The 72,089-nt window shown below is 42.1% G+C and overlaps 1 protein-coding gene across 2 annotated transcripts; it reads left to right on the top strand.

Moving 5' to 3' along the window:
- Nucleotides 1-16,412: 16,412 nt before the first annotated feature.
- On the top strand, nucleotides 16,413-43,485 carry LBR (lamin B receptor). Of its 2 annotated transcripts, XM_082865215.1 has the most exons (14): nucleotides 16,413-16,490; nucleotides 21,366-21,543; nucleotides 23,143-23,358; nucleotides 25,335-25,418; nucleotides 25,676-25,868; nucleotides 27,180-27,376; nucleotides 29,272-29,326; nucleotides 32,201-32,392; nucleotides 33,137-33,240; nucleotides 34,149-34,274; nucleotides 37,281-37,449; nucleotides 40,213-40,293; nucleotides 40,391-40,513; nucleotides 41,251-43,485. In XM_082865215.1, the coding sequence occupies exons 2-14, from the start codon at nucleotides 21,379-21,381 to the stop codon at nucleotides 41,409-41,411; spliced, it is 1,866 nt and encodes a 621-aa protein (XP_082721341.1). In that variant the 5' UTR covers nucleotides 16,413-16,490; nucleotides 21,366-21,378; the 3' UTR covers nucleotides 41,412-43,485. The 2 variants fall into 2 exon arrangements, with proteins under 2 accessions (XP_082721341.1, XP_082721340.1); XM_082865214.1 differs by lacking the exon at nucleotides 16,413-16,490 and having other exon boundaries at nucleotides 21,258-21,543.
- The last annotated feature ends 28,604 nt before the right edge of the window (nucleotides 43,486-72,089 follow it).

The raw sequence follows: 72,089 nt of genomic DNA, 5'->3' as shown, positions 1-72,089 counted from the left end.
CCGCTCACCTTCTGACCCTGAAATGCAAGTGTGGCTCCCCTTTGGCGTGATCGGTGCCCAGCCTCTGGCTCGGTTAGCAGCTGGCTGCTCTAGCAGGCAGGCCTGGTGTCCCAGCCTGGCCTCAGGCCCTGGTGAGAGGGCTACACATTTTCAAGGTCACTATCTCTCCTCCAGGTTCCCCAAACCAGGCGAGAACCAACTTTGGTAGAATGGGTTTGGTAATGTATTGCGTGTAGGGTGAGCCTCTGTTTTTCTCCATCTTTCCTCTGCACGCTTCTCCTGGAAGGAGTACCCTAATTACCCTCTGGAGTAGCACCCCTCCCCCACTCCTAGATCATGAACTTTGGGCCGGGGGTGGGCCAGCTTAGCAACATGGCGGCCATGGGACTTGCGAGCATCTCACTGGGGAGGGGTAAATGTCCCAGGCAGAGCAATGACATGAAATGAGCCTTCCCAGAGGATCTTTGGGTCAGACGTTCCCTACTGGACCTAACAACAGGAAGGATGGCCTGAATCTTGAGCTGCTGGGGCCTGACAATGAAACCAACCTTCAGCAGAGGCGGAGCGAAGAGCTGCCTCTCTCCTGATGGCATCACGTAAGCCACTGGATCAAGCTCTACTGGAAGTACCAGATCTATCCCTGCCCTTCCCCAAAAGGCACCAATAAAGTAATTTCCTTTTTTTTTTTTTTTTTGCATAAGCCACTATTTTTTCTCCTTGCAAATTACTGCAAAGATCCTTACTGCATAGACCACAGTTCAGAGAGGGCTGCTGCCCATAGCGGTGTAGCAGAGTGAGGTTATATGGGCCACTGTGACCTTCCTCTGACATAAAGCCGAAGGCTTTGGCTGGGACAGTTGGTAAAGCTGGAGTTACACTGGCTAATGGTGAGCTATGCCTCAGGAGCTCGTCCTGCCTCAGAGGGGACTGGCGGGTCAGACACAGGGGCTGCCTCTTCAGATGACCTGGGCCCCTCCTGGACCATCAGCCTCCCCTGAGGCCTGGCCTGCACTTCCTGTCTCTCTGACTCACTCTCTCTGTGCCCCACCTTTTCTACATCTGCTGAAATCCTGCCCACCCCTCGAGGCCCATCTGGAACGCCGCCTGCTCCTGTCACCCCTGCTGCTCCTGTCACCCCTGCTGGCGCGTCCCCAGCACAGGAGCCCTCTCACTGTGGTGGGGACAGCACTGCGTAACAGGAGGGCCAGGCTGCCTTGAGGCCGGAGGGCTGAGGCCTGGCTCTGCAGCCTTCCAACTGTGTGAACCTGGGCACGCGGCTTGACCTCTTTGAATCTGATTGCCCTCATCTGTAAAATGGGAATGACACTCTACCTTGAGAGTACAGACCTCGAAGGACGTGGATGCAAGGTCCCAGAGAGGCAATGAGACTCCTGAGAGAGGTAGGGTGCAGGCAGAGGGGCCCAAATCACCGCTCACAGAGCCCCGTGCTGTAGCGTGGGATGCAGCTGCAGAATGATTCCCGCAGGCGCACGCTCCCCCAAAGTCCTCCACGGGGGCCTGGGGACAGCATGGAGGTGGGCCTAGGCGAGAAGGGTATCTGTGACCTGAGCTACACACCCCCTGTGGCCGGGCACTTGCACCCCACATTTCCTCCTTTCTCTGGACCTCAGTCGAGAGGGCAGATTCTGCAGGGACAAGGGTGGATTCTTCCCCATCCTGTGAGCTCGACAGGTGAGCCCAGCCCAGTGGCATACAGATGCCTCTTTAACTGGATTGAGAAAGTGGAGTGTTTCCCCTCCCCATTAAAAAAAAAAAAAAAAAAAAAGGTTGAATTAAGCAGAGCTCCAAGCAAATGCAGAGGCTGAGAACAAGAAAGGTCACGTTTGTTGTTCCTCAGATACAGCCCTGCAATCTCAGCTCTCCACCCTGTTGCGGGTTCCTTCACTCATTCAGCTTTACAGAAAGCGTGTTTCTAGAATTCCTAGTCTGAGGGAGGCTCCTGGGGCACAGAGTGAGGAGGGGCAGGTCTGTTCTCAGGCTGCACAAACAGCGGGCACCCCAGGCAGAAGGCCTCAGACACCATGAGGAACATCCAGACAGACGGAGGGGCTGGACCCCAGAGGCCGGCCGGATGCCAGACCCTGCGAGGGCTGACCCTGGCCTCCCCCGCTAAGCTGACTCTTCCTTTCCTCCCTAGAGTGGACAGACAAGCTGAAAACCAAGTGGGTTGAGCTTCCTTCTCCTTAAATCTCTGGCAGGGACAGGATGGAAGCTGGGGGCTGGGAAGGAAGGGAAGCCAAGGTCTGGCCGCAAACCTCTGATCACGGCGGCAGAGGGGCCAGACCCTAGGGGGCAGGAGGGCAGTGCCCTTCACGTGCTTATCCCGCTGTCAAATAGCCAAATGCTTGGGTCCAAGTGCCAGAGGATGAGAGGCTTTTGAGAACGGAGAGCTGTGAGAAATCTCCGAGTCAGATTTACAGCAGGACAATAAACTTCTGGGAGAATTGCAAGACCCTTAACCAGCACAGCTTTGCAAAAATCCCCCAAGCCTCGCATCCTCTGCTGTGTGCTTGGCTCAAGGTATAAATATTCACTGTGATTCAGTCAGATGAAGCAAAGAATAAATATTATTCTGGGCTAAAGGAATAAAAAGTCCAGAGGCAAATGACAGGGATGTGTCTAAGACGACTGAATGTTTTCCTTGAACATTGTGGGTTTCCAAAGATCTCTTGATCCCAAAGAGATGCTTTTAGTCAATAAAATACTGAATAAAATGCATCATGTTTCCAGAACCAAGTCCAGTTCCATTGGGAGGAAAAACGAAATCAGACCACACGGTGATGCTTGGAATACTGGGAAGAAGGCCCTTTATAGTGGGTACTGTTCTGAATCTTTGGATGAGAAGGGACAGAAAGACAGACTGACCAGCTGTGACTGCTCACCATTTCACCGTGGTGTGTGCTCAATTCCAGACCAGCCCCTAATCTGGGGAGGGAGGTCAAGGCCAGATCAGAGGGCAGCAGACGAGGGAGGGGCGGTGGAGATGCCTCACAGCCCCAGGGAGACCCTGGGTCCTGGGAGGGCAGGGATTAGTGTCTCCCTGGAGGCAGACTCAGTGGGATAGTGTGGAAATGGGGTGACAAGGAAGGAAGGAAAAGGAGAGAAGGCAGAGAGAGGAAAGCGGCCTCTCCCTGTTCTAAATACCAAGTGCAGTAGGAATCCTTCCAAGTTCGGTCCCGACCCCCTCCATTCAGGGGGCTGCTTGCAAGGATGCCCTCCCTCCCACCCACCGCTTGCTGGGTCTGACTTGGACGCCCCCCTCTGGGCCCCATTGTCTCTCCCACTGGGCTGTGGCCTGGCCCTAGCACAATGCTTGCAAACCGCAGGTGCTCCAGAGGTGATGTCTTGAATGAGTGAACATCTGTCCGCTATCCATCTGCAAGATGCCTGAAGCCCCTTCTCCAGCATCCTGAGGGGGGTGTGCCCTTTACTGCGGGCTCATGGTCCCAGGCACTGTGCAGAAGGCCCTCCGTGCAGTGCCTCAGGGGTGCCAACTATATCATTTTCTTTCTGGCAACAATATTTTGGATCATTAGAAGTGTCTTTGAGATGCAGCTTTTTAATTACAGAATGAATACTGTCCCTGGGAAGGGGCCTTTTCCCAAATGCTCCAGGAACAACTTGGCAGGATGCCCTTCCAAGGGAAGCACAGCCCAACCAGTGCCTGTGGCTGTGACAGACCCAATGTCCTGTCCAAACAGGAACCCAAAGAGGGGCTCCTAGGGGAAGAGCAGAGGCCCCCTGCTCACCAGCTCCCTAGCATCCCCCCACCCCAGGAGGTCCCTTCGGCCATACGCCAAAGGCTGGGAACTAGGGCCTCTGCAGACATAGTCCCCTCCACCTGTATCAAAATATTCCCTCCGCTCCATGCAAAATGGCGCCGTCTTCCTGGACGTCTGTCAGCCGAGCCAGCAATGGCTTTCCCATGTGTGTCAGGCCCGGTCACACACATAGCTCTTCTCTTTGTTCTCAGGAACCAAACAGAGCCAGGAGGGCCAAAGCTGGGAGGGGGCTTCCGGAAACATCCGGCGTGGCTGGACAGAGGTGAGCTGTGACCCTGGCTCGCTGCAGAGCGCCAGCCTGCCCCCGTCCCCCGAGAACTCCACATCCTGGGGTTTTCCTGGGCTGACTCTCTGTCTTGGGAGCTGGGTATTTATATTCATATCCCAAATGCTAATTAAGATCAAAGTGACTCTGCTGTTCACTCTGGGGGACCGCAGTCTGGACAGGTGCGAGGACTGGACAGGTGCCAGTCCTCCAGGGCCACCAGCCTGCAAGGGCTTCTCTCGGGGAAACGCCAACATCATAGTCTGCCTTGGGGGTGTGCTTGGAAACTAGTTAAAGGTGTCAACTATGTTGACAGCTGACACTCAGACATTTCCTCAAATAAGCATGGTAGAACCACTCCCAGTCTTGCTTTTCCAATCTTGTTTACCTGCTGAGCCAGGGGTAGCAGGTGGCAGAGAGCTGCAGGGAGGCTGTTTTCTCTCCCCCTTGATGGGTCCCCGAAACCTTGGGAGCCAGTGAGGTTCACACTGCCTGTGCCGTCAGGATGCCTTTGATGTGACTGTCAGAGAGTATGTCTTCTTGTGGCTCCATCAGGATGTCCCATTTCATGAAGCTTCAGTATTTCTATCCTTAAATGGCATATCCTCACTGAAACTCTGTGGTCTCTTCTCAAGCAATTTTCCGGTAAAACGTTTTCCTGGCTAGCCTGTAAGCAGTATTTTCTAGCATTTGCGTTAGCACCGATCCAGGTGGCAATTGTCGACCATCTGTGAGACTACCTGGCAGGTTTTCAAGATCAAGCAAATCCACAGGCTTAAACAGGCAGGTTGGCTCAAGCCACTGAAACGCCCTGAGACACGGGGTGGGGAGGGACGGGGCACCCATGTCTCCTCCATCTCCTGTCACCACTGACCCATGTGCTTCTCACTCAAGACAAATCATAAGGAGGGCTGTTAATTTTTAGAGAAAATCAAACTATTTTTTAAAAAGTCAAATTGTGGGCTTCCCTGGTGGCGCAGTGGTTGAGAGTCCGCCTGCCGATGCAGGGGACACGGGTTTGTGCCCCGGTCTGGGAAGATCCCACATGCCGCGGAGCGGCTGGGCCCGTGAGCCATGGCCGCTGAGCCTGCGCGTCCGGAGCCTGTGCTCCGCAACGGGAGAGGCCACAACAGTGAGAGGCCCGCATACCGCAAAAAAAAACCCCCCCCCAAAAAAAAAAATCAAATTGCATTCTTGTAAACACTCTTCTGACTCTCCCTCCCATTCTGATGGGACAGGGTTACACTCTGGGGACTCTTTATCAGGTGCCAGGACCTGGGTGCTTCTCCGGAGGGCAAAGACTCGCTCCCCTCCTAAGCTTCCAACAGTAAAGGCTCCAGTTCGTTGCCAACTGTGACCCATCAGCCTCCTCTAAGATAAGCTTCCGGGTTTTCACGTTGCAACACACACCAAACCGCAGAGGTTATGACTTCTCTGTGTTTCTCCTCTCGTGAACCACCAGGCAGAGCAGCAAGCCCTGCCCACTTCCTGCTCACGTGTTTGGTCTGCAACGACCTTTTATTCCATGAAATGAAGTCAAAAGCAAACCCTGAACAATAGCCAGGCGACTCTGTGAGGTGGACACGCCAGCCTGGTCACCGACTCAGAACTGCCTTATCTTCAGAACAAACTGTAACAAATCCCAGCCAATCTCATCAACTGCAGGCTTTAGGAATGGAATATGGATTAACTCTACTCTTATGCATAAAGATGTTGATCTTCTATCTCTCGTATTTCTTTTTTGTCCCTTGGTGGTGTAGCTGAGGCTCCCAGGGGAAGTGTAAAAGAAAGAGCTTCTGATAGAAGCAGATATGGAGAGTTTGGAGGCTGGGTTTTTGTGACATCAAATAGCCCTGCAGGAGGCTGTTTTTTTGTTGTTGTAAAGAGCACAGCCTAAAAAGACAGCTGCGCAAACAGCAAGCAACTGATTGGGTGTGTTCACCACCCTGCGCACAGCCCTGGTTGCCAGCAAAGGGGATGGATAATGAGGTCACAGGACAAGTCCTAGCTTTCCTGGTGCCTACGGTTCACGAGACAACACCCACATCGAGCCACCACTCTCACTGGGTATATAATTACTGGTTCTGAGGGGGTGGGGCAGACTTACCACCAGGGACATCTTGTGCCCCGTCCCAGCTCTCTGGGAACCAGCTGGGATTTCAGCTGCTCTTGGCTGGCCTCTCTTAGCCCCTTGTAGGTAACCATGGGCTCTGAGTCACTCTTGGTTTCTCTTCCAGCTCTTCCCACTTACTCCTTGTGTCAACCTGGCAAGTCAGTCAGCCCTTTTTTTCAGTTTCTTCACCTGCAAAATGGGTATAATGTTCCCACCTCATCGGACTGTTGGAAGGATTAATTTTCTTACCCTTTTTTCGTTCCCCCAAGTGTTTTTGTTTGTTTGTTTGTTTGTTTTGTTTTCTTATCCATCCAACAAATCTTTATACCATGAGCCTATACCAAGGCTAGGACACAAAGACCACTAAAATGATGCAACGGTGCACATCTTCAGTTTGGAGTTAGAGGCCAGCACACACATCACGTTCACTGACGTGTGGTAATACCAGTTACGAGGAGGGACACGCAGCATTAAGTTTTTTTTTTTTTTTTTTTTTTTTTTTTTTTTTTTGCGGTACGCGGGCCTCTCACTGTTGTGGCCCCTCCCGTTGCGGAGCACAGGCTCCGGACGCGCAGGCTCAGCAGCCATGGCTCACGGGCTCAGCCGCTCCGCGGCACGTGGGATCTTCCCGGACCTGGGCACAAACCCGCGTCCCCTGCATCGACAGGCGGACTCTCAACCACTGCGCCACCAGCGAAGCCCCGCATTAAGTCTTTATTAGCCAAGACATGCCCTTCTGCTGGCAGTGCTGGGCCTCATCCACATGTGACAGCCCTCCATCGACACCTGACAGCCCTCCCATCTATACTTGACAGACCTCTGAGGGCTCTGGCCGGATGGCCCTTTCCTCCTCCTTGGGACAAAGATGGTACCTCCAGGCCCTGTCATGCTGGAGTGATTGTCATGTGAATCAAGCCTTTTTTGTTCTTCCTATTTAGAAACTTGAAACAAAACAAAGGGGGTCAGATATTGTTTTATTCTCTCTGAACTCCTTAGGCGCCTGACAAACAGAGAAGTTTCCAGCGCCTTTGCTTTCGGTTTCATCTGTTCACTGCAATAAGGTTCTAGAAGAGTTCCTGAGCTGTGCATCACTCACCCGTGCCAAGAACCACACAGACAGTCCAGACTTCTGCCTTGAAAGTGAACCTGGCAGTCCATCAACGTCTAGCTACTTTTTAAACATCCTCTGCTCCATCCTCTTGGTTTGTGGATTATAAATTGTTCTCTTCGTGGAAGAAGTAGAAGCAGAATTCTTCCCTGCCACAGCTGGCTGAGACAGATCCAGGAGAGGGAGTTCAGGGATGTCATTAATTATTAATTAAGTGCATTCAGAATATCTAACACTTGCCACACGGGCAACGGGAGAAAACATTGAAAGATGATCCAAATCTTACCGACAGGGAGAGAAACTCGTCATGAAACACTGCTGAGCTTGTGGCCAGATGAAGCAAGTTCACGTCAACGTGGGCTTCGATGGCCATGCGATCTTCAGGAGCCCCAAGTCGGATTGCTGAACCTGGTATGTACCACGTCCTATGTCCTCCTCTCTCTACCTGAGGCGAGTGCTTTCTGTCTGGACCCAGATCATCAATCCTCAGTGAACACCCACCTGCTGGTAAGCTCTTAAAAGCCCTGGTGTGAACTCAGTGAGTGTTCCTTGCCAAATCAACGTAAAGACAGAGGACGAGGTAGAGGCCTCGGTTTGTATGTGGTGGGCAAAGAGCGTGCTCAAGTAATTTGAAAGACTTTCTTCATGGTCCCTGGCATTTTAGAATCACCTGGTGATTGCAAAATCACCAGCAATACAAGTGTTTTGGGCAGGGGGAGGGTATTTTTGGATTTGAGGTATTTCCAAACTCTAGGAAAGACATTTTTCCAATTTAGTTACTCTAAGCTGTTTTAGGGACGCCAAAGAACTTATCTGGTTATAAAGTAGTCAGTCCAGTGTCACTGGTATCAGGGATTGGGTGATGATTTTCCAGCCCAAAGTGTTAATTCAGGGAACTGGAACCTCAGTCTCCTTCTTGTGGGAGGCTGTGTTCTGAGCCATAGCTACCTGGCTCCACTAACTTTTCCAGGCAGTCTAATTCCAGGCTGCCATGTGGATCCTCGCTGGAAAGGCTTGTTCCTCAAAAGCAGTGTACTTCATCCCCCTTCCTGCTATGAACTTATATCTCATTTAGATAAACATAAAAATTCCAGGCACTACTGGAATTTGTTGTAAGATTTGTTTTAAGTTTTGTCTTCAAATTTCTTCCATCGTAACAGTTTCATACATATTTGCTGAATGAATGACTTAATAAATTAATGAATCAGAACTATTTAGTGATTGCTTATTGTTAAATTTAAACCTCACAACTGCGCTGTGAACGATGGGTATTATTTTCCCCGTTTTATAGATAAACAGTCTGAAGATAAAATTTAAGGGCCTGAGGTCTGAAGTGTAGGAGGAGAGGTGAGGATTCAGGTGCAGGTCTCCCAGTCTCTGAAATCCACATTCTCTGTGGGACTCCGTCCCGCCAAATCAGTAATCCTCTGACTCAGAGCACAGGCTCCGGACGCGCAGGCTCAGTGGCCATGGCTCACGGGCCCAGCCGCTCCGCGGCATGTGGGATCCTCCCGGACCGGGGCACAAACCCGTGTCCCCTGCATCGGCAGGCGGACTCTCAACCACTGCGCCACCAGGGAAGCCCTCCTCTGACTCTTTTAATCATGGGTTCTTGGAACTGAAAGGGAACCATCCTGCCTCTTAGTTATCATTTCCCCGTGTATATTCCAAAGGTTGATGTAGCACTGGACTTTAAATGCTTGTGTGTCCAAAAAGTTTACCCTGCAAAACAGGTACAGCCAACCTGCTTTTACACTTCTCTTCCCTCCTTGGAAACCGGGCTGGTTAACTGTCGCTTCACTGGCCTCCACTCACACATTCACCAATGAAAAAATGTTTCCTTGCTTTGCAAAGGACAGTCCCATGAAAGAGCAAACATGTTGAAGCTCAATTCTCCTCCTCCTTGAATTAATTATCCTGAGATGAAAGTAACTTGAGGCAATAGGTTGCTTTTGTGTTAATTTACTATTGTTAATATTTTATATTTTCGCTCTTCTCAAGTCATATTTTCCTGAGGAAATGGTAAGAGTTTGTCACTTACTTGCAAACATTCACTTACTTGCAAACATTTCTTGCCTTGACCTAAAGAAGTTAGAAAAATTTTGATCTATACTATATACAACACTAGCTGGTATTGTACTTAAAAAAATGCATGACACAAATACCTCTTAGTCTCTTAGCGCAATAATTTTTAATCTAATGGGCATATCCTGAATCAAAATTTCCAGGATGCCTTGTGTGGTTTGACAAACCATATATGATATTATAAAAATATTTAAAAATCATAAATATTTTAAAAATTATTTATTTATCCCACGAGGTATGTGGGATCTTTGTTCCCAACCAGGGATCCTACCTGTGCACCCTGCATTGGAAGCATGGAGTCTTAACCATTGGACTGCCAGAGATGCCCCCATAAATGTTTATTTTATTAAAACATTGGTAGTACTACCTTCCACCCCTTAGGATGGCTACCATCAAAAACAAACCAAAAAACCCCAGAGAATAACAAGCATTGGTGAGGATGTGGAGAAATTGGAACGCTTGTGCCCTGTGGGTAGTACACTGCGATGGAAAACAGTATGGAGGCGCTTCCCTGGTGGCGCAGTGGTTGGGAGTCCGCCTGCCGATGCAGGGGACGCGGGTTCGTGCCCCGGTCCGGGAGGATCCCACGTGCCGCGGCGCGGCTGGGCCCGTGAGACATGGCCGCTGAGCCTGAGTGTCTGGAGCCTGTGCTCCGCAACGGGAGAGGCCACAGCAGTGAGAGGCCTGCGTACCACAAAAAAAAAAAAAAGAAAGAAAGAAAACAGTATGGAGGTTTCTGAAAAAATTTAACATAGAATTACCATATGATCCAGCAATTTGACTTCTGGATATATACCCCCCCAAAATTGCAAACAGGAAGTCATATACCTCTACACCCGTATTCAGAGCAGCAATATTCACAATAGCCAAAAGATGGAAGCAACTCAGGTGTCCATCGATGGGTGGATGGATAAACAAAGTGTGGTATATACATACAATGGAATATCACTCAGTCTTAACAAAGTAGCAGATTCTGACATATGCTACAATGTGGATGAACCTTGAGGACATTATTCAGAGTGAACTAAGCCAGTCACAAAAGGACAAGTACTTTGTGAATCCACTTATATGAGGTATATAGAATAGTAAAATTAATAGAGACAGAAAGTAGAATGATGATTGCCAGGGACTGGAGAAAGGGGAAATAATTATTTAATGGGTACAGAGTTTCAGTTTGGGAAGATGAAAAATTCTGGAGATAAATGGTGATGACAGTTGTATAACAATGTGAATGTACTTAATGCCACTGAACTGCACACTTAAAAAGGGTTAAGATGGGGCTTCCCTGGTGGTGCAGTGGTTGAGAGTCTGCCTGCCAATGCAGGAGACGTGGGTTCGAGCCCTGGTCTGGGAAGATCCCACATGCCGCGGAGCAACTAGGCTTGTGAGCCACAACTACTGAGCCTGCGCGTCTGGAGCCTGTGCTCCGCAACAAGAGAGGCCACGATAGTGAGAGGCCCGTGCACCGCGATGAAGAGTGGCCCCCGCTTGCCACAACTAGAGAAAGCCCTCGCACAGAAACGAAGACCCAACACAGCCATAAATAAATAAATAAATAAATAAATAAATAAATTTAAAATGTACAGTATTCCAAATCATTGTATAAAAATAAAATTATAAAAACAAAATAAAAGGAGGGCTGTATATTCGTAGAAATGACATTTTTGATGGGTCCTGCTGTTATGCTATCTTGAAGGTTAATGCTATGGGAAGGCTTATAATCTTGTACTTTTGGTACTTTACAAATGGAATCATTCTGAATGGTCCAAGATAAACTTTCCTTTGTTACATTACATAGACAAAAGATTATTTTACTGAGATTTCAGAAATCTAAGTATGTAAAAACTGTACTCATACAGGCAAAAACGGCGTTTTGTTCCACAGTGTGACTTACCCTGGAGTAGACTCCAGTTCAGAGTACCATGACTTGCTTTGCTATAGCAGTGGTTATCTCTGGGATCCTAGCCTTCTGTATAAAACATAAACAAGCAAAGAAATATCTTAAGTAACTTAGTATGAAGATGCAATTTTTTTCTGCCAAACTATTCATGTCAAATAATATTTAGAGTTGTTTAATGGCTATTCAAGCTGGTTCTGTACAGCTTTCAAATACATCTATATTGCAATTACATTTCATCTGTTTTAACAGATATAATATTCACATATATTGTTCGTCATTTATGTAGGTGTGTGTTCTGAATAAAATAATACACTACTGTGCTCCAAATAGGTTTTAGGTTGTACAATCAGTTAGGATGCACTTGCTCAAGTAAAATGAAGAAATTTAAAAGAATTCTGCAAATCTGATTTTAAACGTTCATCTCAAATATTTTGTATCATCGCCCTCAAACATGTTTTAAGCAGATTTAATTGCACTGGATGCTGCAGTAAATCTACTACAAAGATTACCGTGATCCTGCTCTTGCTATCTCAAAGTGAATTTTCTAAGACAGCCCCTTAGAAGAAGGAAGGAAGAGGAAGACATACAGGCAATTTTACAGAGTCCAGAATTAGGGCATCAGAATGGCGGAAAGGATCAAAAGTGGAGACAAGGGTAAGTTTGCACACCAGGTGTGCTCAGAGAAGCATAGTCACAGGGGTCCTGTGACCCCAAAATGTAGACAAAAAGCCCACGAGGCGTATTCTGATCAGCCTGTGAAGCATCCAGCTGATATGACAGTGGGGTCATGTAATAACTGGGAGTTAATGGCCGGCAGAACCAAGAGGCTGCCCCGGGGACCAGGGGGGCTCAGGCGGTGGGAAGACCAGATGCTCCGGACCTTAGACCTGGGTTAGAATTTCCGCTCCAGCGCTTATTTGCTGGGTGTGACTTGGTGCAAGTTTGTTGACCTGAGTCTCAGTTTTGTCATCCTAAAAATGGTGATGATGATAACTATTTCACTGAGTTGATTAGAGCCATAAATAAGATAAGGAATGGAAGTGCTCTCCGCACAGCAAGGTCTCATTACACATTAGTCCCCTCCCCACATTGTCCCTTTCTCCACCACCTGGATGCCAACTGCAGGTGCTCCCCAACTTTTCCTAGAGGGCACAGAGCAGTTTTAGTGAGAGGGTTGGAGCAATCACTGAAGAGAAGTGTAAGTGTCAAACAGTATCACTGATGGCTAAGGCTTAGCTTTGGCTAGAAGTGAATCAACATGGCAATTACATATTACATAAACGAGTACGCTCTGTTCTACACTCGAGCCCCCAGTCTGCCCCAGACAGACTCTGGGTAGGAGGCAGGGGTGGAAGGCTACCCTCAGGGACTCACAGGTTAGCAACTGTGCCAACACAAACCATGCACCTGTGTTGTGCCTGGTTTGTGTTGGCACAGTTGTGCAACCCCACATGAAACATATTCTGGATTAAAAGAGATGAGGGCGCAGAGATCAAGACCAAGGCAGAGGGGAATTCCCTGGTGGTCCAGTGGCTAAGACGCTGCGCTTCCAATGCAGGGAGCACGGGTTCGATCCCTGGTCAGGGAACTAAGGTCCCACATGCCATACAGTGCGGCCAAGAAAACCCCAAACAAACAAACAAAAAGACCAAGGCAGAGGAGAGAGCAGCCAGCATAGTAGATGGCGATGGCGAGGAAGCAGGACCAGTGGCAGGGGGCAAGGGAGGCACAGAGGGGAGGGCAGTCAAGCTGTGCTCCCAAGGCAGAAAGCTTCTTCATCTACCCTAGTTAGTGGGAACAGTTAGTGCCAGTGAAGTTCCATTGCTTCTTGCCTTAATGCAGCCTCGTAGAAGCTTAGTAACTAGACCAAGAGGGAGAGAATTTACTTAGTCCGGCTTTTAGAGGAGCATAGATGACACAGTTTCATAATTAACTAATCATTCATTTCTTTAATGGGGAGAGATGCAAAGAGGAATAAAATACGGTTCCTGCCTTCCAGGATGCCCATAATGTCAGGTGTATGTGGGACGTGCCATGCAGACAGAGAGACAGGGGAAGCTTTGCCGAGATTCTCAGAAGAAGGGAGAAGGCATTCAAGCAACATGTCTGTGGCCCCATTAGAAATTTTGTAGAAATGGAGGGTGAAGTGAGTGGGAAAGGTAAGATAGACATAAAAAGGAGCAGAAGGGGCTCAGCCCGGCAAAGATCTATGAGGGCAAGAGTTTCTGAAGCGCTTTCCTGTATGTCATGCTATGAAGTATGAATTTTTTGCTGCAGAAAAATAATTCGGGACTCCCAACACATCGAAACAAATTTTACACTAATTAAAAAATAGTTATTAAAAAAGTTATTCATCAGCAAATGTTAAAAACAAAATGTTTGAATAATAATTACTTTCTGAACAAAGGATCTTTAAGTTTTAAGATTAAATCCGGTGAGCAGGTTAGATTTTTCACTTAGAATAGTATAGACCAAAAGACTGAAGGTACAGCAGTCTTATATTTAAAAAAGCACTACAGGAGGATTAAAAGGATTTAGATACTTAGATAAAAAACAACAAATGCATTAAAATTTTATTGACACATATGATAGTCCAGATCCTCTGGGAAACAGAGCCAAATAATGGGCACAACAGAAGACAACACACTGCAGTTCTTGTATTTCATATGTAAGGTTGGTTTCCTGGCCCCATGTGTGTTTTTCGGCTGTTTTTTTTTTTTTTTTCTTTTGCGATACGCGGGCCTCTCACTGTTGTGGCCTCTCCCGTTGCGGAGCACAGGCTCCGGCCGCGCAGGCTCAGCAGCCATGGCTCACGGGCCCAGCCGCTCCGCGGCACGTGGGATCTTCCCGGACCGGGGCAAGAACCCGCGTCCCCTGCATCGGCCGGCGGACCCTCAACCACTGCGCCACCAGGGAAGCCCTTTTGGCTGTTTTAGTGGCAGCGCTGATGGGCTTTGCTTCTCCATTACTCCCTTTCCTTGTAAGTGCAGAAGGGGACCGTGCCACTGATGGCCACTTTAACACCAATGCCAAGACACAGCTCTTCAAGTGACTTTTTATATATTTTGAAAATTCACAGTTGGCTAATTGTGGTTGACAAGCATCTCTCTGAGAACTAAACTGGGAAATTCTCCACTCCCAAATCTACATAATTTTTGGTAGTCTCTAAAAAAAGAAAAAGAAGAGGAAAATACCAACAGTTCCTTTACTGAGAAAGTAGCCTAGATATTCATCTGATTTTTTGAAATATGCTCCAATCCACTAACTAGAAATAAACAATAATTATTCTTTAGTTTCTCTGATGTCAAAAGCAGTTCTGTTTTAAGAATGTCTTTAAAAATTTATAAGGTAGAATGTTAACTAAGCTAACTCTAGTGATTTACGATCTTTTAATTTCATTTTGTTATGATGAGACTTTATAAACCTGACCTTTAAAATGAAGTGTGTGTTTTTTAATGAATCTTCTTTTATTTCATAAGTGGAAAAATCCAGGAAATGTGTACCTCAAGGGAAATCCAGTGAAATCTAGGTTCTGTGTAGAAGATAGGAAAAAGGAATAATGAAGCACTTCATGGCTATTAGGAATAGTTACTGTCTTAGGTCCCCCCATAACCGCTACAGTGTTTTCATTTCTGTGTCATTTGCTGCAAAAAATGAGGTAGCGCTAATACTATCTCACCTTAAGGGCTAAGACAACTGAGGCTGAGGGCTTTGCCAAAAATCACAAAGGTTTTCTGACTCTGAAGTGCAGTGTGCGTTCCTATAGCTCAGATTTCCACCCAGGGCAAATTTGATGACAATGACAATTTGATGTCAGAATTTGTTCTAGGGAAAGGCTCGGATGAACTCATTCACACTGGATGTGAATGACAGAGAAAGCTCAATATATATATATATATTTTTTCTTATTTTTGTAGTAGTAAACCTGGGTGTTTTGTAGTTATTAAGTGTGAGAAAATGAGAGCTCTTGCACCTGAAGCTGGGCTATAAATGGTAAAGCCTACTTATTATAATTTAATGGATAGTGCTTCCAAAATAGAAATTCACTTAAATTTACCTAGTAAGTTAGGTTAACCTAGTAGTTGGGTTAAGAAATACTTTGATTAAAACCACACTGCAAAATGGGGAACCTCAATGGATTGCTTTAAACTCTTGACCTCAAAGGAAGGAAACAAACTAACCAATAATGATAACTTGGAGAGAAAAAAAAGGTTTAGGATCCATAACAGATTCGGAGTTAACAATGTAATGATTCAGCATTTTGGAGGCCAAGTAAAACCAGACTTGTGGGATGCACGTCAAGTGGCATCTCACTGTGTACGGCACAGGATTTTCTCTTCCACGCCGCACGTTGTTGAATATCTTCTACCATATCTCTGCAGGACCTCCACTTAATGTTAATCCCCCTCCTCACAGCGGTCGGCCTAGGAACGCTGCGAGCTGTAGGGAATCCTTGGACATTCTTTACCAACCCCCTCCCACCCACTGGCCCCACTGCCCCCAAGCTGCGGTCCAGGTCAGTTTCTACCGACGTGCAGCCATCGCCAAGACAAAGGAGCCCCAGATTGCCTTTGTAGCCACTGCTTGGCCTGGAGTCTTCTGGTTTTTGGGGGTTTTTTTAAACACGGTAAGGAGAGCGGTAATAGTGTTTTAGCAAGAAGTACTTTCGGTCTCGGTCAATTGATCTTTAGTTATCACTACGCAAATTTACTTTATAGCCCTTTTATATCTCTCGCCAAGCCACTTCACACACCAATTTCCCTACTGTGCATCGCAAGACAACTGTGGCGAGTGCCGGGAGGGAAAGGGCGGGGAACGCACGCGGTCAGCGGGCTAGAAATGTGCCTGGGCGGCTGAGATAAGGCCCGCTCAAATATGCCTTCTGGGCCGCACCACGGCTAGACCCGCGAGGATCCTGTTCCCCCATCGCGGGCCTTGACGCGGAGTGGGGCGGGGCGGGCGGACGCGCCATGTCTCAAAACCAATCGACAGCGCCGGGCACTATTCAAAAGGCCGAGGGGCCAATGGGAGCCCTGGGAAGCCAACTGGGGGGCGGGACGAGGAGAGGGCGGGGCCGGGGGGCGCGCGCCCGGGCTGCGGGACCGCGGGGCGCGAGAGCGCGAGAGCCGGCAGTGTCGCGCGCGCGGAACCGCCGCCGGGTAGCTGCTCAGCAACTCTCCCGGAGCTGTTCGTGTTCCCGCCGGAGTCCGGAGCAGGTGAGCGCCCGTACCCACGCCCCGCTCCCCACGGCGCAGTCTCCGAGAGGCCGGGGGGAGGCCCGCAGGGCGGGCGGGGCGGGCGCGGCGGGTGGACCGGGGTTCCTGGGCGCCGGGCCTGGTGCCGCGGCCTCGCCCTCCCCTTCTCCGAGTCGGTCCGGGCCGCTGCTGGCGAGGCTGAAGGTGCGTCCGGCCCGGCCAGCTGCGGAAATGGAGCTGCGGTTTTAAATTGCAGACGTTTCCCTCCATTTTGGACGCGCCGCGTCGGTGTAAAATGATGTTGGCTGGGGAGGATGAGTGGGTGGGTGACCCACCCCGGTCCCTTTGTCCCCGCCCTGCAGCACCAGCCCTCCCAAGCCGGCTCCGAGCGCCTTTTTGACAGATTAGCGGGTGGCTTGGTGGGCCCTGCTCCCGGGGAGGCAGAAAAGGCGCGGCAGCCTGGCGGACGGGGAAGTGGGGTTGCAAAGTTGCCTTTAATTCTCGCTGGTTGTCACTGGCCTTGAGGGTCGTGGCGGTCTCTGTTCGGCTATTCTCCAGTGCTGGCTGCGCGCGTTGCATTCCCTCGCCCGGTGTTTCCGCACACTCAAGAAACGGGTACTTAGGCAGGTTTGCGTACTCCAGCTAAAGCTCGATCCTACTTTTTCATCTTTTTAAAGGCTTTAAAAACATTCTTCGTAATGACACCTTCCGACACTCGCAAGGGACACTTAGCGCTTGATGGCAGAGGGCCTGGTTCCAGGCGGTTCCATCAAAATGATTGCACGGTCTGGTCGGGAGTCAGGCTGTGGATATTCAGAACGACCCAGTAGATATATTGGACAGCGCGTGGACAGTGCAAGGGTTCAGCCTGGAGCGAGCGAGCTTGCTCACGGGCTGTGGCGGGCATGCACCCGGCCGGAGCCCAGGTAGATACACGCTCCTGGTCCCAGCCCTCAGGGACCTTGCAAATAAATACGTGCAAATCTGTAATTACACTTTGTAGCAACTGCCGTGGAGGAAAGGGGGTGTGTGTGTGTGTGTGTGTGCGTGCGTGCGTGCGTGCGCGCGCGCGCTAATTTAGACTGGGCACCAAGTCCAGTTTAAGTTTAGTTTCTGAGAGCTGTCTAGGGAGGAGGGAAGAGAGTGAGTAGGAGGGGAATTATTGTTACCTTCAGTTCTTTATATTGCTTAGGGGAGAAGTCAGGCCGTGCCGCCCCTACAGCCAAGAAGGTGGCGTTTCTTCTGCTTTCTGCGACAGGGGCAGGAGGTAGGCCAGGGGTTCCCGTTTGGGTTTTGCCTGCCAGGCCAGCCTTGGGCCCAGGTGTTGAAGAGGGAAGCTGTCAAACTTCATTTGAGCTTCCCTTTCTCTGCCACGTTTAGACTAACTTGGGAAAGTGAGGAAAGATGACCAAAGGCCTCTGTAACACTGCGATCATCAGAGAATAGCACATTCAGTTGTGCTGATAAACAGTAACATATTGGAGCTGATACGTGTGGGGATTCCAGTGCCAATTGCCACTGAAGTTAGCAAGCATGTTGTGGCTTAATAGAGAAAAGCCTGAGGGTCCCCATGTTTCCACTGCTAATGGGGAATGGAGACATTGTGCTCAGTAAACAAAATCTTTCTTTGCCAACCTACTTGGCTAAAACCTCGCTTCTGAGGGAGGCTGATCCCTGTGTGTTTTGACTCCATCAGGTGAGCATAGCGATGTGCGCAAATGTCCTGGGGCTTTTCTGTCCTACCTGGCTAATTCACTCCTGCAGAATTAGGATGTGATGCACTGTGTGACACTTGTGTGTGGATCTTGTGCAAAGTGGAGGTGCACATAATGTTGGTAGTTTCGCCTTTTGGAACATTTGTGTGTGAGATAGTGGTCTCCGAAGGAGCGTGCTGGTTTGTTCCTATTTTTTCTTTTTTTCAGCCATTATATGAAAGATCGTTATCGAGTCCTAATTCCTAACTCTTTTTTTAAAAATGTTTAGAGACCTAACAGATATCCACCAGCTATCTTAATTTGTTTAACCCCAAATATTTAATTGATAGCAGAAAAACCTCTTTGGCATTGACCTGTGTCCAGTATTGCACAGATACTGTGTGTGTGGCGTAAAATAGGTACAACGGAAAGATGCCAATAAATGAATTTTCCAAAAAGGACAGAATCTGCTCAAGGGCCTTTTAAAAAATCCAGGTGGCTCCCGAGTCCTGAGGGCCTGTGTTTCAAAAGTTTACAAAGAGTTGTTTGAAACTCGGATGGCATCTTCACGTAGAAAGATGTAATTGCCTTCTGCTCACCCTGGTTGACCAATGTCAGAGAACTAGTACTAATAGCAGTGGTTTGATTTTAGGGGGTCCGAGGAGAAGGAGGGGGCACGAGAGGAGGGCACATTTCCTTCCTCTTTCTTAGTGTTTGGAGGCTCAGAGCTAAATGTTGAAATAGGCAAAACTTGCTGTTGTCACCTTCCTTTTTTGTGCCCCTACTCCGGGTCCCAAGGTGTCTACCGCCCTCTGCTTCCCAAGTGCCCCTCACGTGACTCCTCAGCCAAGTGTGACTTCATTCCCAGAGTGTCTGGGGTCCGACCCCCCCCCCCCGCCCCCCGCCCAGCCCAAACCTTCTCATTACCACAGTGATGCTCTCTCAGGTAGGTTTGGGAAGAAAGCCATCTCTTGTACCTAATGTGTAAATGGACTGACATCCTCTGATCACCACCTAAGTCTCTGTGTTTTCTTTCATCTACTGACCTAGCTCCTATCTATCTAAGCAAGTGAAGCTTGTGAAGTTTTTTCCTCAGGCGATTAACAGTGAAGAAATGTGGTGCTTGGGAAAGACTTTTTCTCAAGAGGGGTGTGGTAATCTTTCTCCTTTCTTAACTCTGGAGAGTCTTCAGAAGTTCTCAAGTGTTGTTTTTGTTGACAGGAGCCGGGTGAGGATCGTATCTTTATATGCCCAGAGGATGTTTCGGGAATTGCTTAGTTGGTGGGATGAGGGTGACTGTAAGGAGAGATTTTTGGGTCCTCCTGTCTCCTTCTTAGACGAGGCCCAGCTAGTTCAGTTGGTGTTGGAGCTGTCGGCAGGCGCTGGTTTTGTCCTGTGGAAAGATGAATCTGCTGGTCCGAGGAGGGAGAAACATTACTACCTAAGAGCTTGAAGCACCCAGCAGTCAGTTGATGTTTGAAAAACAGGCCTCATGTAAGTGACAATTGCTGCAGATTGCCTGTGGCTTCTTAGAGTGTTGTTTTCATACCAGGCTTCATGGGCCACGTTTTGGTTCAGTGGAGAAGAGGGTTATAACTGGGGGTTGATGTCTGCTGTAGGCTTTTGAAAAAAGAGCTAGGATGCTGGCCCACGTATGTGGTTGGCAGTTACTTGGTAGGCATTTGAGACTTCAGCTGTAAGACTTGAAAGCTTGGTGAAAACCCCAAATTTGCTATTCATTTTAGATTTGGAGTTATATTGTTCTCCCTGTTGGTAGGTTATAGTAATGCTAATTACACAGCCTTGATTTTCCCCATCTGTTGCCTAGTTTACTGTTTTTAGTAAAGGTAATTTGTTAAAAATTAGATAATACATCTTTAAAGCTTTTGTAAGACTACAGTCATCCCCCCTTATCTGCAGTTTCACTTTCTGAGGTGGTCACCTGCGGTCCAATAATATTAAATGGAGAATTCCAGAAATAAATAGTTCATAAGTTTTAAATTGTGTGCCACTCTGAGTAGCGGGACGAAATCTTGGGCTGTCCCTCTCCATCCAGCCTGGGATGTGAATCGTCCCTTTGTCCAGCGCATCTTGCCCATTAGTCACTTAGTAGCCATCTCGGTAATCTGTCGAGGTATCACACTGCTTGTGTTCAAGTGACCCTTATTTTACTTAATAATGGCCTCAAAGCACAAGAGTAGTGACGCTGGCAATTCAGATATGCCAAAGAGAAGCTGTAAAGTGCTTCCTTTAAGGGAAAAGGTGACAATTCTTGGCTTGATAGGGAAAGAAAAAAAATCCTATGCTGAGGTTGCTGAGACCTATGGTAAGAACGAATCTTCTGTCTGTGAAATTGTGAAGAAGGAAACAGAAATTCCTGCTAGTTTCGCTGTTGTACCTCAAACTGCAAGTTACGGCCACAGTGTGTGGTTAAGTGCTTAGTTAAGATGGAAAAGGCATTAAATTTGTGCCTTTAAGGTATTTTGAGAGAGGGACCGACCACCTTCATATAACTTTTATTAAAGTATATTGTTATAATTGTTTTATTATTAGTTATTGTTGTTAACCTCTTACGGTGCCTAATTTATAAATTAAACTTTATCATAGGTATGTATGTATAGGAAAAAACACAGTATGTACGGGACTCTGTACTATCTGTGGTTTCAGGCATCCACTAGGGATGCCTGGGGGTCTTAGAATATATCCCTCTTGGATAAGGAGGGGACTACTGTATCTGCAGAGTTATCAATCAGAAAAGGTGTGTCCTTTGTGAGATTGTGCCTTATTAATTAAAGAAGTATAGTTACTGTAGGTGGGTAGCGTTTTGCATGGTGCACATCATTTGGAGCCTTTATGTTTTGTCATATTTAATCCTTAGTGCCACTTCCGTGTACAGTGGCTGTATAAAGTGATTCCCAATGAGATATGGTGTAGCAGAAGGAACAACCTCTATGTCCTGACTCTGCCTCTTCATGCCATCTGTTTCTATGCCCTTGAACAAAACAGTTAACATCTTTAAGCTTCAGTTTTCTCACCTTTAAAATAGGAGTTGTTCACCCTCACCTCTAGAGGCTCTTGTAGCCTGAAAGTCTTGACCAGTTAAACATTTTGGAAAGTTGTACTTTAGCGTTTAATCTATGAAAAAAGACAAATGTAAGTGTGTATGCGCTGACTCTAATTTTTTTTTTTTTAAACTATTCAGACTGATTTTCAAAATGCCAAGTAGGAAATTTGCCGATGGTGAGGTGGTAAGAGGTCGGTGGCCCGGGAGTTCACTTTATTATGAAGTAGAAATTCTGAGCCATGACAGCAACTCCCAGCTTTACAACGTAAGATACAAAGATGGAACTGAACTTGAATTGAAAGAGAGTGATATCAAGGTAAGCACTCTGGTTTACAGAGCATGTTTATAATAGTTGGGAAATCACTGTAGGTGTGGTTTTTAAGCTTTAGAGCAGTCAGGTCTGGCTCTCTGCAGGCGTAGGGTCACTCTCCTGCTTTAGGTCAGATCCTGTTTTTTGGCTTTGGGAATGTATGAATGAGGCACAGTGCCCTGTTGCTAAGAAGCTGTCAGTCTGCTGAAGTCAGACACTTACATCGTCCTCTCCCTGGTTTAATGCACTCTGTCATTCTGTGACAGTTTGTCATGCGTGGCGTTGGAGCACATCAAGGGTAGGGAAGGGCACTGGGTTTTGGGGAAGGCTTTCAGAGCTGAGTGCTGAGGACAGATAGGGAAAACTCAGGTGATGGGGTGGGGGGACTTCCACAGCGGACAGCATGCCAAAGGCTTGGGTCGGGAGTCACAGACGACCAATGCTGAAAGGGTGTGGTGGGCGAGGGCCGGAGGAGGGGTAAGAAGGAGCCAGAACTGGAGGGGTTTGGGCTTCATCCCAGACACCGAGGATTCAATCAGGAGAGTGACATTAATTAGATTTGAGTCCAAGGCTTCTCAACCTATCTGGTGAGGACCTGAGCTTGCAAATATCTGGTCCATGGTATAGAAGTATTTACGTAACATACCGTAATTACTAGGCAAATGGGGGGGAAAAAAAGGTACAAAATAAAACCCTAACTTTTCACTGTCAGATTCAATAGACATAAAATTGCTTTGTCAAAATGCTATAAAAATTGCTGCCCATCTCTTCTCAGTTTCATTCCTTGCTGCAGATCAGTAACGAACAGTTCTTGAGCCCGCAGCCTGTGGATCACAGTCTGAGTGCTCTAGACCAGGGGTTGGCAACATTTTTGAGTAAAAGGACTTGTACATATAGTGCGTGCACTGCAGGAGCAACTGTGGACATGGCTGTGTCCCCATGCAATTTTATTCATGGACACTGAAATTTGAAGTTCAGATGATTCTCACATGCCACCAAGTTTCATTCTTCTTTTGATTTTGTTTGCAGTCATCTGAGAACTGTAAAGCCATTCTTCGCTCCTGTGCCACCCATACTGGGTGGGAGGGATTTGGGCTGGGGGTTAGTTTGCCTTCCTCAGGTCTAGGTTCCTGGAAATATTCGGAGTAGGTGAGGGCAGGGTAGAACATTGCTGTGTAACCCGGTCTTGGACTCGTTTTCAAGATCTGATCGTGTTTTATTCAGAGTGAAACTGAGATGAATTTTCTTGTTATTGTTTGTGTGCTAATTTTTTTTTTGTCCTATCATCTCAGTTTTAATCAATGTTATTTGTATCTCTTATATATGTTATTAGGAAAATGCACAGCTGCTTGGTTTAGAACATTCATTTCCTGGCAATACCTTCAAAGAAGAGTTAGGGGTGGAAAGGCTGCTTTGGTCTCAGGAGAGACGGGTCATTATAGCTGAAGCTGTTATTGGCCTCGTCTGATGGATGCTCAGATCCCATGAGTTCCCAGGGTGCTTTTAGAGTCACTGGTGCAGTCATTGCCGTTGCTGCCCTCTGGCAGTGTGGGTCTGCGTGTGTTATGACTTATGGTGAAGCTCTGCCTTTTCTCCTCCCTCTAGCCTTTAACCTCCTTCAGGCAAAGGAAAAGTGGCTCAACTTCCAGTTCTCCCTCCAGACGCAGAGGGAGCCGCTCCAGGTCGCGCTCCCGATCCCCTGGCCGGCCCCCAAAAGGTTCCCGCCCATCCGTCTCAGCTTCGCACCAGGCTGACATTAAGGAAGCAAAGAAGGAAGCAAGGAAGGAAATATTGGAAGTTAAACTGACTCCACTGGTATTGGTACGTGTGTTTGGGAGATCTCCAACCTTACCACAGTGTTTAATCTGCCCAAATCATGTCTTCCCCTTTATGTGTACTCAAGTGATTTGTAGTTAATAATATAAAAGATTACATTAACAAATGAATGTTTGGAAGAATAGAAGGTATAATGCTTTTAAATACCATGAAAAAGAACATTTTTAAGTTATGAGTGCAATTTAATATTGTGGGTTTTTTCCTAAAAAAAGCAGTGTTTAAATTTGAAATAGATGTAGATTGTAGACTGAACTGAATAGTTTTTATAGTGAATAAAAGTTCATGTAGAAAATAATGAGACATAACTGTATCTTATAAAAACATATTCTTGCTGTCTTAGTATCATTGTACTTGATTGCTTTCCCTATTCAGAGATGATACTTTTAATGGAATTTACTTTCAGAGTTCAAGGTTGGAAATATTAGGTAGGGTGTGCAGAGCCTGGAGGACCTTGCACAATGAACATTTTAGATAGTAGACCAAATTGAAATAATAAATAAACAGAATTGAAGAAAGGTCATTGTTTATTCTGTTCACTTACTGTTACCTCTTTTCTGGATAAAATGTACAGATTTTTGATAACCTTAAAACACTGGATTATTACATAGTGTTTTGTAGACAGATTTTTAAATTTTAAGATGTTGGGCATAACCTTCTGTGTTGTATTTTCCTGCATCACTTTTTTTTTTTTTTTTTTTTTTTTTTGCGGTACGCGGGCCTCTCACTGTTGTGGCCTCTCCCGTTGCGGAGCACAGGCTCCGGACGCGCAGGCTCAGCGGCCATGGCTCACGGGCCCAGCCGCTCCGTGGCATGTGGGATCTTCCCGGACCGGGGCACAAACCCGCATCCCCTGCATCAGCAGGCGGACTCCCAACCACTGCGCCACCAGCGAAGCCCTGCACGTAGCTTGACATCACATCATCCTTATTCTTTTGGACTCCTAATTGTGATCTTTGCAGTACCTTGCCTCACTGTGTGAATACCCCGTCAATTTTCAGTCAGTACGGTTCAGGGTCAGCTGACTAGCTATGTTACAGGATTACATTTGTGGTTGCTGTGGATTACACGTTGGACCTTTGAAAAACCGAGAGTGTAGTTTTTAGGTGGGTCCGTTTGCTGCTAAGTGGCTCGTTGGCACTTTGGTAAACTTAGTATATGTTGAATGCTGTCTGTCACTGCTCAGTTAGACCTTGATTTGAGCTAGAACTTGATACTATATTAATGCCATCTTTCGACAGCTGGCCTCCCAAAAGATATATTTTTCTTTTTAATTAATCTGTCAGTGACTTTAAAGGAGCAAAGTGACCTATTTCAGCCATACATTGCCTGGAAAATGTTTTGTAAGCGAAAGTCCTTCCTACGGTCAGCAAGAAATTCCCTCCACTGCTTGAAGAGAATGACATTCAAGGAAAGAGACTGAATTGAGAAAGGAGACATTAGGAAGAGAAAATGTAAGGTTAAATAGAAATAAGGCAGATGAAATTCAGAAAGTAGGCAGTTTGTAGGTTACTAGTAATACTCCATAAGTAGCCACTATTTCTTAATTTCCTGTTATTAAGCTGTTTGGGGGCCGTGAATGTCTTTTCTTCTTTTTTTTTTAACCAGTTAATGAGCTGATTTACCAATTTTTACTGTATCTACCTCTCATAGTGAATGTTATTAGAGCATCTGTTATCGAACAGTGAAATTATAAGATTTAGTCTAATTTTGTTTAAAAGATGGAAGATCTTATGTGGAAACCTCTACTGTAAGAGCCAATCTTTTGAAGATTAGGAAATTCGAATCAATTTTATTCCATTTCATTTTTTTAAAAAGTGGGCTGAAATTCTTCAGCATCACGGCTGTGAAAATCTTTGGTTGGTTTTATTACTTGGTTTCACAGTACTGAACTTTTACCATCATGTACCTTTTTACTAAGTTATCATTCTTACGGTTAAAATGTTTTATATTCTTCAATTTAGAAGCCATTTGGAAATAGCATCAACAGATATAACGGGGAGCCTGAGCACATAGAGAGGAATGACATACCTCACAAAAACACGCAGGTACAGAGGGGTTCATTTTCCTCTCAGGTAATTTTTTTCCTTGTTAAAGTGACTTTCTCTAAAGAAGCACATTGAAAACCATAATTTTTCTTAGAATCTTTTCTAAGATTCTGTTCTTAAATTAAGACTGAGTATAATTTAACAAATTTATTCTTATTAGTGTATATGGCTATACTAAGATGCTGAATTACTTAATGTGGTAGCATTAATGATACTTACTGACTACAGATATTTAATACTTTTTATTTTTTAAATAGGAAAAATTCCCTTTGTCACAAGAGAGTAGTTATATACTTACACAGTATAGCCTTCATCCACGAAGAGAAGAGGTCAAATTAAAAGAAATAGATTCAAAGGAAGAAAAAATTGTTACAAAAGGACCTACGTCGTTGAGAACCTTTGAAGTGACAGCCACACAGCAGAAGGACTTAGAATTTGGAGGAGTACCTGGTAGGCATCAGAACCGGCCTAGGGAGGGCAGGCAGGGTGGGCGAACGCTGGTTGCGATAAAGTGAGCAGGAAAGGGCTTTCTCTGAAGAAATCTGAAGGCGGCCAGGTAGTGAGCCAGGTGGGAGCCTGGGGAAGAGTTTCCAGTCAGAAGGGACAGCAGGTGCAAAGGCCTGAGTAGGAGCATTTTTGAGGGTTATCATGGAGTAGAAAGGGTGCCACTGTGGCTATATTTACAACTTCTAGCAATCTTTTTTTTTTTTTTTTTTCGGTACGCGGGCCTCTCACTGCTGCGGCCTCTCCCGTTGCGGAGCACAGGCTCCGGACGCGCAGGCTCAGCGGCCATGGCTCACGGGCCCAGCCGCTCCGCGGCATGTGGGATCTTCCCGGACTGGGGCACGAACCCGTGTCCCCCGCATCGGCAGGCGGACTCTCAACCACTGCGCCACCAGGGAAGCCCTTTAGCAATCTTTTAATAGGTTTTGAGCAAAGAAGTGCAAAGAAGTGATGAAAGGAAGGTTGGTATGACTGTTGTATATAGGAAGGACGGTCAGCTATTCGTGACGGGGAAATCTGCTAATAATCAGATCTCAGTGACAGGGCCTGGCTTGGCAGTAGCACTGGGAATAAGCTGCATGCATCCAGTGGCTTCGTGGTGTCTACACTACCTGTTAGACAGGTTGCTCTTGAGGGTCAAAGATCTGAAGCATTCAGAGGCTTGGAGTTATTAAGTGGGTGGAGCTGGTGAGGTCTTGTGACTTAGGAAAAGGAAGTACTTCTTGGTTAAATGGTTCAAAACCCTGCATGGCTTAACTGCTTTGTATTTTGTAATTGATAACTCTTGGCTAACTGAATCTGTTAAAGATGGTGCCCAGCATCGCTTAAAAGTCTGCGCACATGTAACGTGAATGTGATACTATTTTAATTGTGAGAAACTTAGGGGTATAAAGTTTTTTGTTCTTTAAAGATGAGACCGATAGTTTTTAGATGTTCCACTCCTCAGTTTGCTGGAGTTTCAACATGTTTGCTCCCGTAGTGGTTGGATTTTCAGTGTTTTAGAGCTTGGTTTCCGAGGTGGAATTTAGCTCTCCAGTGCTGGGCATTTGCTGTTTTACTACCTTCATGCCTGTGGTTGCTTTCCCACAGGATGTGACAGGTAGAGTTAAGACTTTCTAATGATGCATTAGAAATTGGTTTCAAACAGCTAGCCAGACTTGAGTTTCGACCTTAGAAATTCAAGTGAGTTTTGAAAAAAATAAAATAAAATAACCTGGATTGAAATTAGAGCCTTGAATGTTCACTGATTATTTGCAGGTGTTTTTCTCATCACGCTTGGCCTGCCTGCTTTCCTCTTCCTGTTGCTGTTGATGTGTAAACAGGAAGAGCCCAGTCTTCTGAATTTTCCGCCGCCTCTGCCAGCTTTGTACGATCTATGGGAAACCAGGGTATTTGGGGCCTACCTCCTCTGGTTTTTCCTTCAGGCTCTGTTCTACTTACTGCCGATTGGGAAGGTAAGCGTTTGTTGGTGGGGCGTATGGTATTATGAGATTTTCTTCCCCTCGCTCCCATGTTTATATAAAGACATTTATAGTAGTTTTAAGGTTAAAAGCTGTCCTTGGTCATAACTACCCAGACTTACTTAGTTTTAGTTTGTTAAGCGTTTACTCTTGTATTCTGTAACACATACTTATTAAGCGAAACTTAAAGAATCTGATTGAGGGTTCTTGTGTATCTTCCCAAACCAAATAGAGAAGAATAAGCCATTTTTCAAAATAGCCTGACTAATGGTAGAGGTGGCTGGGAAAAAAAAATTCCCTCTCACTATATGTCATTTCAGATGCAGAATTTTAAATTACCAGTTGATAAGATACTGAGCTCAATGGACTTTAGTCTGTATCTTTTACTTTTTTTTTTTTTTTTTTAATATGATGAGTTTCTGATTTTCATCTCTTTCAGAAATTTGTTGTCTGGACCATTGAATGTTCTTTTCAGACTCATGCAGTGTCTTTAAAACTGGTCCTCATTGCTAAGTGTAGTTTTTTCTTCTTTCATTAGAATACTCTACTTGGATATATTTAAAAGAACATGAGATTCCCTAATCAATAAATAATTCATTTAAAGATCTTGTTCTTAGAGCTTTGCAAGTTTGCCAACTGTCTGTAAACCAAAGGATCAGTTTTATTAGGAGTGGCAAATGCCAGTGATAGGAGGATAGAGCTGCAGACTTGAAATACTTTGGAACCTCACCATAACATTGGCTCTAGCGAGGATTCTTGTGATGTGAACCTTCAGGTATTTTTGTGATAAGGCTCTAAAGTAAAAAATCACAAATTCAGATAAACTCAGGTAAAGCTAGTTCAAACTAGGTAATATTTATTGAGAAAAGCAGTTTTGATGGTTAAAATATATATATATGTCTGCATCTATATCTATATATATAGATAGCTATATATCTATTTTTTCCCCACAGACTAAAACCCAACGCAGTAGTTGTTAGATACCTTTAATAGATAAGGATCATTTGAAATTAGCCTGTGGGGTTTTGCTAATCCTATAATCTCAGACAGATACTACATTTCTCCTGGGTTCCCTTTCATAGCTAATGAAAGGGTAAAGTAGTTTGGCCCAAGACAAGTGATACCATATTAGTATTTTACAATTTATAATGAATTGCACTATTTCTGAATAGTTATTTTGGGGAGTAAAATGTAGCTGCCATTGGGCAGGTGGACTTCTTCTCTTAACTCATCCTGTTCAAGTAGTGTGTTTCTTGAGTACCTTTTTTATGGGGATGCTGTGGGTCATCCAAATGAAGAGATGAAATGGTCCAGTGGACATGCTCTCGGTCTCTTATCGGAGATAAAAGAATCACATGAAATGATTGAATAACTAAGTGAGCGTATATGTATAAATAGCAGAGCAAGTAAGTATATGAGTCTGTATCATCAAATAGCACATGGGCCTTGGGATTGGGTAAGTGGGGTTGAACCCGATTGAAAGGATGACACCAACGTGAGATAGTGGAGTTGTATTCTGCTTTGTAAGCAGTGGGGAGTCATTGAAGAGTTTTGAGCTAGAGATCGACTAGATGTACAGGTTTTTGAAAACACGTCTAGTCTTGTGGTGGGACATGGGATCATTGGGGGAGAGTGGCTATGGCAATAGTCTCAGTACACGGAGAAGTCATTACTAGATTTGTATTTGAGATAAATTCCTGAAGGTGGAATTACTTTACTTAAGGGAGTGCCATGAAGATTTTTGAGACTTGTTACTAAAGTTTCCTACTAAAAGATGATCCTCCTTCTCGGGCATGTTGAAATTTAGGAGATTTTACAAGACATGTATATCATGGTAAAGTGTTGTGCTTTTAAAATTTTAAATTAAAAAGAAAACCTTTTCTTTTAAGGTTGTAGAAGGAACGCCTCTTACTGATGGAAGAAGACTCAAGTACAGATTAAATGGTGATTTTTTTTTTTTTCTCCAAGACTCAAATTGATGACTCGATAGCTCAGACTTTTGGGTGCTGTACTCTTTAAACTGTCAAAGCTGATTATGCCAGAGGAGGAAATGGTAAATTTCTCTCAGTAGTCAGAAGAGCATGCAAGTAAACTGCTCGCACCTGCAGCCGATACGTCAGAATTATGCCATGTTAAGTAACAAGCCACTCAGTCACTGTTTTCCACTCTCCAGTTTTATTTTCTTAATAGCATTTATCGCTCATTGAAGCAATTTTGACTGTGTATCTTATCATCCTGAGTCATCCCCATGGCCTAAGTTCTGCACTGATGTGGGCTTCCTGGCCACTCCTGCCCTCCGGAGCTCTTGCCCTTTTGCTCCAGCCACCAGCCTCCGGGCCGTCTCTAGGCTACATTCTCAGTGCTTTTGCCTGGAAAACTTTCCCCCAAAGTGTCGGCTGCCTCATCCCTGACGTGTCTCTGCTCAGAGGAGCCCTCCGATCCCTTTCTTTCCTTTACCCTGCTTTATTTTCCTCTATGACAGGTCTTCCTGACATCAGTGTACTTGTCTCTTCACTGGGGTCTCCCCACTAGAAGGTGGCTCGTGGGCAGGGACTTGGCTGTGTTCATTGTGGTACCCTTTGTGGTACCAGCATAGGGACTGGCCTGTAGGAGGCGCTTGTTGGTAGGAGCCCTGAGTGGATGGAGTGGAAGTCTCGATGAGCGTCTCAAGAAGTGGGTGGGCATTGTCCCTCCTGACGTGGGCACCTCCTGGGGTAGGAGTGTGTGCTGAGTAAGAGGAACAGTCCACCTTTGGCACGTGAAGACTTTGATAAAGTACAGTTAACCTGCTTTTAAGAAATACGTGTATAGTGTAGTTATCCTTAAATGATTTTCCATTTTAACTAGATTGGGTGGACTGTTTTCCTTTTCTTGGGAATTATACTGTAAATTTTTTTTTTTGCTGTACGTGGGCCTCTCACTGTTGTGGCTCCGGACGTGCAGGCTCGGCGGCCATGGCTCACAGGCCCAGCTGCTCCACGGCATGTGGGATCTTCCCGGACCGGGGCACGAACCCGCGTCCCCTGCATCGGCAGGCGGACTCTCAACCACTGTGCCACCAGGGAAGCCCTATACTGTAAATTTTAATTCTTGGCCTGTTTTAATCCTATCACTTCTCACCTTTCGAACTGTAGATACTTTTTTCAGTGACTCATCTAGCATCCACTGTATCTGAAATCACTCGACTGGGCTCTAAAAGGGAAGCCAGAGGTGTTTTAGATGACTGCCTCTTGTGCCAAGTGGGTAAGGCGTTGAACCTAGCTCCGCGCCTGACCCCTGGTAGATGCTTAGCACTGACTTGCCGCTACTGTCAGATACTTTGTTTACTTTTACCAGATTCCTTGCTGCTGGAACCAGGTTTAGAATCTCCAACACACCCTCTCTCCTGCGCCTTGCGGCCTCAGTGAGGCCAAGTCTGGGGAGGGGTGGGGTGTTCCCTTTGGGCCTCAGGTCTGTCGCTGTTCGTGTTTTGCGGGCTTCTCTCTAGGTACCCACTTACTTCTCGTCCAAGTGCTCTTCTTTTCTGTTTTTGCTTCCCTTTGAGGGCGTGGCTCACTCAGAGGCTGAGAACAGTAGTACTGGGCTCGGAGCTGTCGAACAAGCAGGCAGTGGCTGAACTAGTTGCTTGATCCTTCCTTTGAAACTTTCCTCGTCACTCTGGTTCTAGTGTTACGAGATTTTACCATCATCAACTAAGGAGAGTCCTGAGACATTTTGAATAATTTAATCCACGTAGGCTAGAGAGCAAGAAACTGCTTCATCTACCATTCTTTTTCTTTAATATTCGTAAATTTTATGAGCATTAAATGAATGCTTTACAAAGTTAAAGAAAAAGTTTAAAAAGTTAAAAGTTACTCTTTGGAGTAAACCTGACACTGTGGAAAATGTGGACTTAAATAATAAATTAGAGATGACCATTTGACTTTACAAAAGCTTTGGTTTTAGAATTCTTACAGAAATAACACCTACGTCTTTTCTGTGTTAGACTGTTTTTATCCAAATGTGATTTGACTGCTTACTCAGAGAACAGTTTTTGCAGGCACTCAGCTCCTGAAAGGAAAACTGTTTCTTGGGTCCAAAGAAGAAGCAGCCAGTACACTCAGCTTCTGTCTGTTGAGCCACAGGGCTAGCTCGGAACAGGAGCTCCTCCTGCGGGGCCTCGTGGGTGCTTCTGACTTTGGAATGAACATCTGTGGGCCTGGCAGTCCCTCCCTGACGTCCCCACTCGGCTGGTCCCCTCAGTCTCCTGCCTGGCCCTGGGGAACATTTGGGTTGTGGCCTCTTCTTTGAGGGCAGGGTCTTGAGGTCTCTGTTTGGGAGGTAGAGTACAACCAGGATCCTTTGAAACCCTTATTGATAAGTTATTTCGGGTAAAAATGTTTATAATTTATAACCACCAACATTGCCCTAAAGGCTTTAAACTGTGTGTTTGGCCCAGCTCTGTCAATAATTAGCCATTTGACTTTGGCCTCAGGGGTTTGGATTATGTGAATTTTGAGGTTCTTTTCAGCTTTTTAATAGTGAATTTCTGTGCACTTCTTTTCAGCTCTCTCTTCATTAAAAGCAGATGACTGTTCGCAATGAAAAATAATAACTTAAGTATGAGAATATTTCACAAATTGTGTGCGAGATACAGCATCTGTATTGAAGACTGCTAACCTCAGGGGCACTGCTTGTTCATATATTTGTGTGTGTGTAGCCTGAATAATGAAACTAAGATTTTACAAAATAATGTTGTATTATTTTATAATGGTGTAAATCCAATGTGAACTCTGGGTTAACATTAATTTTTTGCCCTCCCCCCCCCCTTTTTTTAAGGATTCTACGCTTTTATCCTGACATCTGTACTCGTCGGAGCATCTCTCTTCTGGGATGTAGAGCTTTATTATGTGTACAGTCATTTCCTTCAGTGTGCACTTGCGGCCACCGTTTTTTCTGTGGTCTTGAGTGTTTATCTCTACGCCAGGGCTTTGAAAGCGCCCCGGGATGAACTGTCGCCGGCCAGCTCTGGTGAGCAGTGTTAGAACGTGGGTCCCACAAACGCCTCCCACAAATGCCTCTCCACACCCTCACCCCACTGGCCCCTCAGCATCTGTTTCTAGGCTTTCATAGAATTCTCTTCTCGCTTCAGTTTATGAGAGATGAAGAGAAACAGGAAAAAAAAAAAAGAAAAGGTGAAAAAATTTAGAGAAAAATAAAAGGAAGAAAATCTGACTTTTTCCCCTTGTGTTTTCCTATTTGTTTCTTCTTCCTTTTTTAGTCACTTGATGACAGTAAGACATGTGAACAACTTACAGCATTTTAGTAACATTAGTATTATAACAATTTAGGACAAATATTTTTTGTCCAAAATAGTAAACATCCTTTTAAAAAAAAACAACCAACAAATAATAGAGATTACAAATTGGTTGATTCTAACCTAAAGTACTTAAACATTAAAAAAAATTAAGTGGCTTATTTTTAAAATGGTGAGTCTACATTTAAAAAAGCTCTGGTTCCCCCAAAATCTAGGAATCTGGCCCCATAGGCCCCATGCCTATAGCAATGGATGTTTCCAGATGGGGCCAGCATCCCCTGCCCCCTGTGTCCTCACGGCCCCTCTTGGCTCTCACCACCATGCCTTTCCTCTCTGGCTGTTTGCCAGGCTCCTGGAGGTGATTGAATTGTGACCCTGGAGAGTGGACAGCAGTGCAATTTTAAAGCCTCATAATTGGGTTTGGAATACTGTTTGGATAAGGACTTTTCCCTTCATAGGAAATGCTGTCTATGATTTCTTCATTGGCCGTGAGTTAAATCCTCGGATCGGTACTTTTGATCTCAAATACTTCTGTGAATTGCGCCCCGGATTGATTGGATGGGTATGTCTTTTTTTTTAAACTTCAGTTCAGTAGTACAAATTAGTCTTGCATTTGGAAAGGATTGTAGACAATGTTAAAGTAAGCTGTGGGTGGTATGTTTTTAGGAATAATCACAGCATTGCATAAATCTGTCTACTTAAAATATTTTCTTGCTGTAAATATAGTCCAGAGGGATAAGATGCCCTGTTACAGGTTATTAAACATTAAAAGAGTTTGTTTTATTTTGATTATATCAGTTTATGTTTATGTAGGAAAATAATAGTGTATGAATTAAGAAAAAATGTATTTTCCTCCCCTTTAAAAAAATGTATTTTGACTTAATTTTAGACTTGTTCGACTTGCAAAAATAAAGAGTTCCTTCATACCACTCTCCCCAATGTTAATTAACATCTGGCAGAACCATAGTATAGTTATAAAAAACAGCAATTAAAAAACCCCCCCACAAATTAACATTGTTACAGTAGTATTAATTAAATCCCTGGACCTTATTTGAGTTTCACCAATGTTTCATGCTGTTGGCCTTTTCCTGTTCCAGAATCCTCTTCAGGGTCCGACAGTGCATTTATTTGTTATTTGGCCTTAGTCTCCTCTAGTCTGTAACAGTTGCTAGTCTTTCCTTGTCTCTCATGACCTGGACACTTTTGAAGATACTGGTCAGTTATTTTGTAAGAGTGTCCTTCAGTTTGGGTTAGTCCAGTGTTTTCTCATGATTGGAGTGAGTTATACGTCTTTGGCAAGAACACCACAGAATAAGTGTCCATCTCAGTAAATCTTATCAAGGGACTCCTGAGGTTGATATGTCTTATCACTGATGGTGGCTTCTCGGTAAGGTGGTGTCTGCAGCTTTCTCAGCTGGGAAGTTACCACCTTTCTCTCTGTAGAAACTATACCTGCCCCTTTTATTTCAGGTGGTCATTAACCTGGTGATGCTTTTGGCTGAGATGAAGCTACAGCATCGCACTGTTCCATCCTTAGCAATGATTTTGGTCAACAGTTTCCAGCTCTTGTATGTGGTGGATGCTCTCTGGAATGAGGTAATTAATTTTAAGAGCTTTGGAGTCAGATGGCGTTGAGTGTGGGTGATTGACCTGACCCGTCTGAGCCTCAGCTTCTTCCACACAAAGTGAGGAGAATATAACCTGCCTGCAAGGCTTGTGAGGATTAAATGAGTTGTGGATCCATGTGATGCATTGAGCTGACACACAGTGAGTGCTGACAGTGGGTAGGTGTCGAGAACTTTGGTGATACTTCCGTGTATGTCAGCTGCTCTGTCAGGTGCTAAATATTTAAGATCTGTGGATCTTGGCTTTGTGGGTGTGACCGATTCATATAAATAAAACTTTATTTATATGAATTAATGAACATTAATTTCTTAATGATTCTATCAGATGAAAATGGATGGACAGATTATCATCGAGTTAAGATAGTGTTCTTTGGACTAATCAGATTGCCCTTTATAGTTCTTAAATAAAGGGGGAGATGTTTTATTGTTGGTGTTTCAGAATAAAAGAGTAGCTCTGATTAGATGGATATAAAACCAGAAATCATGATACATTGAGGAAAACAGTTTAAATAAAGCTAATTTCCTAACACTTGGCTTTTCTCATACGTTGATACATCATCAGTTTTTTCCGCTACTTGAAGACTGGTAAATGTTTGCTAATCTCGGTCTCACCTAACTATATTCCTCTTGAAATTAATTTCTTCCTTGGGTCTATTTTACAACTGTTTTATCATTTACTGTTATCTTTGTCATCATCTCCTCCAAATTCCAAGTTGAGTTTTCTTTCAGTTTGAAAAACGAAATTGGTAGCCCTATGTCATAATGTTACAAAATAAATTCTCTTGGCAGTCTGTTGACATTTTGAGAGAAGGTCCATCTCCTTTAAGGTGTTTTTGTAAAGCTGTCTTATTTGGTCATATTCAGTCAAAATGACTTTAAAAGCTTGATATTGATTTATTGATAACCTTCCTTTTCTTTGGGAGGAGATTAGGACCTCTTTGAGGTGAACAGACCTCGAGTGCAGGTAGCCACATTTGGATTCTTGTTGAGCTCCTGCCACTGAACACAGACCTGGGCCCAGCCTTAGAAGCTGCAGAGATTGTGGGAGCATCTGATACAGAGTCCTTTGAAAATTCCAAGTCTACTCAAAATTAAACATGCTTTTGAAATTTAAAAAAAAAAACAACAATTCTTGTAAATGCATTTAGTCTTGCCAGTTGTAGGTCTTTCTTTGATTATGTAATAAAGGGTTCCTAAGAAGATGGTAGGTTACATTTTACAAGTCAGATGATATTTCCTCTGTCGCTTTATCACCTCAGAGATTTTTTTTTTTAACTTCCTGTCTGGAAGCTTTTCAGTGGTGAGTAATTCTTCCTTCTCGTTTTCTGTCGTATCATGGTAGTAGTCACTTTTGAAGTGACTTAGAAATTCACATTTTCTAGAGATTTAAACAAACATTGATTTCTGTTAATTAACAGAAAATGTTTGTATTTTAAGGCCAAACTGTTAAGGCAGTTTTTCACCAGGGGTGGTGGATTAAAGTTGGGAAGTTATTTTTTTAAATATGTTAGCAGTATCTCAGCCAGAGTATAGTAGGCTTCTTGAAGAAGGGACTTGATTTTACGATTTTCTTCAGTATCTGGCACACTTTCGGGCAATTAGTAGATGCTTAATACTTTTCTTATTAGATTGGGTGCTAGGAATTCTTCTGCGTGTTGATGTGCCGCACCTTAGAAAGTGGAGAATGTGAACTTAAATGACCCTTCCTGTGAGCCTCCGCTGGCTGTCCGGCAAATCCCCTGAGGCCCCAGGAACTGGGTAGGGCTGAGGGTTCTGCCCCTGCTGGCGCCAGCAGCTTCCACCTTGTCCCTCGCTCACTGCCCACTCCCGTGTGCCCTGTCGTCGTCACTGGTCTGCTCTTGTACCTGTTCCCGTGTGCGTAAGAATAGGCGCTCTTCACTAGAGGGTGACCCAAAGGGCCTGGAGTTGTTGCATCCATTTTTCTGTTCCATGGTCCTTTTGCTTGCTTTCTGGGAAAAAAATGCGTTTTGGAGATTATCACGCTTTTTCTTTAACCTAGAATATTGATTATTTTTTAAATTTTAATTTTATTGGAGTAGAGTTGATTTACAATGTTGGGTTAGTTTCAGGTGTGCCGCAAAGTGATTCAGCTATACGTATATTCATTCTTTTTTAGGATCTTTTCGCATATAGGGATGTTCCCTGTGCTATACAGTAGGTCCGTGTTGGTTTGATTCTTCAGCAGAGCTTACTTATACTTGCTAATTTTTCTAGTCAGCGGGGAGTGCTGGTGTCAGAGGCAGATTGGAGATGCCCTTGGGCAGGGCCGACTCCACTTCCAGAGCCGGGCCTGCAGGTTCTGGTCCAGGGGATCTGGCTGCTGGCTTGCGCTGACCAAATCCACACGAGAGTGCGTTCAGGTCCTGATTTTCCCTGAGCAGCGAGGCAGGCATTTTCCCATGTTGCCAGGTAGCGTGGAAAAGCTACATGAAAAGCCAGATTGCTATCAGAAGTTAGGTTGGTGCGTGTGTGCTGGGTGCAGGGGTGGCAGGTGGAAACCCATGCTCCCAGCCTTCCATCTTCTAGTCTAGTGGCGAGAGTCGCTTATTTACAGGACAGTCACACGGTCGCTCCAGGCTTCAGCAGGTGGTGGGTGGTGGCATCTGAGAAGTGCCTTGTCTAGGGGGAGGGTTGAGGAAAGCAGCATGGGCGAGGCTTCAGCTGAAGCTGGAGCGGGGTGTTCCAGGCAGAGGCATGGAGGCACAGGGGCGTTGGCAGCTCTGTTGTTTCAGGATCGCGGAGGGAGAGGGTAGAGCGACAGGAGAAGAACAGAATGATACACGTGCCAAGGGAACCAGATGCCCACTCCCACTTTAAAACGGTTTTGGTTGGTGTACTTTCCCTTAGCCCTTTATAAATTTGACTGTAAACTAGAACTTTACTTGAATACTTTAAACATTGAAGCTTTTGTCCCCCAAAGTTTAAAAAAAAATTTCCCCCCTCCATACCCTTACAGGAAGCCCTGCTGACAACCATGGACATTATCCATGATGGATTTGGATTCATGCTGGCTTTTGGAGATCTAGTGTGGGTTCCGTTTATCTACAGCTTCCAAGCCTTTTATTTAGTCAGCCATCCAAATGAACTGTCTTGGCCAATGGCTTCTCTAATCATTGCTCTGAAACGTGAGTATTAACTTCGGTCTCTGTGTAGTAAATATTGTGTGTGCTGAGTCTGCTGTGCTGTGGATCTGCATATTTATAGTGTGCCCTTTTGTTTATTTTTTGTTTATTTTTTTCAAGTCTGAATGGCTCTTTTTATTATAATAAATGGATAAATAACCACTTAGTCCCAACAACCCAATTAAGTACTAAGTAACCAAGTTCATGTTTATAAAAGGGACACATATGGCAGAGTTATGTACAAGAAAATGCTGTTATACACTGGGAACAGCTATCTAGCAATAGGACACAACTACAGATCTTATCAGAATGAGGTGACTGAGAAAAACAAGGATGATGGGAGGGAAGAACAGAAGACACAGACATAATAAGATATCACCTTAGGTAGCAGAAGGCATCTGGAGAATGGGGCTCGATGCTAGCTTTGACACTAGCTGTGTATTCTTGTACAGGTTGGTTGTTTTCTCTGATCCTTGAGCTCTTTTGGAAAATCAGGATTGCATTTTAGTCTTTCCTGGACCTTTTTTTTTTTTAACATCTTTATTGGAGTATAATTGCTTTACAATGTTGTGTTAGTTTCTGCTGTATAACAAAGTGAATCAGCTATACGTATACATATATCCCCATACCCCTCCCTCTTGCATCTCTCTCCCACCCTCCCTATCCCACCCCTCTAGGTGGTCACAAAGCACCGAGCTGATCTCCCTGTGCTATGCGGCTGCTTCCCACTAGCTGTCTGTTTTACATTTGGTAGTGTATATATGTCCATGCCACTCTCTCACTTTGTCCCAGCTTACCCTTCCCCCTCCCCATGTCCTCAAGTCCATTCTCTATGTCTGCGTCTTTATTCCTGCCCTGCCCCTAGGTTCATCCGAACCATCTTTTTTTGTAGATTATACATGTGTTAGCATACGGTATTTGTTTTTCTCTTTCTGACTTACTTCACTCTGTATGACAGACTCTAGGTCCATCCACCTCACTACAAATAGTTCATTTTCGTTTCTTTTTATGGCTGAGTAATATTCCATTTTGTATATGTGCCCTATCTTCTTTACCCATTCATCTGTCGATGGACACTTAGGTTGCTTCCATGTCCTGGCTATTGTAAATAGAACTGCAGTGAACATTGTGGTACATGACTCTTTTTGAATTATGGTTTTCTCAGGGTATATGCCCAGTGGTGGGATTGCTGGGTCATACGGTAGTTCTATTTTTAGTTTTTTAAGTTACCTCCATACTGTTCTCCAGAGTGGCTGTATCAACTTACATTCCCACCAACAGTGCAAGAGTGTTCCCTTTTCTCCGCACCCTCTCCAGCATTTATTGTTTGTAGATTTTTTGATGATGGCCATTCTGACTGGTGTGAGGTGACACCTCCTTGTAGTTTTGATTTGCATTTCTCTAGTGATTAGTGATTAGCATGCCCTTTTAAATGGCCATGATTGGCTCAGGTTTGAAGTAATCTGTGATGGATGAGTTGAGTAATAAAAAGATTCTTGCATCTTACAAAGAGAATGGATGTTTCCTTCTTGGGTTCTCAGTGGTTCTTTAAACATAATTTTAAACAAACCATTTGGTTTTAAAATTTATTAAATTTAGTTTAAAATAATAAGTTCATTTAAAATTTTATTGTCTTAGTAATGATTCATTTTTTCTGTTGAGTGCCTGCCTTTTCTGGTAGCACCTTAAAAAGTAGGGAGGTTGGTCTTGCCTTCCTAGAGCTTGCATTCTAGCAGGAGAAATAAGACGCTCAGACACTGCATTGAGTAGTAGGAAGAGTCTAGAGGAGGGACTTACAGACCGAATATGATGGGAGTTTAAGGTAGAGAGTGCGTCTCTCTGGGGGAACATCAGTGTAAACCTATTGGAGGATATGGTGCAGTGGGGAAAAGTGGAATGGGGAGGTAGATATATTGGAGAGGGAACCACTTGGCCAGGGTGGATGCTGGAGACGAGCGAGGAGAACACTTTGGCCGGGTGCTCGTTGGTTAGCTTCAGGATGGCTTTTCTTTCGTTTCACTGTTGGTTAAACACCTCCGCCAGAGGGAGGGCAGGGAAAATTAGCACTGGACTCCAAATATTGCTAGTTTTGCTACACTAATCAGTATTTATGGTAGAAGAAGAAATTCAAGCTATTGGTTGAAATTAAGATTTAGTTTCTTCATTGGTTTGGTTAAACGTGCCTGTGTGTTATTCAAGACAGGATATGTATATTTTACAGTTAAGCTAAAAATAGGGAGTAGAGTTATTTCTTACTACTTCATTGAGGACTGATAATAAATAGTGATATGTCAGGGCCTCTTAATTTTGACATTTCGGAATTTGAAATAAAGCCACCAACTTGGAGGCTTACAGTGGGATTCGGCATATATTTATGTGCAAGTTGTTCTGGTGCAGATTCTGAGCTATAGTTTTATTAATAAAGCATTCATGTTGTGGCCAGTAGGCATCATAACTAACAGATGAACTCCAGTATTGATTTTATTGTAATGTGGGCTGCATTAGATTTTATTCATGGATGTAACTATATATGTTAGTTTTGCCTTCAAGGTAGATGATGAAAGCTGTACGATAGTGAGATATCGGGACCATATCTTCTTTTGACCTTCTAAGATTGAGAGGTTTTGAATTGTTAAGAAATCAAGCTATTCTGTACTTTGCAAATTTCCTTGGAGCACAGGAATAATTTCTAAATGAGATTACAGATGCTTTTAAATAAAGATTAAAGCTAAATTGTTAACAAATGAAATTTTTAAAAAATTACAGTGTGTGGATTTGTAATCTTCCGATGTGCAAATTCTCAGAAAAATGCATTCCGGAAAAATCCCTCTGATCCAAAGCTTGCACGTAAGTATTGGTGTATATTTATAGTATTTATACCACATAAAGATTTTATGTCTGTTTGTCTAGAGATCATTAAAAATGTATTTTTATTTTTGTATAGATTTAAAGACCATTCATACTTCAACAGGAAAAAGTCTTCTCGTTTCTGGATGGTGGGGTTTTGTTCGCCATCCCAATTACTTGGGTGATCTCATCATGGCCCTGGCATGGTCCCTCCCATGTGGTAAGCGTTTAAGAAGAGAACTGATTTGACTCTTTCTCCGGCCACCATAGGATGTGTGTGTGCTCGTTGGGTCTGGGTGTCGCCTGTTGGAGGTTTGGGTTGCCCGTTCCCCATCTGGGTGTATGCGCTTTTCGGTATCCAGCACCTCATTCATCCAGCGTCTGAGGGTAATTAGGAATTCACCGAGCCTGAAGTTTGAGTCTAAACTTCTGCAAGCAAAATTTTAAGTTTTAAGCTGTGCCTGGTAGCTTTTTTTCTAAGAAGAATATGTAGAAATTAACTTTCTATTTGTGACTCAGTGTACGTAGATTCTGAAAAACTCCGGTTCTTAAGAAGAAGAAAAGGCACACTCTGTTTTGTTTGTGTTAGTGTCAGCCCATACCCTGCAGTGCTGTCTGCCCTGCCCACCCTGCCCCTCACGGGTGGCCTGCCGTCCTCTTCCTGAGCACTGGCGGGGAGGAAACGGGGAGATTTGCTTTAAATACAGAGGTTCTGATTTTGAAGGATTGTTAGGGTGGATTAATCACTGTTCTCTGAATAGCTTTTAATTCAAATACTACCTCCTGCCACACACTAGTGGGAATTTATGAACCGGTGTAGTTGTTTCCCCCATTGGAGAAAATGAAGTAACGGGATGGTCCATTTTTAGACGATTTGCGGACCAGCAGGAAACAATACTGTGTAGTTGTGTAGTGATAATAAAAATACCTAGTACTATTTACTGTTGCTGTCCCCAGGTTTCAATCACATTCTTCCTTATTTCTACGTGATTTATTTCACCATTTTGCTGGTGCACCGGGAGGCTCGCGATGAACGCCACTGTAGGAAGAAGTACGGCCTGGCGTGGGAGAAGTACTGCCAGCGCGTCCCGTACCGCATATTCCCATACATCTACTGATTCTGGTCTAGGCGCTGTCTAAATGCTCCTGCAGTTTTGGTTCCATTGGCAAAAAAAGGAAAAAAACCCAAAATGAACCTTTCGTTGCACTGACAGGATCTTTATGTTTCTCTTTCTTTTTGAGGCAGGACTATAGAGCCAAGTAGTAAGTCTTTTAATGTAGCTGTGTTCATTTTTATTAAATCATAACAATTAACATAAGGAAAATATAAATAAAGATGTTAGAATTTGCATTCTAATAGGAAATTTTCAATCCTTAAAAATCTGAAAACAGAAAATAGTCTTACAAATGCACTGAATACTGTTGATGTTTAGGGTTTTTGATTACCTTTCAAAGTTTGATTCCTTTGTCCAGTTGGTTTTTCTTAAATGAAAACAGTTACATTTTAAAGTACGTTTATGTTTTATTGCATTAAGAGAATAGAATTTGTTTCCCTTTAAATTAAATCATTTACTAGCTATGTGATTTGAAAGTAAAAACTGGTCCTCTCTGTTCAGTGCTGTACGGGAAGGAGGATGATTGATAGTGGACACTGTTTAATGAAGACCATTAGTAGAGGTTTGGTTAACCTCAACTTGTAAAACTGCATTTGAAACTGTAAATACATAGCTTTTATGTAATATATGGGGACTTCAGATTTTTCTGTATAGTATTTTGAATGTGAAATAATTTTCGGGACTAAGTATCTTTTTAACAAACATTTGCAGTATTTTAAATTAAGTTTTGTAAAGTACGACATGCGAATTAAACATTTTGAAAGAAGTGGAACTCATTTAATATTGTATGAAAGATGCTGTTAAGAGTAGGAAGGGTATTTTTCCTAATCCAAAGTTCGTGAATTTGGCTTTGCTACCTCAACCGCAGGTGTTTGTTTGCCTTTATAAACTGTTGCGAATAGAAAAATAGAATAAATATATATTTTTGGAATAACATCACTATTTAAACATTTTTACACAGAGTGGTGTTTGAAAATTTGCCATTTCTGAAAGGCTAATATTTTTATATGTTTTTGACTTTTTAAATTAAACTGTGTTTTTGCTACTGTTAGTTCAGGCAGTTTATACTGTATTTTGCGTAGCCTTTACATTTACAACTCTACTCCCTGTAAAGGAGTGTTGTATTCATCTTTAGAAATCTATTTATCTAAATACAATTTAAGGGAATAGTTTAAAATCATTTCTTTTAGTTTAATAGCTGTGCATAAGGTAGCTTTAGCCATTAGATTCTACTTCAGTTGATACAGTCTCATTATTAATTGTCCTATAATGGAACAGTAGCAAATTCACTAAGGTTTCGTATTCAGAGTTAAATTGTTCTCCAGAATCTTAAACATAGGGGAATCTAATAAATATAGTGTATATGTTTGGGTTTTTAATTATACATTTTACATATGAGCCATTTAGATATGCAGTGTTTTGTTCTACGCTGCAGTTCGAAGTGTATATAACAGAACTTACGTTAATGTGATCATGAAGAACATTCCGCATCCTTTAGTCTTTAAACATCGTTTTGGTGAAATTTTCAGTATTTTATTAGTACTGATGTATGCAAGCAGTTTTTTAATGCTTCTCTCCTGGCATCAAAAAATGGCGTCCCAGCCTATTCTATACTAGAGTCACCAATGAAGCTTTAGGGGAGGAAGAAGGACCTTTAATTCTTTCCTTGGTAATGAGAAAAGAGCTGTTTCCAACACAGTGCTGCAGTTTCTGGATATCAGCTACAATTTGTTTTTAATTTTGTTTTTGACATGTTTATTCGACAAGTTTTATAATGAAGTTTTAAGTTGGAAATAAAGTTGAAAATAAGATGTTGCTTTGATCACTTTGGAGTCTTTTTTTTTTTTTTTTTTTTTGGCCTGTAACTCTGGGATCATTGGGACCAAAACAGGAGCCCTTAGATTACCACTCCCCACCCAACCCCTGTTTTTTTCTAGGATCCTTTGGGACCCTCCTGGACCACAAGGCAAACTGGGACCCCTGGCAAACTGCTGTTTGCATTGAGGCTGTCAGAAGTTGGAGCTTGAAAGGGGTTAGTGGAGGGTTCCCAACTCCCAGACAGTGGTCATGGATTTAGTATTTGCTCTTTGAGCAAACAGAGGAATGATCAAAAGTATCATAGACTCACTCAGTAATACTTTCAAATGAATTTGTATTACTCACCAAAGCACCTAAGTGCATGTGAAAGATAGATAGTACATGTGTGTGAGAGAGGCATTTGTGTGTCAGTGAAATGAGATGAGACACTTTCATGTCTTCGTCTCTCTTCCCAGTGTGACATGGCTTTGCAGAACGTGGGTGTTTCGAATATGCACCAACACCAAGTAGGCTAAAAATATCATCATATCATGTGATTCTTGGTCTTATTTTTGTACTCTTTGAGGAAAAGGCTTTGCTTATTGGTGGTTTCCATAACTCATGGAATGTTTTGTTTTAGCAGATTGTGGATAATTCCTAAAACTATTTTAACAAATGAATTGGACCAAATAAGATCCCACCTTGTATCCTTTGTTAAAATCCTATGTTTTATCATTTTCTTATTGATTCCTAAATGACAGGGGCTAGGTATTTATAATTCTTTTCAATAGTGCTGTGTGTAATTAGATTCTCAGTGTATGTGTTTTTGATAATGGGACCTTCAGATAGTACAATTTCCTAGACACCAAAGTAAGTAGACGTTAATATTTTGTTCATGGCTGTTACAGAGTCTAGTTCTGGGTGTGAGCCCCACCCTCCCTACCCCCCTTATTGCAGACAGAACGGATTGTTTGATCTTCATTTGTGGAGATGTGGGATTTGTTTTCTGCCAGTGGACCCATTGCTGAGGTAATGTGACAATGAACATGGCTTTGAATCCTAGCCCTGCTTCCTCCTGGCCATGTGAGCTTGGGCCAGTCACTTCATCTCCCTGAGCAGCAGTTTCTTCATGTATTAAATTTTGTTGATAGACCACATAGTACCTAGGTGGCCTTAAGATGATATAGGAATTTTTATGATTACTCAACATAATTGGTGCTCAATAATAAAAATCTACCTACAGAAACACATTTTGACATTTATCCAATTTTCTGAATTCTCAGCATTGAATTCTCAGGGTTGGTTTTTCAGTGGAAAGAGAAGGTCTGGTGAAGTCAGAACAAGACCATTTCTGTAAGGGAAGAAGAGCCTCTTTTGTCTCAGAAGTGTGCCTCTTTGAACCTTAGTTTCCTGATCTATAAAATGAGGATACTTCTTGAGGATTAAATAATACAGATAAAGAGCTTAGCACAGTATCTGGCACACAGGAGATACTCAGTAAACGTTGGCTAATAAGCAACAGTGCCATCATTATCAGATAGATTGTGATCTGGAGGGCAGGAGCCTTATTTTGTTCATCTCTATATTTGCACCACCTAGCACAGCACTGGACACGCACACGCACACACAGGTATATGACATGATACATGTATATATTGCAAAATGATCACCACAATAAGTCTAGGTGACATTCATCACCATATATATTTATAATTTTTTTCTTGTGATGAGAACTTTTAATATTTACTCTCCTAGCAATTTTCAAATATGCAATACAGTATCATTAACTATCGTCTCCATGCTGTACATTACATTGCAGGTCTTAATTTATTTTATGACTGGAAGTTTGTACTCTTTTGACCACTTTTACCCATTTCACTCACCTCCCTACCCCAGCCTCTGGCAACCACCAATCTGTTCTCTGTATCTGTGAATTTGTTTTTTGTTTTTTTTTTCTGGATTCCACATATAAGTGAGATCATATGGTATTTGTCTTTCTCTGTATGACTTATTTCACTTAGCATAATGCTCTCAAGGTCCATCGATGTTGTTGCAAATGGCAAGATTTCCTTATTTTTTATGGGTGAATAATATTTATTCCATTGTATATTAGAGAGTAGATCCCAAGAGTTCTCATCACAAGGAAAAAAACATTTTTCTTTTTCTTTTTGTATCTATGGGTGTTAACTAAACTTTTTGTGGTAATCATTTCACAATATATCTAAGTCAAAAAGTCTGAGAAAACCATAATTCAAAAAGAGTCATGTACCAAAATGTTCATTGCAGCTCTATTTACAATAGCCAAGACATGGAAGCAACCTAAGGGTCCACTGACAGATGAATGGATAAAGAAGATGTGGCACATATATACAATGGAATATTACTCAGCCATAGAAAGAAACGAAACTGAGTTATTTGCAGTGAGGTGGATGGACCTAGAGTCTGTCATACAGAGTGAAGTCAGTCAGAAAGAGAAAAACAAATACTGTATGCTAACACATATATATGGAATCTAAAAAAAAAAAAAAATGGTCATGAAGAACCTAGGGGCTGGACAGGAATAAAGATGCAGATGTAGAGAATGGATTTGAGGTCATGGGGAGGGGGAAGGGTAAGCTGGGATGAAGTGAGAGAGTGGCACTGACATATATACACTACCAAACGTAAAATAGATAGCTAGTGGGAAGCAGCCACATAGCACAGGGAGATCAGCTCGGTGGTTTGTGACCACCTAGAGGGGTGGGATTGGGAGGGAGGGAGATGCAAGAGGGAAGAGATATGGGGACATATGTGTAACTGATTCACTTTGTTATAAAGCAGAAACTAACACACCATTGTAAAGCAATTACACTCCAATAAAGATGTTAAAAAAAAAGTCAAATCATTGTGCTCTATACTTTAAACTTATACAGTGCCGTATGTCAATTATATCTCAGTAAAACTAGAAAAAATATTCCATTCTATGCATATATACCACATTTTCTTTATCCATTTATCCATCAGTGGACACTCAGGTGGTTTCTATGTCTTAGCTATTGTAAATAATGCTGCTATAAACATGGGAATGCAGATATCTCGTAAACATAGGGTTTTTGTTTCCTTTAGGTATATTCCCAGAAGTGGAATTGCTGGATCACATGGTAGTTTTATTTTTAATTTTTTGAGGAACCTCCACATTGTTTTCCATAGCGGCTGCACCAAACTATATGCATTTAAATAAATGTTTAAGATCAACATAAGCTACAGAAGTTTTAAAAGATCTAAATAAATATTCATGATTGAAAGTCTCAGTATTGCTAAGATATCAGTTCTCCAAGAAGCAAGACAACTTTAAGGAAAAAGAAAAGTTGGAAGACTTTATACTACCAGATATTAAGAATTACTATAAGCTACAGTAATTAAAGGAGTGTGGTGCTGGCACAAAGACAGGCAAATAAATCAATGGAACAAAATTGAGACTCAAGAAATGGGCCCAGGCATATAAAATTACTTGATCTGTGACAAAGATGAAGTAGGGTAAGGATGACCATTTCAATAAAAAGGAAAGGGTGCCAAGTCAATACTTGGATACTCATATGGAAAAAATGACTTTTGACCCCACCTCATTACACACAAACGCAATTCTGTGTGGCTCATGAGCCTAAATGTGAAAGGTAAAGCAATATAGCTTCTAGAAGATAACATAGGAGAATACTTTCATGACCCTGAGATAGGCAAATATTGCTTAAAAAGGACACTCAAAAATACTAACCCCCAAAGAAAAGATGGATATACTGGATTTTATTAAAACAGAGAAAAAGAAGACATCATAAAGTAAAAAGGAAAGCCACATACTGGCAGAAGAAACTTCTGATACATATATCCATATATATATCTGACAAAAGACTTATGTCCAGAATATATAAAGAACTTCTGTAAATCAATAACAAAAAGCCCAATTAAAACGTGGGCAAAAGACTCAAACAGAAGTTTCACAAGAGAGGATATTCACATGTCAATAAGCATATTAAATGGTGTTCAACTTCATTAGTCACCAAGGAAATGCAAATTAATACCATGAAGATATATCAATACATACCCACCAGAATGACAAAAATTAAAAGATAAACAATACCAAATGTTGGCAAGGATGTGGACTAATCTTACACGTTACTGATAGGTCTGTAGATTGGTACAATCACTTTCAAAAATGATTTGGTAGTATCTACACTTAAGCTAAATATATGACCCTCAATTTAATTCCCAGGTATGTATTCAAGAGAAATGAGTATTTATGTCCATCAAAAGACATATACAATAATGTTAAAGCACATTTAATCATAATAGTTCTAAACAGAAAACAACCCTAATGTCCATCAGTCAGAGTACAGATAAGTTGTGGAACATTAACACAGTAGAATACTACAAAGTGATGAAAAAGAGTAATTACTATATGCAAAATAAGGATGAACCTCACAGATGTAATGTTGAGCAAAAGAAACTAGAAACAAAAGAGTACATGCTGCATGATCCCTTTTATAAAAGTTCAAGATAGGAAAAGTAATTGATGATAAAAGACGGAATAGTGATTACCTTTGAGGAGGGCATTAACTAGGACGGGATGTGAGGGAGCCTTCTGAGGTCGTGACTGACAGTAGTCTTATAGCTTGATCTGAGTAGCTGAGTGGAATACTTAAGATCTGTGACCGTTACTCTGTATGTGTTATACCTCAGTGAAAACAAGCAGAAAGAAACTAGTAAAAGAGCAATAAACCCAAAGAAAGCAGAATGAACTAAAAAGATGAACAGAGGTTAAAGAAGGGAAAGCAAAGGAACGAAACACCATTAGAGTTAATTAATAAAGGCAAAATTTGGTTTACTGGAAAAAGTAAATGAAATAGACAAACTTGGCCAGTTTAAATTAGGAAAAAAAAAAAGAAATGAGGAAAAGGATGTATAATAAAGAATTTGGCTAGTCTATGTCCCTGGTTCCTGGAAGGTGACCTCTAAACCCTTGGAATTTGTTATTCATGGTGGGCTCCTGGGACTACCCCCGAAGGTTTATGCTAATGAGGTGGTTGTTGGTGGTCCCTGGATAGTTGATGCTAATGAGATGACTCAGGGTGGGGGTTGGCTATGCCAGAAAGAGCCACTGTAATATGAGAGGTCTGTGACATTGAACCAAATGATAGCAGCCCAACCTCTGGGGATGAGAGAAGACTGAAGATTGGATTCAGCCATGTGAGCAGTGATTCAATCAAACATGGCTACATAATGAAACCCCAAACGAAAACTGAACACTGAACAGCCCAGGTGAGCTTCCTGGGTTGGCAATACTCCATAGACACCTAGCTACACCTCAATACCAGGAGGGTAACACGTCCCTGAAGATGTGGAAGCTTTGTATTTGGAACCCTCCCAGTCCTAGATTCTGCCCTATGTGTCTCTTCCTTTGGCTGGTTCTGATTTGTATCCTTTTGCTACAATAAAACTGTAACTGTGACACTTTCCTGAAGCTCTATGAGTCTTTCTAACAAATTATTAAGCTTAAGGGTGGTTTTTCATTTGGTGTGAGGAGTCTTGGGCAGAATTAGTCTTAGACAACTGTGCCCTTAACCTCAAGTTTGGCTAACCCCAGGTAGAGGACAAAGAGTAATTTGGAGGGCATTAAAAATCCTATTCACAAGGGAACCCCCCTACACTGTTGATGGGAATGTAATTTGGTGCAGTCATTATGGAGAACAGTATGGAGGTTACTTAAAAAGCTAAAAATAGAGCTACTATATGATCCAGCAATCCCACTCCTGGACATATATCCAGAGAAAACCATACTTCGAAAAGATACATGCACCCCAATGTTCATAGCAGCACTATTTACAATAGCCAAGACATGGAAGCAACCTAAATGTCCGTCAACAGAGGAATGGATAAAGAAGATGTGGTACATATATGCAATGGAATATTACTCAGCCATAAAAAAGAATGAAATAATGCCATTTGCAGCAACATGGAAAGACCTAGAGATTATCATACTAAGTGAAGTCAGAGAAAGACAAATATTGCATGATATCACGTATATGTGGAATCTAAAAAAATGATACAAATGAATGTATTTACAAAACAGAAACAGACTCACAGACTTAGAAAGCAAATTTATGGTTACCAAAGGGGAAAGGTGGGGGGTGGGATAAATTAGGAGGTTGGGATTAACATATATACACTACTGTATATAAAATAAATAATCAACAAGGACCTACTGTATACCACAGGGAACTCTACTCAATATTCTGTAATCACCTATATGGGAAAAGAATCTGAAAAAGAATAGATATATGTATATGTATAACTAAATCACTTTGCTGTACATCTGACACTAACACATTATAAATCAACAATATTCCAATATAAAATAAAAATTTTAAAAATCTTATTCACAATAGCAACAATTATAAACCACTTAGGAAAACAATCTAACAAGAATTTTCTAAGACCAATGTGACAAAAACAAAACTTACTAAAGAATACAAACGACCTAAGTAAATGGAAAGAGAAACCATGTTTCTATTTGGGTTGGCCAAAAAGTTCCTTTGGTTTTTTAAGTAAAAATAAAAGACATATTTTTCACTTTTATCAAGAACTTTACTGAACAGCGTATTCACCGTTTTGTTCCACTACCTTCTGCCATCTTTCAGGCAACTTCATAATTCCATCTTCCCAAAACTTTTTTTTTTTTTTTTTTTTTTTTTTTGCAGTACGTGGGCCTCTCACTGTTGTGGCCTCTCCCATTGCGGAGCACAGGCTCCAGACGCGCAGGCTCAGCGGCCATGGCTCACGGGCCCAGCCGCTCCGCGGCACATGGGATCCTCCCAAACCGAGACACGAACCCGTGTCCCCTGCATCGGCAGGCGGACTCTCAACCACTGCGCCACCAGGGAAGCCCTTCCCAAAACTTTTAATCTTTTTGAGCAAAGAACTGTTCCAGGTGCCTTTTATAGTCTTCCAGGGAATTGAAATTATTCCCATTAAGAGAATTTGTAAAGACCGAAATAAATGGAAATCCCAAGGTGCAATGTCTGGTGAATAGGGAGGATGAAGCAGAACTTCCCAACCAAGCTCTAACAGTTTTTGTCTGGTCATCAAACAAACATGCGGTCTTGCATTATCCTGATGGAAGACCATGTGTCTTCTGTTGACTAATTCTGGACGCTTTTTGCCAAGTGTTGCTTTCAGTTGGTCTCATTGGGAGCAGTACTTCTTGGAATTAATCGTTTGGTTTTCCGGAAGGAGCTCATGATAGAGGACTCCTTTCCAATCCCAGCATATACACAACATCACCTTCTTTGGACAAAGACCGGCCTTTGGTGTGGTTGGTGGTGTTCATTTCGCTTGCCCTACGATCTCTTCTGTTCCGCATTATTGTACAGTATCCACTTTTTATAGCCCATCACAATTTGTTTTGAAAATGGAACGTTTTCATTATGTTTAAGTAGAGAATCGCATGTGGAAATACGGTCAAGAAGGTTTTTTTCGCTTAACTTATGTGGAACCCAAACAATCAAAGCGATTAACATAGCCAAGCTAGTGCAAATGATCTTCAGCGCTTGATTTGGGTATTTTGAGTATGTTGGCTCTCTCCCGCGTGGTATAACATTGACTGTTCTCAATTAATGTCTCGATTTTATGGCTATCAACTGGTCTACCCGACTGTGGAGCATTGTCCAGCGAGAAATATCCAGCACGAAACTTTGCAAACTACTTTGCCACGTCTGATCAGTCGCAGCACCTTCTTCATACACTGCACAAATCTTCTTTTGCATTTCAGCTGTGTTTTAACCTTTCTTGAAATAATAAAGCATAATAGGCCAAAAATGTTGCTTTTTTCTTCCATCTTCGATATTAAAATAGCTACACAAAAATTCACCAATTTTGATGTTTTTTTAAAAATGCACCCTGATATGACAGCTGTCACAATGCAATCGAACAAAACTAAGCGCTACTAGAGCCATCTTATGGAAAAAACCAAACTTTTTGGCCAACTCAATATTGGAAAAACTCAATTTTAAAAAGATAGTAATTCTTTCCCAGATTTATAGGTAAATGTAATGTAAGCTGATCAAAATCCCAACAGGTTGTTTAAAAAGTGAAATGTGGGCGGCCTATTCTCAAATTCACCTAGAAGAGAAAAGGTACAAAAGTCAAGATAGTTTTAAAAAGGAACAATGAGTTCATGGATTGGATGACAACACCAATGCCAATACTACCCAAAGTGATCTACAGATTCAACATAGTCTCTATCAAAATCCCAGTGATGTTTTTTGTAGAAACAGAGAAATCCATCTTAAAAATTCATATGGAATCTCAAGGATAACTGAATAAACAAAGTAATATTGAAGAACAAAGTTTGAGGTCTTACACTTCCTGATTTCAAAGCTTATTACAAAGCTACACTAATCAAAATAGTGTGCAACTGGCACAAAGACAGACAATAGAACAATGGAACAGAATAGAGAATGAACCCAGAAATAAACATGTACATGCTCAAATGATTTGCAACAAAGGTGCCAAGATATTCAATGGGGAAAGGACAGCCTCTTCAACAAATGGTGTTGGTTAAATTGGATATCAATGTACAATATGGACTGTTACCTTACACTATACACAAAAGTTTACTCACAATGGATCAAAAACCTAAACGGAAGAGCTAAAACTATAAAGCTCTTAGAAGACAACATAGGGGAAAAGCTTTATGACATTGGATTTGTTAATTATTTCTTGGTTATGGTACCAAGAGCATAGACAACAACAACAAAAAATATAGATAAATTGGGCTACCTCAAAATTAAAAACTTTTATACATCAAAGGACACTATCAACAGAGTGAATTGGCAACCCACAGAATGGGAGAAAATATTTGCAACTCATACATCCGATAAGGAATTAACATCCAGAATATATAAGGAACTCCTACAATTCAACAACAATAACCAAGAAATCCTGATTAAAAATGGGCCGAGGACTTGAATAGATATTTCTCCAAAGAATATATACAAATGGCCAATAAACACATGAAAAGATTTCAGTACCACTAGTCATTAGGGAAATGCAAATCAGAAGCACAATGAGATACCACTTCACATCCTTTGGGATGGCTACTATCAAGAGCCAGAAAATAACAAGTATTGGTGAGGATGTGGAGAAATTAGAACGCTGTGCACTGTGGGTGGGAATGGAAAATGGTGCAGCCACTATGGAAAAGAGTATGCCATTTCCTCAAAAAATTTAACAGAATTACCATATGATCCAACAGTTCCACTCCTAGATATCTACCCAAAAGAACTGAAACAGGGACTCAAACAGATATTTGCATACCCATGTTCATAGCAGCACTGTTCACAATGGCCAAAAGATGGAAATGACTCAAGTGTCTATGGACAGATGAGTGGATGAACAAAATGTGGTGTTATGGACTGAATATTTTTACCGCCCCCGACCCCCACCAATTCATATGTTGAAGCCCTAACACCCAGTGTAGCTGTATTTAGAGATGGGGCCTCTAGAGAAGTAATTAAAGCCATGTGGATGGGAGTCTTGATCCAGTAGGATTAATGTCCTTATAAGAAGAGACATCAGAGAGCTTGCTCTCTCTCTCCACACATGCACACCAAGGAAAGGTCATGTGAGGACATAGCTAGAAGGCAGCTGTCTGCAAGCCAGGAAGTGCTCCGCAACAAGAGAAGCCACTGCAATGAGAAGCCCGCACACTGCAACAAAGAGTAGCCTCTGCTCGCCACAACTAGAGAAAGCCTGTGTGCAGCAATGAAGACCCAGCACAGCCAAAACAAAACCAGAAAAAGTAGTAGTTAAAATGGTAAATTTTATGTTCTGTATATTTTACCACAATAAAAAATAGTAAAAATATAATAAAAATTTGATTAAAGAAAAGGAAAAACGAGGACTGACTTGCTCTACCAAGTCTCCACATATAACTTTACAGCTTCTAGACATGTGTGGTGTTGGTCCTGCTATAGAGAAATAGATGCCTAGAACAGATTGGAGTTTAGTAAACAACAACAATGGCCTCCACATCAGTGGGGCAATGGTGGGAGAGCGACTGGGCTGGGGGTGGCCTTGGGCATCTGGCTGTCTGCACACTCACTGCCTCTATTCATAATCAGCACGTTGCCCAGTGCCCTGAGTTTCATTGCAGGCTGGCTGGGGGTGTCTCCTTGAACCTAACTGAACTCTGGAATGAGTAGGCTGCTGGGTGGCAGGCAGTTCAGCTGAGCCACCCTCAGGAGAGGTTTGCCCCACTGGTTTGAAATGCCACCTTCAAATCCCAACCTAGCAGCATGCAGTCTTCATTTATGTCAGGGGAGAGTTTTTTATCATTTTTTCCAACCCCCTAGAAGAAGAGTGGGAGAGACGGCATTTGATGGCATTCGGATCTGATGGGGAGAGCACCATGCACCGTGCTGCAGCCATCAGACCATGGGCCCCTTGCCTAGAGCATGGCGGCGGTTCCCATTGCCGCTGGAGGGAGCAGGCTCCCTGGGAGCTGGCCTGCGCTCACCTCTCCAGCTTCATCCTAACCATTCTCCCTTTGTCGGTCTGTGGCTGTGGTCATGATGAACATTTGGTTTCTCCAATGTGCTTTTTTCCTCTCTCACCTCTGTGCCTTTGAATGGTATTCTCTCTAATAAAAATACAATTCCCAGTTTAGTGCAGTGGTTAAACATGCGAATTTCCAAGTCAGACAGGCTAAGTTCAAATCTTGGTTCAGTCCCTTAGTAGCTGTGTGACTTTGGACAAATTACTTAACTTCTCTCTGCCAAGGTTTTCTTGTCTGAAAATAGGGATAATAATAGTAACAACACCATAAGATTGTCAAGAGAACTGAATGACTTCATATATCCAAAATCCTTAGAAGAGTGCCTGGCACCCAGTAAGTACTCTACAGTAAGTACTAAGGGTGCTAATTACTCTCCTCTTATTCGGTCCTGACCTGGATAATGCTTAACCGGTAACAAGCTTCAAGTCTCTTCTTAGAAGTTATTTCCTTAGTAGCCTTCCCTGACCCTTAGTTCTGGTCTCCCTGTTTCAGGCTCCAAGAGTATTCATCTATTCTTATATTCATTCAGAAAGTCATTTGCTCTTTCTTCAAATGTTGAATATTTATTGAGAAGTTTTTCAGTGGTGAGGGCTGCATTAGGTGCTTGGAATACAATAGGGAGTAAAAACAGACCTGGTTCCTGCCTTCATGGAGCTTACAGTCTAGTGCTGCCCCTTTACAACACCCATTATACCCCGACCACACATTATTGTAACAGGCTCTAGCTGGATATCTGCTGGACGTTTGTGCCAAGCTGGTGGGGCCTAGGACCCAGCAAACATTTATTTATTCTTATTAAATGAATAAATGAATGAAGTGGCTGAAGCATGGAATCAGTCCCTTGGGTAGCTGCCCATCTCCAGGAGTCCACTCTTAAAATGTAGGTGCCTTTGGGAGGAATCTAGTGTTGTTGGTCTCTGACCTCATAGAATTAACGGCATAGAGATGAGAAAGTGAGACACCTGCTGGGGTACAGGTGAGGTCTGACAAGGATGTGGGTTTATTTTGGTTCATGAGGAGATGGGGCGAGGGAGGGATGTGGGTGGGGAGGGAGAAGAGAGACTGCTCTAGTGCATGCAAGAGGTCCTGGTACCTGTTGGGGGGTGGGTAGGGATGTCATAGGGGCCTCTAATCCTAGAGAGGAGGAAGACATGGGGGAGTGCTGGTGGAGGGACTGGAGACAGACCTGTCTGGACCAGGTGTCTCTGGTCCCGGTTCTCATGCTCACCTTGTGGAAAGAAGAAAGCTGGGAGCCAATATCTTGCAGGAAATCCTTCAGAGAACTCATTCTTTTGATCAGTGGGGTGTTGGGGGTTTTGGCTAGGTGATGAGCTGGAGTGCTTCCGAGCTGTGACAAGTCTCATATACCTATTGGAAGGCAGACCACAGGTTGGTGTAGTTAAGGGCACAATAATTGCACATTTTCAGATGATCTGAGCAATTTCTTCCAGCCTCTCCTAGATTCCTCCTTTTCTTTTCATCTCAAGCTCTCCCCTTTCTCTGGACCCTAGTCCTGTACTTTAATGAAAACCAGCTATGGCTTTAAAGCTTTTGAGACCACAAAGCACTGGAACACATTGGATTTGGGTAATAAGGGATGTTGTTATTACAGTAGGAATCCTGGCTGGGCCTTGTGGAATCTTGTGGATTGGTTTTGAGTTACTGCCTTCAAACAGTAACACTTACTTATTGTTCAGTGGTGTAAGAGACAGTTTGGTACAGACTTTGGAACTAGATTTTCTGTGTTCAAATCTCAATACTTCCACTTTCTAGCTGTGAAACCTTGGGCAAGTTACTCCATGCTTTTGTATCTCAGTTTCCTCATCTCTAAAACGAGGATGATAAATAATAATACCTACTTCATATCATAGGGTTACTATGAGAATTGAGTTAGTATGAGTAAAGCACTTCGAAAAATGTTTGACACCCTGTGAGGTACTCCTTAAATGTGAACTACTCTCATGCCTTTCAAATTATTTGTATTATGTATTAATTACACTTAAAAATTCCATGTGACTATTTTTTTATTTCTTTTCACATTTCTTCCTGCTAGTGTCACAAGCATAATAGAAAGAGGAATGTACCAGGTTTTGTTTCTACCTCTGTCTCTTAGGGCAGAGTGACCTTGGAAGAAACTCTCAACTTCTTAGGTCTCCATTTCCTCCTTCTAAACTGAAGATAAGAATCCCTCCTTTGCTTAAATTCACATGTTGCTATGAGAACCCAAAGAGGCCAAGCATGTGAAATTATGCTGTAAAACCATTAAGCTCAAAACAAAAATGAAGAAGAAATGTAAAGCAGCTTTCATACATATGGACGACGTATTGCAGTGTAAGCCATTTGGGCCCAGGTATTAAAGAAATTCAGCCTCTGGATGAGATCATTAACCCAGGAACTGAGGGGCTTACTTGACTTGTAGGCATGTTTCTGTTGGGATCTAGAAACAGGCACATAATTTTTGAAAGATTTGTCGTTGGGATCGTTAAGAACATATCTGCAAACTTTGGTGACAGACTCAATTGCCAGGGATAAATAACTTGGCAAGAGGATGCTGTTTTCCAACTGAAAGTACTTAATGAGAAATCTGAAGGCTAATACCAAGGCAAATCAGCATAATCTTAAAAGTGCTTTGGATAAAACACTTGCAAGTTTCCATCCTGGCTAGTCTTTTATCATTTTTCTCAAGTTCTTTAATCCATCTTCTTTCCTGCCACCGCTCTTCCTACCCACCTCTTTCCCCTTATCTGGGAAGATCATCTTCACAGGCCATTAAGTATTAAGTCATCTCAACCTTCTGGCCTTCCCCTATACAAAATTCTATACATCTCCATCCATTGTTTCTTTCTCCCCCTCTTTTCCTTCCAGTTCTGAGTCAAGTTGATTCCTGCCCCTGTGCTCTGCAGAGCTGTTTTGGAGTATTTTTTCTGTTCTGTAGCTCCAGCTTCCTATTTTCCATCCCTTTGTTTATGAACACACTCTTCTGTCTTACATACACAAACCACGTAACACTTAATCTTACTTGTTTGATTCTCAAAAAAACAGCAAACTAAATTCAAGACTACATTAAAAGGATCATAAACAGTGATCAAGTGGGATTCACCCCTGGGATGTAAGGATGGCTAAACATATGAAAATCAAAGAATGTGATATACCACAATATAAGAATGAAGGATAAAAATCCTACGATCACTTCAATAGATGCACAAAAAGCATTTGACAAAATTCAACATCTTTTCATGATAAAAACTCTCAATATTTGTTTGTCTGTTGATGGGCATTTAGGTTGCTTCCATGACCTGGCTATTGTAAATAGTGCTGCAATGAACATTGGGGTGCATGTATCTTTTCGAAGTATGGTTTTCTCAGGGTATATGCCCAGTAGTGGGATTGCTGGGTCATATGGTAATTCTATTTTTAATTTTTGAAGGAACCTCCATACTGTTCTCCATAGTGGCTGTATCAATTTACATTCCCACCAACAGTGTAACAGGGTTCCCTTTTCTCCACACCCTCTCCAGCATTTGTTGTTGGTAGATTTCCTGATGATGCCCATTCTGACTGGTGTGAGGTGATACCTCATTGTAGTTTTGATTTGCATTTCTCTAATGATTAGTGATGTGGAGCATCCTTTCATGTGTTTGGTGGCAATCTGTATATCTTCTTTGGAGAAATGTCTATTTAGGTCTTCTGTCCATTTTTGCATTGGGTTCTTTGCTTTTTTGATATTGAGTTGCATAAAAGGAAAAAAACACATTTCAAAGGCTAGCGTGATTCTGACTACCCATTGCCTCAATGAACTACACCCACAGATAATGGATGCAATCAAGTATAACAAATCATTTTACTTTGGTAAAACCTGTAGAAGAAACGTGAGAATGATCTTAAGAATAACTGACCGGGCTTCCCTGGTGGCGCAGTGGTTGAGAGTCTGCCTGCCGATGCGGGGGACACGGGTTCGTGCCCCGGTCCGGGAAGATCCCACGTGCTGCGGAGCGGCTGGGCCCGTGAGCCATGGCCGCTGAGCCTGTGCGTCCGGAGCCTGTGCTCCGCAACGGGAGAGGCCACAACAGTGAGAGGCCTGCATACTGCAAAAAAAAAAAAGAATAACTGACCACTGAGGGGATGTGGGGTGGGTGGGCAAAACTGGTAAAGGTGGTCAAAAGGCACAAACTTCCAGTTATAAAATAAGTAAGCAGAAAAATAATAAAATAAATTAAAAAGTTATTTAATAGGGAAACAAAAAGCTCTTTCTTCCTGTTTACCAGCTATATCTCGCACTTGGTAAGTTATAACTAAGTACTGACTGGATAAAAGCTCTGTAAGAGCAGTTATTCCTTTGACTGATCCCCAGGGTCACAATTAATTAGGAAAAAATATGGCTTCAAAAACCTATTAAGTGATAATGATAAATGTGGTTGTGCTGGTTAAAAATATGTCAAGTTCTTTAACATTCAACCCTTCAAAAGATGGAGTCTAATTCTCTTCTTGACTGGAGCCTGGACTGAGTGACCTCTTCTATCAAACAGAAATAAAATGAAAGGGATGGAGTGGGACTTTTTTTTCTTAAACTTTAAAATCAAATTTTGTTTAAAAAAACTCAGCTCGTAAAGTATATATTATTCTACCCTCTGTCTTTTTTTCCCAGCTTTACTGAGGTATAATTGACAAATAAAACTATATATATATATTTAAGGTGTATAACATGATGATTTGATATAAATATACGTTGTGAAATAATTACCACAATCAAATTAATTAATACATCCATCACCTCATATTCTCTAGCATATTTCAAGTATACAATACAATATTATTGTTAGGGGAACCACTGACTGAAGACACCCACCCCGGCCAGGCCCAATAGCAGCCACTAGCGTGAGGCATCTTACAACAGGAGGTCCTGGTAAGGAACACGGAAGCTATCACTAATCGGAAGAATTCGGGAAAGGTCAAAAGGAGAGAGGAGATTCCAGTCCATATATCCTACCAACCTCCCAGAGTCCTCCTCGCTGGAAACCATCTTGACTGAATGATGCGCGGTACCACCAGGAAAGACCCTGAGTCAGAGTGATTGGCCAGAGGCAACCTGGAAACTAACCCCATCACCATAAAACCTGAGACTGAAAGCCACGTGGCAGAGCAGTTCTCCTGGGGTCCCTCACCCTGCTGCTCTCTGCCCAGGTGCCCCTTCCCAATAAAGTCTTTTGCTTTGTCAGCACGTGTGTCTCCTCGGATAATTCATTTCTGAGTGTCAGACAAGAGCCCACTCTCAGGTCCTGGAAGGGGTCCCGCTTCCTGCAACATTATTAACTGTAGTCACCACGCTATACATTAGATCCCCAGAGCCTCTTTATCTTACAACTGAAAGTTTGTACCCTGTGGCCAATATCTCCCCATTTCTCCCTAAAGTGGGACTTTGGAGACCAGGTCTTAAAAGGCACTGCAGCTTCTTTTCTCTCTCTCAGTTAACTCACGCTGGGGAGTGACAGTTGCCATGTTTTGAGGACCATCAAGCAGCCCCGTGGTCCCTAATGTTGAGGCACTAAGACTTCTGGCTAACGTATGAGCTTGTGGGTTTGGGAGTAGATCCTCCTGCCTCAGTTCAGCCTTCACGACAGCAGCCCCAGCTGATATCTTGACTGTAACATTACGAGAAACCTTGAGCCAGAAAAATGCAGCCACGCTGCCCCAAGGATATATGTTGGTGGAGTTTTTATTAGATTATAAATCGATTCATAAGGAACCCACAATGTTTAAAAATGAATTGTATCAGCCTAGACCAAAAGGGACAGAGACAGTAAAACATGAAGAGAGGACACTTCAGACAGGAGGTACAACTACTGACAGGAAGCAGCTGAGAAAACTATTTAGCTGCGAACATGGGCTATTTCCTACGGAACTGGAAGGCTAACTCACAGGGTGGAACCAAGATCCCAGTGGAGGGAGGCAAGAGCCTCTGAGTCCTCCCAGGAAGTAAGACTGAGTCCTAATCAAGGAACTGCATCATTTACCCATTTGGATTTCAGAATTTCTGTGGACTAGTGAGGGCTGCGTGCCTTCCACTTTCCCCTCTTTGAAGGGAAATGTCCATGGAAGCACAGTCTTATGCTTTTCCCATCACTCCCTGTGATATATATGGTGGTGGTTGGGCCAGATCAAGTGTTTTTAATTCAGAGAGCTTCATATGAAGAGGAACCACTTAAGGAGTTATACCCAAGGGCCTGCACCCAAAGAGTCTCATCTGCTCCGGGACCTCACAAGATCCTTGACCTTAACACTGCAATGAAATGAGAACTTGCAGGTGTCTGAGAGGAGGTGAGTGCATTTTGCTTATGGAAAGAATGTAAAACATTTGTGGCCAGAGGGTGGATTCTGAAAGTTTAAAAACCTTGCCCCAAATTCTTTAACTCTCCTCTCAATCTGATTCTGTGGCTGCTTGACTAATAGAACACTGTACAGAATACTCATTCTGTGTCATGTCTGGTCCTAGGCCTTGAGTGTTAGAGAGAAAAAAAAAGAATAACTGATCACTGACGAAGACAAATGTAGTGGTGGCTTTCTTGATATCTTCAAGGAAAACATTGACCAATTAACAAGGGCCACAGGGAAACATCAACTAACAAGCAGAATCACTGATAAAAAATTCATCTGCAGAGGGGCTTCCCGGGTGGCGCAGTGGTTGGGAGTCCACCTGCTGATGCAGGGGACACGGGTTCGTGCCCCGGTCCGGGAAGATCCCACATGCCACGGAGCGGCTGGGCCCGTGAGCCATGGTCGCTGAGCCTGCGCGTCCGGAGCCTGTGCGCCGCAACGGGAGAGGCCACAGCAGTGAGAGGCCCGCGTACCGCAAAGAAAAAAAAATTCATCTGCAGAAACTAAGATTTTGACAAGGAACAGGAAGAGGTGGCAAGTTGGAACTGTCATAAAATTGCCAGTGTTTAAAGCAACTAAGTAAGTGAAATATACGGTTTCAGAATCCCATTCTGTAGTCTGATAGAATTCTGCCAATGGAATTGTATGCTGCATGTTACTGTATTTCTTATTCTCTTGTGCATACTCAAAGTAACAGCCTGTATACAAAAACCATGCCCACTGCACTTTTTTTTGTTTTTGCAATTTAAAAGATTTTCAAGGATAATTTTACCTTAAGGGTTGACTTTAGACTCTAAACAACTAAAACGTTAAACAGTTTTTTAGAACGGAAATCTTAAAAACAACAACTTCTAGCTTTTCCTGCCTTAAGAGGAATGCTCACCCAGATGGCGTTGGCTTCCTTCTCATCTTCCATCACCTCCTCTATGCAAATTCCCACCCATCACACTGATGTCTAGTCCTCCCTCCATGTTTTCAGGCCGGAGGTCTGCAGGATTTGTGCCTCTGCTAGCAACCATCTGCCAGGGGCACGACTGCTGTGTGTAAACTGGAGTTTCTTGCTTCACAAAGATGGAGGTCTAGATGGAAGTTAAACACTAAGTAGAGAGAGGACAAGGGAAGATGCAGAATCGCATCTTCTTGGGTGCTTGGGGTTGGGGTAAAATCCTTGAATCCCAGCTCTCCTTACTGTATGTGGCTGCACCCTGAGAACCTCAGTTTCCTCATCTGAAACTGGGGATAACATCTATTTCACATAGTTGTTTTGAGCATTAAATGAGAAACAGACATCAATTGACAAGCGTGGATCAGATCAATACAGGTGAGCTTTCTTCTGCTTCCTTGTGCTCTGTATTTTATACTCTAGGTTCCTGGAGGGCATGAACCATTTATCATTCTTTTTATTTACTGGCCAGCATAATGCTGTATTTAACAGTGTAGACTCCAGGTTGCGCCCCTGTGGAGGGTCTTGAGAGTATGGATGGGTAGACGAAATGGTAATTAGTAGAGTAATGGCAATTTACTTTTGTAATACTGAAAGTTAATAAAAGCCATTAAAAGTGAACATTAAATACAGATTTTAAATAATGCAGCAATATTTAGTTAAAAAATAATCAAGTAATGTTAAGAAATGAAATCCTTTTCTTACCTCATCAGTAGAGAAACTGAAGTCATCTTTCAGCACCTCAGGATTGCAAAATTTGTAGAGAAGGGTGTTTAAACATCTCCTGTCCCAGCTGTGAGTCACCCGGCCACCGTAAACCACCTCCCCAATCAGGTAGTGCAGTGTCTGCCATGGAATATTGGACTGTGCGCTCAGGAAATTTTCCAACACTTTTACGGCAACCTTTAGAAAATCCACTAGTTTTCATTATTTTAGTATGTGTTTTCAGGTTGCTTTCATGATTTAACATAAAATCAACAACTCAAACAGCTACATATATTTTCACTTTAACAATATGTGGAAATAAAAAGAGGAACAAAAATATTAGGCTATACATTTTTATCCATTAATTCTTTTTTTGTTGTTAAACAAACACTGAAATAGTTAATTGATTAATATTATTATTTTTGGAATAGACAAAACAAACATGTAGTACTGAGTTCAGAAGATACAAAAGGATAAACAAGGGAATGTAAGTTTTCTCCTGCCCCCTACGCTAGCCATCAGATCCCCTCCCTTGAGGCCATCACTGTTAACAATGTCTTTGGTACCCTTACATAGATAGTTTATGTAACTTTATGCACATAAATTGATTTAATTCTTCCTTTTCTCCTTCCTTACCTCACCTCCTCTCTCCCTATCCCTTTCTACCCTCCCTCTGTCCTTCAACTGTCTCTCATCTCTCCTTCTGTCTCATCCATCTTTTTTCTTGTCTTTATATGCTCTGCCCTGAAATTGAACAATATATCTTGGCTATCGTTGTTCAATGGCTGCAACAATTCATATTTCCACTAACAGTGTGTGAAAGGATTCTTTGCTACTGTTCTCTCTTCCCTTCCACTACTAGGAGGTGTTGCCTTATGTAATTTTTTGTACTTTGCTGTTAGTTTAATTTGTATTTCATTTGCTACTGGTTATTTTTAGCATCTTATGTCTATTGGTCAAGAGTTGATCTTCTGTACATTTACCGATTTTTCCTTTGGATTGTTTGTCTTTTTCTTGTTAATATGTAAGAGCTCTTTGTATATTATAGACATTTACTCTTTGACAGTTATTTGCATTGCAAATATTATCCTAAATCTGTGATTTCTTTATTGAGTTTATTTTGTCACCATTTGCCATATAGAAGTTTTTATAATCAAATATGCCTATCTTTTCTTTTATGGTTCTGGGTTTCCAATTTTAATTAAGTTGTCCCTAACTCCATGATTGTACATGTAATCTCCCAAATTTATTTTTAAAGATTTTTATTGTTTTATAAGACGTCTAAAATTTACTCCATTCTGGAATTTATGTTTGTATATGGTATAAGATAAAGGGCCAAACTAATTTTCTCCCAGCTGGATGGCCAATGTAACCAGTAACCTTTACTTTTTAAAAAAATCCCTCATTACTGAGTTAAAATACTTTCTATGTTGAATATTAAAATTTCATATAAACTCAGATATTTGGAGAATACAGAATATTTCTGTATTTTCCATTATGTCCCACTGATTTATTGTCTACTTCTGCCAAACACTATTGGATTTAGTATAGTGGATTTTTTTTTTTTGGTATGTTTTGATATCTGGTGAAGGAAGACTCTTGCAGTATTTTAATTTTTTGTGCATTTCTAGTTTATTCTTCAGTGTGTCTTCGTCCATGTGGATTTTATCAATTCCAAAATCTCCCTAATAGGGTTCTAATGACATTAAATTTATTAGTAATTTTGGAAGGATTGGTAGTTTATGATATGGGAAATCTTCCCATCCAAGAGAGAAGGCAGGATTAAAAAAAAGAGCTGTGAAATCAGACTGCCACAACTGTGTAACTTTGGTGAGTCTTGTAAGTGTCCTGTGGCTTCATTTCCTTATCTTTAAAATGAGGATAATTAGTGTACTCATTTCATAAGGTTGCTGTGAGAATTAAATAATTCATATAAAGTAATAAGAATATTTTAAGCTCTCAGCAAATGTTATTCTCCTTTTTTCCTCCTAATTTACAGTGTTCATTATTTAGGACACATACAGCTCTTGTTAAATTTTTTCCTGAATGTTTAAAATTTTTTTATCATTATTGTGAATGTACTATGTGTTCTCTACTTCCGTTTCTAGGTGTTTATTGCTAGGGAAAAGTTACTGGCTTTTATATGTTTATGTTTTTACCCAGCCACTTTACCAAATTCTCTCATTACTTCTAATAGGGTGGGGTTTTTTCTTTTAAACTAGTCTCTCAGGTTTTCTATATATAAAATTATATCATCAACAAAAGGTATTTTTTTCTTTTTTCTCTCTTTTTACAGCATTAATATGAATTATGTATTTTCTTATCTTAATGCATTTATTAGAACTTTTAAGGCTACGTTGAATGACAATGGTGATAAAAGGCATCCATGTGTGATTCTTGATTTTATTTGAAACAATTTCAGTGTTTGGCTATTTAGAATAATATTTGCTTTCGTTTTTTGGTAGTCGTTTTCATATTTAAGCCGTTCCTTTGAATCCTGTAAGAGTTCTTATTAGGAACGGTGCCTGAATTCGTAATAAAGCCCTTTCTACAACTATTGATCTGATCATTCAAATTGAGATTATAGATTTCCAGATACTGAGCCACTCTTACATTCTTGGAATAAACGCTACTTGGTCATGGTGTATTATTTGATTCATTGTTGAAACCTATTAATAGTTTAATACAGAATTTTTATATCAAGTCCTAAGTGAAATTAGCCTATAGTTGTTTTCTATATTATCCTTACCAATTATTCATATTAAAATTTTGCTGGTTTCATAGAATCAACTGGGGAGATTGCCATCTTTTTCTAAGGTCTGGAATAGTTTTAAAATTTTTTTAAATTAATTAATTTAGTTTTGGCTGCGTTGGGTCTTCGTTGCTGTGCGTGGGCTTTCTCTAGTTGCGGTGAGCAGGGGCTACTCTTCGTTGCAGTGCGTGTGTTCTCATTGCGGTGGCTTCTCTTGTTGTGGAGCACAGGCTCTAGGAGCTTCAGTAGTTGTGGCATGCGGGCTCAGTAGTTGTGGCTTGCAGGCTCTAGAGCGCAGGCTCAGTAGTTGTGGCACACAGTTACACTTAGTTACTCCGCGGCCTGTGGGATCCTCCAGGACCAGGGCTCGAACCTGCATCCCCTGCATTGGCAGGCGGATTCTCAACCACTGCGCCACCAGGGAAGTCCTGGAATCGTTTAAATAATGTTAATATATCTGTTTTTTAAAGTTCAGAGTGAACTAAGTTGTGACACCATTTCACTCTGGTGTTATTTGCAATTTCTCATGGCAATCGGTCTATTCAAAATTTCCATTTCTTTTTGAGTCAGTTTTGATAATACATATTTTTCTGGGAAATCATTGGCTTCATCTAGATTTTCAAACTTCATTAGTCTCATCAAAAACCAATTTTTAAATTTATTTTTCTTTTCTACTTTTTTGTATATTATATATTTCATTAACTTTAAAATTATATTTACTTTTACTTCTTTTTGTTGTTTTTTCTAATCTCTTAAGATGAATGTTGATTTCTTGTATTTCTTCTTTAATAATGAATATTCGAGGTAGATTTTGTTTTTGCTTTTCCCGAGCATAGCTTTGTCTCTCACATTATTTTTGGTATGAAGTAGTCTCATTACTATTGTGTTTGAGATATTTTGTGACTTCCCTTTTTAATATTCTCTTTATCTTCCCTTTTAATATTCTCATCTAGAGGCATGTTTCTTGCTTTCCATCTTGTTAAGATATCTTGGGTCAAATTTTTACTATTTATTAGTTTATGATTAGAGAATGTGACATAAAATCATTAAATATTTTTCTTTGTGGCCATTTTATGATTGAGTTTTCTAACAGCTCCTTAGCTATATGAAAAAATATGAACTGTCTGTTAGAAAGACGTTAGGTTCTATATACATCTGTTCTATATACATCTGTTAATCAAGTTTGTTGATTATACTATTCTTTTCTTTTTCTTATTTTTGCTTATTAGAGCTGTCTAATTCTGAAAGAGCTTTTTGAAACTTCCCACAATAATTACATTTATATAATGTATGTGTACACATATACATGTCTATATAGACATACATGTATGTATGTATGTGCTATAGTGTACCACTCTCTGATTAATCTAGAGACCACATAGTGCAACAGCTGAGAGCACAAACTCTGAAGCTAGACGACCTGTGATCGAGTTGTGTCTGTTCTGCTCACTCATTAGGCAAATTGCCTAACCTCTCTGTACTTCATTTGTAAACTAAGGATCATACTGCCTTCTTTATAGGGATGTTGTGAGGTCTCAGTTAATTAATTCATAAAGTACTTAAAACCATGCCTGAGAGAAAGCACTATAAAAGTTAACTATTTTCACGACTCTTATATCTTCATAAATTATTTCTCTTGCTACTGTTTTGTGCTTTTTTAGCTTAAATTCCATTTTGTCTGATATTAAAAATACCATTCCTGCTTTTTGCTGTTTTTATTTTCTTGGTAGTTTCAAGCTTTTTCATTAATGTAAGGGTTTTTCATATAAATTGCTTATAGTTTTGTTTTGTAACCCAATGTAATAATTTTGCTAAGAGAATGCAATCCATTTACATTTGATGTAATAACTGTTAATGTGCCTTTCATATTGCTTTACATTATTGTTTATTTTAGTATGTTGTTTCTCTCCCTCCCTCTTGTTTTTAGTAGGTTGATCAAATTGTTATTTATTTGCCTTTTTCTTCTTCATTAATTTAGACATTATACCATTTCCATTGCAGGTTACCTTTCCTTTCCTTGAATTCGTATTAAAATAACATTTTTTTTCAAGTGAAGAGAAGATATCAATTATTTCCCTACCAAAATTTTCCATTTCCCCATTTTTTCCCCTCTGCTCTCCCTAACGTTAAAACCAGTAATAAGGTGAAACATTTAGAAAACTTTTACTTCCCTCCTCTCCTCTTTCCTTTCCTCACATAAACACTTCAGAAGGTTTTCACTCTCCTCTTCACTCTTCACGTACATGCTTCCCTCTACTCCAACTCCTAGGCTTTGCTGAGATAATTTAGAACTCTTAGCTTAAGATTATTAAGGGAATTTTTCTTGTAGTATGACTCTTCCTCTTAAATAATATATATTTAGTACTTAGACTACTCACCCTCAACCGTTTATTATTACCCATTTAGATTTAATAATGTACTGAAAAGCTTACCAATACACTGCTCACCACAGTTTCTACTTCTTTTCATTTTCCTTTATTTTGGGTCTCTATTCTGATATATTTGTACATAGTATAGATCTTACTAAAGCATTTTCCACAGATAGAGAGCATGAATTATATATTATCTAAGTCCTAGCTGATATGCAAATATTCTTCTTTTACCTTGACAGGGTGAATGACACCTTGGCTGGGAATAAGATTCTTGGCATGCAGTCTTAGTCTTCCAGATTCTCTAGATGTTATTCCATTATCTTCTAGCTAGTGATGTAGATGACAAGTCTAAATGTCATCACTGTTCTTATAAAACTTGTCTTCGAAGCTTGGAGTTCAGGAATTTTCCAGCTTATGTCCAAATGTATGCCTTTATCACAACTCTACCTGAATTAGTAAGGATTTTCAATCCGTAAACTCAAATATTTAATCAGTTAAGAGACAATAAAATAGATTTTTTCTTAGTTTGTTTTTTCCATCTATTCAATTTCCTCCTCAGGAATTCATATCATTTGAATGTTAGGGGTTCCCTTTAAATACCTTCTTAATTTTTGCCTTATGATTTCCATCTTACTGTAGCTTTCTTCCTATGCTCTGAGTTATTCCTTCTATTTGATTTTTCTAGCCATTAACTCAAGTCTCAACCATGACCATTTTTTCCTTCAATTCTTCTACCTCTTTTTTTTTTTTTCGGCTGTGTCGGGTCTTAGTTGCAGCACGCAGGGTCTTCGTTTTCATTGAGGTGCGCCGGATCGTTTGTTGTGGTGCGGGCTCCTTGTTGTGGTGCATGGGCTTCTCTTTAGTTATGGCGCACGGGCTTCTCTCTAGTTGTGGCACGTGGACTCCAGGGCGCATGGACTCCAGGGTGTGTGGGCTCTGTAGCTGTGGCGTGCGGGTTTTAGTTGCCCTGTGGCATGTGGGACCTTAGTTCCCTGACCAGGGATTGAACCCACATCCCTTGCATTGGAAGATGGATTCTTTACCACTGGACCACCAGGGAAGTCCCTACCTCATTTTTTTTTTTAAGTTCAAAAATCACGGTGTGTGTATACAACTCCAATTTGTTGATGAGAATACATGGAGCCTATGCACTAATTAACACCTCTCGCTACATGTGTGTAAATGAGTCATGCCAAAACAGTGATGCTGGCCCTTTTTTTGTGATAATACATAATCTTTGGAGATAGTTTATAATCATAAATTGAGCTAATAAGACAAAAATTAAAATTCCATAATTTGGAAGAAGGCAAAAGGATGACCACGTTATCTTTTCAATGTCATACTGAAACATTGTCTAACATGCTCATTTAAGGATTATTAAATACTTCAGGAGTATCTACTTTTGTTTTGACTTACTATTTACTATTGATTAGAGCACTTTACAACTCTGTGAGAGTATATGCTAACTTGTGGAAAACTGTTAGCCCTCTGTCTGTTTCTTTCTGATAACAATGCAAATGAAATTTTGTCCTGTAGAAATACAAATGGTTTCTGGCTCATAAAGAAAATTACAACTCAAAGGTTACAATTTTATTGCTTGTAGGACATTTACCAGTTTTATATGTAATTTGGTAATCATATTTCATTACAATATCTTTCAGTAACTACAAATATTTCTGTTCTCTTATACTTTTAAAAAAATAAATTAATTTATTTTATTTATTTTTGGCTGTGTTGGGTCTTTATTGCTGCATGTGGGCTTCCTCTAATTGGGTGAGTGGGGGCTACTCTTTGTTGCAGTGTGTAGGCTTCTCATTGCAGTGGCTTCTCTTGTTGCGGAGCACGGGCTCTAGGCACGTGGGCTTCAGTAGTTGTGGCACGCGGGCTCAGCAGTTGTGGCTCACAGGCTCTAGAGCGCAGGCTCAGTAGTTGTGGCACAAGGGCTTAGTTGCTCTGCGGCATGTGGGATCTTCCCAGACCAGGGCTCCAACCTGTGTCCCCTGCATTGGCAGGCAGATTCTTAACCATTGCACCACTAGGAAGTCCCTCTCCTATACTTAAAAAGATCAGTTTAACCATCCTGCTGGTTCTTCTATCAATGAGTTAAAAAAATATTTGACGAGCGCTCATTTAAAAAAATTGTGTGTGTAAAATGTGTATGTGCATGAGCTTTTGTATCCTTATGGGCTCTTATAATTTTCTATTTCTTGTGTTCTTTCTCTCTTTGTCTATGGGATCTTGTTAGATATGTTACTTTTCCCGGTCTTGTCTTTGGAGCTTAGGTCCAGGTTTTGGGGAGCTTTCAGTGGTGATAGCCTTACATATGGTGGAAAATATATTGATGTTTAGTCCTATGGGTTGGTAGATAGCACCAGTCAGATTGTCAGTCCCCTGAGGAAACTCTCCAAGTTGCCTGACAATAAGCTGGCTGGGTCTGGAACTCCCCCTAGTGGGAGGAGCTGTGTCCAAACTCAACTTCCCACTGAACCAGAAGTTCCTACTTCCTTAATGAGAGGGCTGTGCATGAATCCAATTTCCCACAGTTTCAAGGTGCTAGCATTTGGAATTTCTAGACAACTCCCTGAACATCAGGTACCAAAACTCAGACATCTTGGCAGCAAGGCAGTCTCTTTCCCACTGGTAACGATGCTCTCACATTTGCCACATTAAAGGGGAGAACAAAGGAGGGGAAGGGTATTTCTTTTGGAGAGCAGTGCCATGATGTAACCAGCTGCTTCTGGGTTAATGGATCCTCTCTGCCAAATGCCAAAAGGAGGGCAGCATCCCGTGAATTCCAGCCTGCACCAAGTGACGCTGCTGGCATTCACCCAAGCTCTTTGCATGACAAAATACCCTGCCATCACCTGGCCCTTCCTAATCCTCCATTTATTATTTCCCTTGCAGATGGTTTAGTATATATTGAAAAAAATATATACTATAAATATATGTGCAAAAATAAGATCATACTATACATGTTCTAACCCAATTTTAGTAATCAATCTTGTAAATGTGACTAACTTCTTCTACATTAATAATAACAGGAATTCTTTAAAGGCTTTTGAAATATATTATCAAATTGTCTTCTGGAAAGTTAGGAAAAATTAAATTCTCAATAGCAGTATGAGATAGTGCCTGTTTCTCTGCATTTTTTAAATTTATTTTTTTAATAGTTATTTATTTAATTTATTTATTTTTTTGGCTGCATTGGGTCTTCGTTACGGCACGCGCGGGCTTCTCTCTAGTTGTGGTGCGCGGGTTTTCTCTTCTCTAGTTGTGGTGCACGGGCTCCAGGACACGTGGGCTCTGTAGGTTGCAGCATGCAGGCTCTCTCGTTGAGGTTCACAAGTTCAGTAGTTGTGGCACTAAGGCTTAGTTGCCCCACAGCACGTGGGATCTTAGTTCCCTGACCAGGCAATGAACCCGCATCCCCTGCATTGGGAGGTGGATTCTTTACCACTGGACCACCAGGGAAGTCCCTGTTTCTCTGCATTTTTGTTTGTTTATTTTAGCCACTGTGGTAGTGAAAGGTGGTATCTCATTGCGGTTTTAATCAGCATTTCCTTGATGATTGCATTTGGCAGTGTTCTCCAGAGTAACCGAACCAATAGGTTGTATATACATATAGAAAGAGCTTTATCATAAGGACTTGGCTCACACAATTGTAGAGGTGGACAGATCTCAAGATCTGCAGTTGGCAGTGGGAAATCCAAGAGAGCTAGTGGTGTAGCTCTAGTCTGAAGGCCAGCAGGCTCGAGACCCAGGAAGAGCCAGTGTTTCAGTTCAAGTCCAAAGGCAGGAAAAAAGACCAATATCTCGGTTCAAAGGCAGTCAGGCAAGAGGATCTCCCTTTTTGTTCTATTTGGTTCTTCAACTGATTGGATGAGGCCCACCCAGTTTAGGGAGAGCAGTCTGCTTTACTCAGTCTACTGATTTAAATATGAATCTCATCCAAAATCAACCTCACAGACACACTCAGAATAATGTTTGACCAAATATCTGGGGATCTTGCAGCACAGTCAAGTTGACACATAAAATTAGCCACCACAATAACTGATGAAGTTGAGCAAGTTTTCACAATCTTATTGCCTTTTTGTATTTATATTGTGAATTGCTTATGACCATTTGTCTAATACACGGTGCAAGTATCTCCCCCTCAGTATATCGTTTGCCTTTGCTTAAGCTTTGAGTAAGGTTTGGACAGACGTGTGCTTGAGCTCCTGTTCCTTGAAAAATACCCAGAATGCAGCTGTTTCATGTTATGTTCTGGTTACGTGCAGAAGCACATACTCTGATAGGCAGTGTGACTTGCAGTGAGTATGACAGCCCCTTGTGAAAACTGAAAAGCGTAATGCACACGTAGGAGAGGTGGAAGGGTAGTCATCTAGGGTGGGTCTAGGAGATAGACACCCAGAGGCAGAATCAAGATTTTCCTCAGAAAGTTTCTTTTGGATCTGCCGTTACATATAACTGAGTGGGTCATCCAGGCAATGTTCTGCACTGAGAGCACCACTGCAAGAAAATTAACCTGGTAAAAATGTAAGCAGGGGCTACCCATGTCTCCTTTAGCAATAAAGAAAACACCCTGCTCTGGAGAAAAGATAACCCTCCTCCACCATTGGTGGGAATGTAAATTGGTGCAGCCACTATGGAGAACGGTATGGAGGTTCCTCAAAAAGCCCTATGATCCAGCAATCTCACTCCTGGGCATATATCCGGACAACGTTAGAATTTGAAAAGATGCATGTACCCCTATGTTCATAGCAGCACTATTTTCAATAGCCAATGACAAGTGAGTGGATAAAAAAGACGTGGTATATATGCACAATGGAATATTTCAGTCATAAAAAGAATGAAATAATGCCATTTGCAGCTACATGGATGGACCTAGAGATTATCATACTAAGCAAAGTAAGTCAGACAAAGACAAATACCATATGATATCACTTATGTGTGGAATCTAAAATATGACACAAATGAACTTACCTACAAAACAGAAACAGACTCACAGACATAGAGAACAGGCTTGTGGTTGCCAAGAGTCGGGGGCAGGGGAGGGATGGACAGGGAGTTTGGAACTAACAGATGCAAACTATTATATATAAAGTGGATAAACAACAAGGTCCTATTGTGTAGCACAGGGAACTATATTCAA

The sequence above is a fragment of the Leucopleurus acutus genome (genome assembly GCF_964270905.1).
Source record: "Leucopleurus acutus genome assembly, chromosome: 2".
Lineage (NCBI taxonomy): Eukaryota > Metazoa > Chordata > Mammalia > Artiodactyla > Delphinidae > Leucopleurus > Leucopleurus acutus.
The sequence above is the reverse complement of the archived record's forward strand: the minus strand, read 5'-3'. Positions and strand labels throughout refer to the sequence as shown.

Excerpts from the sequence above, each read along its gene's own strand:
- LBR (XM_082865214.1), top strand. The coding sequence starts at position 21,301 with ATGAAAAAAGACAAATGTAAGTGTGTATGCGCTGACTCTAATTTTTTT. Across the intron at positions 23,359-25,334 it reads AACTGACTCCACTGGTATTG|AAGCCATTTGGAAATAGCAT; the intron begins GTACGTGTGTTT and ends TCTTCAATTTAG. Across the intron at positions 33,241-34,148 it reads GCCCCGGATTGATTGGATGG|GTGGTCATTAACCTGGTGAT; the intron begins GTATGTCTTTTT and ends CTTTTATTTCAG.